Below are 70346 nucleotides of genomic sequence, written 5' to 3' on the forward strand. Positions count from 1 at the left end.
AGCCATGAGTGTAGGCGTACGCTCATCATCACAGGGCTGGGCCGCGCCGCCGTCTCTTACACCAACACCAAATGAAATCAGAGGTTTGGACATGTTAGCCGTTATTGGTAGGGATTAAGCATGCGAGTGCTTTAGGTGTTTATAGGTTAAGAGTAGGTAACAGCGTCGGGCTTAACACATGACCGTAATACACAGACACCAAGACTAGGCTAGAGAATATAGCTCCACTGGCCGAAATACTAAGTCTAGAATTACTAGGAGTCATATACTTAACTGCTTTCAACTTTTGACATTAGTACAAATATGTGTATCGCAACAGTACATTGTTAGAAGATGGCTTTTCTGCGGCGAGCCAGAGTGTGATCCGGTTTACGATGCCCTCTCTCGATTCGCTCGCCAGATAACCATTACACACACACACACACACACACACACACACACACATACACACACACACGTATAAAACAAGAGCACATAGACGCAGACACGCGCACACGACAGACAGGTATTCAGTTGCATTTGTTATCAGCAGCATTCTCTCTGCTTTTGTGCTGAAGTGATTTTGTGCAGTTTCAGTTCCCAGTGGAGTGGTCGTCAGTTCATCAAGAGATCATTTGGTAACACATTCTACTGACTCGAAAACCCCACATTCACAAGTTTGCATGGACGGGTTAAAAAAAAAAACAAAAAAAACAACATGTTAGCGGTGTCGTCGGGTAGGCACAGAAACAACCATCTATACACACAACACATTAATACACACACACACATACACACAGATACATAGATGTTAAACCCTGAGTTACACAGTAGCTAGTATGGAAAAAAAAGTCAACACAATACATGATGTAGTGTCCCTCTTTTGTCCTTGTCTGTTTTAGTTTGATAGATATTTGATCAGTGATTTTTATGCTTGTTATCCTAACCCCCCCACCCCCCCAACCCACTCCCATCATCTTCCTGCTATGACACTTTCTCTCGCCTGCCCTCCTCCCTACCCCTCCCCAAACTGTTCATTCACTTCTTTTCTCTGCCCTCGTATCTTCCTCATAGATGACATGCTCACACGTGCACACACATACACACACATCATACCCATTGATTGTCATTAAAAGCAGCCACACACAAATACAGATATTTTACACACAGGTTACCCCCCCCCCCCCCACCCCACTCTGTATTTCAGTTCTCTCTTTCACTCTTACCACCTCCCTCTCTGCCTCTCCTTTAGCCCTTAGGACCGTTACTATTGGCCGTTTTTCTCTTTTTCTCTTTGGGCTGCCCCGCCCCTTAATCAACCCAACTAACAGTAAAGGTTATATTAACGTTGATAATCAGTTTCTGTATGTATCTAGCCAGAGTCTGGAAAAAAAAATCAGAAAAAAAAAATCAAAACTGTTTTATTCAATTGTGCAAATGTGTTTTTCTTACTATTTTTAATGTTATTACATCTTCTAATCTAATCCTTCTACCATTGCTTCAGTTAGTACTGAAATACGCTTAGCCAACCTAGAGATTTGAACTGTAATGATTGCGATTTTCCTTACCTGTATTTTATATGGCATCTTTAGACCACTTCACCATTTATGATGTACGTAAGTAAATATTGCCCGTTTTGTTTTGTTTTTTTTCGAATTGAAAATCGTTGTCTGCACTATGTTTGATTCTCATAATATCCCTGATAACGATTTTGTGGTCGACTCATTATCAATCGAAGCTGAACTCTGCGCCCTTGCACAAAGCAGCGAAACATCTCTTGTAAACACCTGAGAACCAAAGTGCACCTAGCATCCCCCTCTATCCCCCTTGAAATTCCCTATAGTCCCCCCCCCCGCCCTGACATTGACAGTTTGCCCCGCCCCTCGCCCAGAGTAACAAGTTTTCTGATGAGTATGATTATATATATAATGACATTACAGCACGTGTGATTTTATCTGACAAGTCTGTGACGTAACAGTGTTTTTACACTGTGGTTGTTGTGGAGACGCAGACAGACAGGGAAGAAGGAACGGAGTGTGTTCGCGGACAGTGAGTGAGTGAACGAGCAGGCAGGTTTGGACAGTGAGTTTGTCTTTTGCAGGCATTGTGGGTAGATTCACCGCTCATGTTGCTCGCTTTCGCTCAGTTGTGAGCTCTTCATTGACTGAATTTAGGCTGTGTGAACCACTGCACACGCTCGCATCAGATCTACACTAATACACAGGAAAGAACGACACCTGACAAATATGCTTTCACTCTTGCTGGGGTTTTGGCGCCCTCTTTTGCATTTTTCTTACATGTAAATTGTTGCGCTCTCTCAAACTTGCCTTTAACTCCCCAGACTCAGATTGACAGAGCACACAGAGCTATACTGAGTCTTCATACTGTAAGTGGGCATGGAGGCTGTCGAAAGTGGCTGAGTTTTCCTCAAAACACAAATCTGAGACCGGTTGCCTTCCAGTAGATGAAATGTGAGCCATTAATAAAAATCAGGAGAAAGACTTTTGGGCTGAAACAAGTAGTTGATTGATGGGAAATTAATTGGCAACTATTTTGAGTCATTTTTCAAGCAAAAATACAAAGCATGCTCTGTCAGTTGGGAAGATTTCTTTTAGAGCTGCAATGATTAGTTAATAAATCGATTATTCGAGTGCCTGAAAATTAATTGGCAACAATTTTGATTTTAAAACTGGTTCCAGCTTCTCAAATGTGAGAATTTGGGGCTTACCTTTGCCTTACATGATGGTAACCTGAATATGTTTCTGTGTAGGACTGATGGTTGAGTAAAAACAAGCATTTTTGCATTTCAATTTCTTTCTTATGTGAAAGTAAAATCCTTGGGTTTTTACCTGCTGCTTGAACAAAACCACGAATTTAAAAATGTCACTTTTGGTTTTTGTTTATTGTGATGTACATTTTTCACTTTTTTTGACACTTTATAGACTGAACAATTGATTAATAGAGAAAATAATGTATAGGTTAATCTGTAATGAACAAAAACATAAGTTGCAGCCCTAAAAGACTTGCTACTGAGCTTTCTTTATCATCCACATAAATTAAATTCTTTGGTGATTTTCTTGTCAAAGACAAGTGGAAGGCATAACAACAAACCATCTCAGCTGAAATGACATGAGGAAAATTCACTCCTCTCAAATGAAATGATGAGAGTTGTGTCAGTTGGATGAAAGCACCTTGCCTCTGTGCCTACAAAAATGGGAGCATCTCTGAAGAGTTTGACAATGTTAAGAGAACCAAAAGTCCCAGAATAGAGATGTACTATGTAGTATTGTAGAAGTTGAACAGTATTAATGTCTGTCATACAGAATGTGGAAAGGAATCATCTGTTGTTTTGTACCTGTTCTGATCTAATTGCAGGATTCTCACAGCATTTTGTCCAGTTTGAATTAAGGTCCCTATTCTGTCTGTCTCTCTCTCTACACTGCCACTCCCCCCCTCAACAGCCCCCCAAGCTCCAGTATAAGCCCCCCTTCTCTCTCTCTCTCTCTCTCTATGGCTGAGTCCCAGTAAGGGGCTCCATTTGATCATTGTGGGCCATTTCTTGTCACGTTGGTCAATCACGCCCTCAGCAACATGTGTACCAGTGCATGTACTTGAGTTCCCAGGGCCACCCAAAACTACCTGTGCAGCAAAAAGGGTTAAATTTATCCATAATATTATTGTTATAGAAATATTATCATCATCATTATTGCTGTTATAATTATGGTTGGTATAATTTGTCATCATTGTTAGCATTATGGAAGCACCAGACTGTTTGTGTAAAGACGAGAAAAAGAAAGCTTTTTTTTTTTTTTTTTATTTGTCTGGCTGTTGGTGGTCTGATCTCACAGAGGGAGGGGAGGAATGGTTCAGAAAGAGACAAAGATGGCAGTCATGTTTGTACTGGTTGGGAAATGACTTACAGTGCTGAAATAAAATTTATTCTTTTAGTAAAAAAAGTATTTGTTGTGTCCAGTGTTGTGATTTTTAGATTTACTTTCGCTTTGATTTTGAAATCTTGAAATCATTTGTACTGTACACCTAACTCTAAGTGGCTTGTTTTATTGTAGTTAAGCAGTCTATAAAACGGCCCTTTCAGGAATAAAAGTGGTCAAACAATCATTTTGTCTATTTGCATAAGATTGCAAATTAACCACACAGTGACACAAACTAACCATAGACGCCAAACAACGACAAAGTGATGCAAAATGAGCACAGAGAGACACGATATTACCACAAAATGATCACAAAGTGATGCAAAATGACCACAAAAAGACGCAAACAAACATTAAGATACACAAACTCCCGAGCTGCATGGTTGGGCCTGTTGTGTCATAATCCGCCCATGTTTAACTGATGTATAAAGCATTAGTAAATTATGTAATAATCATTAATAAAGTCATTAATTACAGCTTATAAACCCCACCTTATCAGACAGTGGAACTTTTACTTTTAATGGAGAATTACCACTATGTGGTAATGATACTTTTACTTTGGTAAAAGGTCTGAGTACTTTTTCATAGGATAAAGGCTCGGTGATTTGCGCTGTGGCTGCGGCTGAAGTCTCGTTCTGGGCGCGGAAATCTCGAGATATTTTAACATGCCACTAGCTCTCAACCAGCGATCACAAACCCGCTCCGCCTGGAAAGATGGCGAGGATGATAGCGGAGCCACCTGGGCTAACTGAAGGCTTGAGGTAAACCCCGCTACTTAGGGTTGGCACACACGTAATCGACGAGTTGGGGGGGAAAAGCTCGCCGTTGTAGACAGTCAGCCGCGGGTCTGCGTGAGTGTCTCCGGGACGGCGGATGTGACAACAGCCGGACTGAGAGGTCGAGAACCGCCAATTCCAGCTAGCTGTCAGCTAGCTGCTTAGCTGACTTCCAAGACACGCTGCGCTTACATGCTAAATTCACTCCGTTGCATCATCAGCACCTAGTTTTCGCTCTTACTCATATAATAAATGTAGCCGTATTGTCAACAACACCAAAAAGCTTGTGTTAACCAGTTTGAGAGGCTGAGGTAGTGCCCAGGTTAGCCTGTTAGCCTCACCTGGTTTAGGATACAAGCTGCAGGCGTTAGTAATGTAGTAATATATGTTGGTTAGGTTCATGTGTGTTTGTGTAGATGCCAGCCCATCATGTCCTGCTCCTTGTAGCATGTGGTTTTTTTTGTATCCTAGGCTCTTGTCTGGCACTGGAGACCCCCCTCAAGGACAGGAAGCCTCTGAGAAGTAGGCTTCAACATTTTCAGACCGGTCACCTTTTCTTTTTCCTCACGTCTTACCCGATCACTCCTGTCTTTGATAGATATGGGTTTTAAATTCGTTATCTTAAAGATCTCAGTGATTTGGACTCCAGAGAAGAACCAGGGGAGCTGTGGGATGAGGTAGTAGTTTGTATAGTTTTAGGATCACACCAGATCTGGGAGATAACTATACAGCCTACTGTCTTTCTCACGGCATCCAAACCATCACCTGCATGACTGCAGAGACTGCCTGACATGTCCACGTCTTGTTGCCACAGGGACTCTGTTGTCAGAAATTGCACAATGAATACTAGATCCGGTTTACTGGATGTATTCTGTTTCCCTGGCTGTTCTCAAATTGGACACCTTTCAGAAGACAACATCTGTCTCATTAATAATCCTACTGATATTATTGCAGCTCAGTTAAACACATCACAAACTAAATCCCAAACTTACTTAAAGATGGGACAAATTTCAAGTCTGCCCTCGCACAGTGACAACAAATCTTCAGGAATTCTTTTGGGTTCTGTTTTCCTGGTGCAGGGCAGATGTGTTTGTAGCTGTGCTGTGGTGAGGTAGTAAGTTGTGTTGTTGTGGGGTGTGGGATATTGCAACCCCTATTTTGGAGATACAACTATACAACTTACTGCCTTCCACAATGTGGCAGCATGAAGCACTGTGTTCCAGCATCTGCAGTATTTTTAAGACAGGTACATGCTACTTTTTTTAACAGCCTGTATTGCAGGTCTTGAATCTGCAAGTAAATAGGTAGATTTTCTGTTGAAAATGTGTTTTGCTGATTTAAAACAAAAATTGTGTGATGACAGAAAATTAATGTACACTTATTTTGATAGTAGGTCTTTAATTTTTTAAAGTAAAGAAAAGTTAAAAAAAAAAAATACAGTTACAGCTTTTTAAATGTAGATATTTGCTTTTATATGTCTGATATTAAGTTTTATTAAAATGTTTAGTTATTTTTTTTATTATTATTTTATCATTTTATTTTAAGTCCCCCTATTTAGCTTTTATAGACAATGTACAAAATATGTTTAATACATGGTTTATAACACGCTACTATGTCGCTGTAACCAGATACAAGAACATTTTTTTTAATGGACAGTATTTGTAAGGAATTATAGCATCTACTATGATAACATTTTGTTTTATGACAGCTGTGTTTTACTATGTTTTGGTCAGTCATCATTTGTTCATGCACCAGTCTCCACTTCTCAGTTGTTGACAAATACATGAACAAAACATTTTTTACATTCATCTTCTTACAACTATATCATAGAGTTGCAACGATTAGTTATTAATTGATTAGTCAATCAACAAAAAATGTATCAGAAATTTCATTTAAGACGTTACTGATGTTGACAGTTTATAGATAAATGACTAATCGATTAATTGAAAATTAAAATAATTGTTAGTTGTAGATCTATTGATGCATTATGAACTATTTATTAAATGTTTCTGTACTGTTAGTTTCAAATCTGCTGATTACTTCGATTAATCTTGTGGGCTGTATAATGTCAGACATTGGTGAAGAATGCAGATCGCAGTTTCCCAGAGTCCAAGGTGACGGTGCCAAATGTCATATTTTTCTGACTTACAGTCCAAAACCCAGAGATATGCAGTTTACTATGATTTAAATATATATATATGTATATATATATAATATGTGATATAAAATTTGCATTTTCTCTCATTGGAGATGCTGCTACCAGAAACTGGTTGGAGTCTCTTTTTAAAAACATGACTGAACCTGTTAAATCAACTTTCAAAATAGCTAATGATTACATTTCTGTTGCTTGACTAAATGATTAATAAAGTAATCTTTGCAGTTCTAAACTAAATATCTCTGACATTTGGACTGCTGGTTGGACCTAAAATAAATTGCTTCATTGTGAAAATAAATAAACGGATTTATCAATAATAAAAAAAATAATTATTGGCTAGACCTCTGCTTCTGTTTCCCTTGCTGTTTTTTCATACTGTGACATTTGTATTTAAAGTGTTCGACCCATCTTGATTTCCAGGCCGAAATACGTTGAGTAAAATCTTTATTAATGTCTCAAACTACAGGTTTTTTATTTGCTAAGCTGTACATAAAACAGGATTTCAGGCCTCTGTTGTCAAGACACTCATGTAACAGTTAAAACTGTTAAAAGTCAAAATTTCATTTGTAAATTGGAAATAAAATCTAAAATACAATAACGTCTGAAGCATCAGTTGGTCTCCTGAGCTGACCTTGCTCAGCTGCAGAGTTGCTGTGATTGGACAGCATCCCTCATATTTATCCTGATAACCAACCTATAACAAAAGGGGGGCGTTCCTGAACGCTTCCATCGATTGGTCACATCAGAACCACGAGGGCGTGGTTCAGCGGTCCTTTCCATGCTGTGACCAAAGAGGCATAAAATGACAGAGCGCCCACACTCACTTTGTTTTTGGATACAACTCCCTCTCCAATCGTGAAGTATGCACTGATTTTACAGTATACAAATACATATAACTACATATATTTATGATTGCTTTTGTATGTTCATCTGTATTGTCCTTGCATTGGCTGGCTGTACATCTTCTTGAACATAGTTTTTGAAACTTTGTACAAGTCATTGAGAAAAGCTAGAAGGTCAAAAGTCAAATTCCTTGCGTACGTTAACATATTTGGCTATTAAAGGTCATATTTTCACAGAAAAAATGTTTAAATTTATGTATTTAAAAATTTTTTCAAGAAACATTTCATGTTCAGCAATTGTTACTGTAACTACAATCATTAGTTGGCATCAGCAGACTACATAAAGGACACATTATGACATTACAAATTCCACTGGTGAAAGAAGTACCTCAGATCCTTTACTCAAGTAAAAATACCACATACAACAAAAGTCCTGTATTGTGAATATTGCTTATGCTAAATAAATATTATTAGAAACATGCAGTTATACTGTCAAGTACTGTATAGTGCAGAAACATGAACCCTGTGAGTGTTATACTATTATGCTGTAGCTTACATTATATTATTGGATGACTGCAGCATTAATGTGTCAATAGCAAATATGGAATATTTGCTATTTTTGCTTTTATATTAGTGAATAAAAAAGATTAATAGTTTATCAAATAGTTGCCAATTAATTCTGTTGATTGACTCATCTTGTTTTTCACACTGTATGGCTTTACATTTTAAAACATGTCTTGAATAGGTTTTAAAATATGTAATAAAATAATGTATAAGAATCGTTATTAATTTTGTTAGTTGATAAATTACGATTGCGTAAGAGCCCTTAGCATTTTTTACAAATAGTGACTCCTCTTGAACATAGACGATCTTTGGTGTGACGTCACGGCCGTCTGTCCGAACAAACATGGCGAACATTCGGTGTGTCAAGGTGAGGAAAGAAAAAATGAATCTGTCTGAGCTCCGCATTTATGCGTTTATGTTATTTACTGCGAAAGAATATGATGCTTAAGACTGATAACGAGCCTGTGTTGTGATGCATGCCAGTGTTTCTCCTCCTGCCCGGCTGTTTTCCCTGTAGTTCTGAAGTTCAGCAAACGTGTTGGGAATCAATTAGTCTACACAGCGCCCTCCGTCTTGTGTTTGACACCGCAGACCACCTTTATTTATTTAAAGGCTCGGTCCGCTTAAATATAAAACGCATTGTGATTTGCCTCTTGCATATAAGTCTGTCTAACCCTGCATATAATTTTAATTATATTTATCCTAGTCTTAAGATATCCCTCTCTGAAATCTTTGCCTGATACGGTGTTTAGACTATACATCAGGCCAATATCAGCCCGACCCGACAGATGTAGGGCGTCAGGACAAAAATGGCCATGGGGCGTGATAATTTGTTGATTTATTTAGGTTGATTTGTTTTGTGTAGTGTATTTTAGTGGACGATATGTGATGCCACATCTGTGACGCCTCATGACAACCAAACAAAAGTTCTCGGTCACCTTCCTAGGTGTTTTAGAAGGTGAAGTTTATGGTTATATCACACGATTATTTTTAATTTTTTTGTCTGTGCTCTTCTCACTGGTTTGACGTGGTGGAAAAAATGGGCAGTAGAAACCAACTTAGAGAATAACTCACAGTGTACATGAAATGTGAGTTAAATGTCAAATGTTACAGAGACATGCTTAAGATGTAAAACCCTATCATGAGGTGCTGTGAAAAATGAAATAGAAACAGTGTCTCAGTTGTTGTAGATAACCCCAAGACCTCACTGTCAAATATGGTGATTATCTCAAGATATTAAAAAATGGTTTTCTAAAACCCAAAAAGATTGCATCTGATGTCCTGTAATGTCCGAGTAACAGTCCAGAACACACAGATATTCAATGTCCTATCACATAAAACAAAGAGAAGCAGCAAGTGGGAATATCGGGAATATTTGACATGTTTGTATGAAGTCCTATTCTGTTGATCAACTAATCGATAAATCGACCAAGTGTTTCAGCTCTAGAGCAATTATTCACTTGGGTAAGAACATCTATTGATTTCCAACTGTCCTACTACTTAATGACAAAATGTGTGAGGTTTTCTCCTCTGCATTTTAAATTAATCAGAGCAATTATCTCTCCTTCCATCCATCTTTCTCAGTGACCCAGGTTTTTCCCTGTATTTATTTATTTTTAATTCCCTGTCTTTCCTCTTTCCTGTACCACCCTCCCATCCCTGTACATGTGTGTGTGCACGCGTTGAATAGGGCATGGTTGGCCTGGTGACGGGCGGTGCGTCAGGTTTGGGCCGGGCCACTGTGGAGCGTCTGGTGCAGAGCGGAGCGTCTGCTGTGATCCTAGACCTGCCCTCCTCTGATGGACAAGCTCTGGCGGCCAGTCTGGGAGACCGCTGTGCCTTCGCTCCTGCAGACGTGAGTCCCAAACTCAGCAGACACATTAGATCTGGATGTTCACTGATACGAAAACAATATGTATGTTTATTTTGTTTGTTTCAGAGGTAATATGTAGTTTTTTCACATAATGCCAAATTTGAACTCTGTTGCAGTGGAAGAGTGGGGGAAAAAAAAGTGAATAAAATCTAGCTTATGGCTACAGTTGTAACTGGAGTTGCAATATACTCTCAGCTCAGTAGATGGCACTCTCACACCAAACAACACTGTCAGTACTGAATGCATGTAGTTCATGTTGATGCTGCATGTTCTGCTCCTGTACATTATTCATTATTTATACCAGACCCGTCTGTAGTTCCTTGATTGCATGCACCAAAGAGTGGTATCATCAGTTCATCTTTAGTACATTTACTCGTGTATTATTGAATATCTTAATTATCTCATCAGCCAGGATACAATTTAATGTGAGGTCTGAAACGGCCGTTGGACTAAAAGAGGCCTTGTCATTTCCTAGGTTACATCAGAGGCAGACGTGCAGTCAGCAGTGTCCCTGGCCAGAGAGAAGTTTGGGAAGCTGGACCTGGCAGTTAACTGTGCCGGCATTGCTGTGGCTGCCAAAACCTACAACTTTAAAAAGGACCTTCCTCACAGCCTGGAGGACTTCCAACGTGTTATCAATGTAAGATGGACAGACAGAAGAAATGGCAATACCAGCCGCAGCTCATCAGACAGTCATGTGTGACGTTTCTCTGCTTTTTTTTGTGTGTATTCCTGCAGGTGAATATTGCAGGAACCTTTAATGTGATCCGCCTCGCTGTGGGGGAGATGGGGAAGAACGAGCCTGATGCAGATGGACACAGAGGCTGCGTCATTAACACTGCCAGTGTGGCAGCTTTTGATGGACAGGTGATTTAAAACGCATACAAACATTAAAAAATAACAAAGTGGTTGCTCTGTTTGTCAGCTTTTTTTTTTTTTTTAATCTCTCTCTCTCTCCATTTTTGCTCCAGGTCGGCCAAGCAGCTTATTCTGCGTCTAAAGGTGGCATCGTTGGAATGACCCTCCCCATCGCACGAGACCTGGCACCCATGGGCATCAGAGTCATCACCATAGCACCTGGTTAGTTTACATACAATACATAACAGTTTTCAAATTAAGTAGGTGAACTAGAACATGTTGTCTACAAATATACAGAGAGAATCTAGCAGGATTCTGAGCTCCTGCTAAGAAATCATCTTTAAATCTCTACTCATATTTTTATGCCTCTGCGCCAACGACAGACGTGGCCACAGGTGTCATGTTTTTGGGTTGTCTGTCCATCTTCCCATTCTTGTACATACAATATCTCAGTAACACCTTGAGGGAATTTCTTCTAATTTGTTACAAACATTCACTTGGACTCAAGGATGAACTGATATGAACATATGAGAATACAAACCTTTTCCTTGAACATGGGATAAAAAAACAATTTAAGCCCATGAGTTGTCAACGGGTATTATCTTTCATTGTATTTGGTGTTACTATTGCAAAGTCTTGAATGAACCTTGGTGAACCCTGTAGAAACTATGTCTGATTTAACTTTGGGATACGACACTTCCTTGGCATCTAAATCAATACTCTAATTATTTCTTCCTCCAGGTCTGTTCTCCACTCCTCTCCTGGCTGGGCTTCCAGAGAAGGTGCGCTCCTTTCTTGCCCGACAGGTGCCCTTCCCCTCGCGTCTGGGAGACCCCGCAGAGTTTGCCCACCTGGTGACATCACTGGCTGAGAACCCCATGATTAACGGAGAGGTCATTAGACTGGACGGAGCCATTCGCATGCAGCCCTGAGACAGATGGTGTGTGTGTGTGTGTGTCTGTGTGTGTACGTGTGTACGTGTGTGGCTGCCTGGTATGTTTATGTCATGTTTAACTGTCATGGATCACCAACACCATTTTTTTGTGTGAGAGTGTGAAAGTTTGTAAAAATGAGACTGTACATCATTCAGAGCATTGCAGTGCTTTGTCAACTCCACTTTGGTTGTTTTGTAAACTAATGCAGATTATAATAAACCTCTGATGGGTTTGATTATCTACTCCAAGATTTTTTTTTTCTTAAAGACCTTAAAGGGGTTGTTTGGGTTGATTGACGTTGGATCCGTGCACTGCCAGTTCAGAGAAGCTGCAGGGAACACCACAGACGCAGAGCGATGTGCTGCTGTGCACGGTGCCAGACACTTTTAAAAGATGTTCACCGAAACAATCCAATATCTGTTTAAATGTACATTTCATTTAGAATATATTTAGCGTGTCACCTTCCTGTCAAAACAAAGTTTCTGATCCACTCAGCCGACCTGCGGCTGTGGCGTAATACAGTGTGCACTGTGGGTGTGCTTGTGCGTAGGAATACAATAGTAAAGTGGTTGAGAAAAATTTTATAAAAAAAGGAGATGCTGAATTGTAAACATTTCTTCCAGACTGGCAAGTAAACGGCTGTTAATGCTAATTTTGGCTATGTAGCAATAGTAAAATATACAAATAGCTCCTTTTAAATGCCTTGTATTTCATAAACCCATTGCATGTTTTTTTTATGTAAAATGTTAAAAATGTGAAAAATATCAAACAGCCTAACTGCAACTGTCAGATAATGTAGTGGAGTAAAAAGTGAAATGGAAATACTCAAAGAAAGTACAAGTAACATGAAATTGTACGTATGTACAGTACTTGAATAATTGAAGTCACTTAACACCACTGGTGGTAAGATTTCAGAGCATCCTTTTCTTCTGTCCATTTCCTTTATAAAAGTACACAAAGCCATCATGAACAGACTCCTCTGTTCTTCAGTCTGCATTCAGATCACACATGGGCTGCATTTTATTCTGTATTAGTTCATTGTCTTTTCATGAAATTTGAAGTTTTCTACAAAATGTACAAATTGTCCTTGGCAAAGCATGAACTAAAGGCAGCTGACTCATTTGCTGAAACAGGCTCTCCAATGTGTAGGGACACATTTCCTAAAACACGTCTCCTAAATATTTGGGGTGTATTTTCTAAAAGAAACATAGATATCAATGTGCCTTTTCCCAATGATTTTAAAGTGAAGAAATATGATATTACTGGAATGGTGGCTTCTTTTCTAAACCCTCCGCAAAACTATGAGTCTGGAGTGTGAGGACTGGCTGATTTAACCACATAAAAAACACGTGTTGGGTTATTGTCCTCTTGTGATAACAATTTCTAAATGATATGATTTCTCTGAACTACTATGTATATTATAATTTATGACATGCACATGCAGAGGGGGGCAGCTGGATGTCCAAAGTGCCCTTTGCTATAAGTGGCATACTTTATGTTTTTCCTCTTTTTTTTATTATCAAGAACAACATTTAACAATTAATAATAATTTAGCTATAAATAAAGTGACGTGGCTGCCTTCAGAGCATGGGTGTATTATGCTTCAGAGCCGTCCGTCAGTTTACGTCACATGATGACCTTTCACCAGAGGTCAACCATGACGTGTTCTAGGGTATAACGGAGTCACTGCCTTCACCTGGGACACATCAGACAGACTCAATGCTGGAGAAATATTGGAGTTTTGTTTCACTCTTCAAAAGGGAAACTTCAGCTGCTGGTAAGTGGCCTTCAATGCGGTATTATGTGTGCGTTGTTTTCGTGTATTTTACTAAACCAAGTGAGCACGTTTGTGTGAACTTTTCACAGAACAAGGAGCCATTAGCCGCAAGCTAACGGCTACATCACAATTGTGTTGCGGGTGAAAAGTATGAGCAAGTTTTAATGGGCGCCTTGTCTCTGTGTGTCATATAGTCTTAGTTACTTTCTTTTGTTATGGACGATTTTTATTAATGTCCAACGTTTTAAGAAAATGTATAATTTTATTTCCAAGTAAAAGTTAGGTAATCCCTATCCATAGTGCCATCATTAACTGGTATAACAGACTCTCCTGCTATGCGTTATGCTTTTCTTGTCTACATTTTTAATTGTAACACCTCCTCTACAATTGCTTTGTCATTGCACAATTTTGATAGATTAATCATTAAAACATAGAATAAACAACAACAACAATGGGAACATGAGCGTCAGAACTGGACAGAACACAGACTAATGGAAGAAGGTGGCCTGGTCTGATGAATCACGTTTTCTTTTACATCATGTGGATGGCTGGGTGAGCATTGCTCACCTGGGTAAGAGATGGCACCAGGATACACTATGGCCTCTTGCAGCAGGATAATGCGCCCTGCCACACTGCAAAAATGGTTCAGGAACGGCTTGAGGAACACAACAACAAGTTCAAGTTGTTGACTTGCCGTCAAGTTTCCCAGAACTCAATCTAACCGAGCGTCTGTGGGATGTGCTGGACAAACCAGTCCGATCCATGGAGGCCCCACCTCGCAATTTACAGGACTTAAAGGATCTCCTGCTACGGTCTTGGTGCCAAATACCACAGGACACCATCAGCGGTCTTGCGGAGTCCATGCCTCGACGGGTCAGGGCTGTTTTGGCAGCAAAAGGGGAACCTACACAATATTAGGCATGTGGTCATATTGTTATGGCTGATCAGTACAAGAAGCTAGTTTAGTGAAGTGGTTCCCAACCAAGGGGGCAGAAGAAGAAGAAGGTCGCAAGATAAATGTGGGGAGTCTGTAGATTAGTTATTTGCATTGACTTCTCTGTAATTTGACTTTTTTGTTATATTTTAGCCCCTCAACTGCTATTTAACCAGACTGCTATTTAACCAGACTGTACAAAAGAGTTCATGAGGCATGTGTTTTTTTAATGTAAAAATACTACTCGAGTAGTATTTGAGTATATGTAGTTACTTGAGAGCAGGAAAAATGCGTCACACTCTGGCTCCATGTGCATTTATACTTTAGTCTTAATAAATGAAGTGTAAATGCTTAAATAAAGTACATGTGACTTGATTTTGTACAATTAAAGTTTTGATAAAATAAAAATGCATATGGAGCCAGAGTGTGCATGACTTTTTTTCCTGCTCTCAATGCTGCATCCAGTGATCAGCACCTCTCTACAACCCTTGGTTTACATTACCTGTCCAGTATAAATGTGGTTTCTTGACACCACTGGTTAAGACTGTCATGAGAGATGTGTGGATTCATCCTTCCGTTCATTGTCCCTTACAAAAGTATAAATGTTACCTTTATGTGGCTTGTCCTTTTTTTTTTTTTCTCCCCTTGACGAACTCAAAGCCAAAAAAGCTAAAGCTAAAAAAAAAGCTAAAAAAATAACAAAGCTCATTGTAAACATTGCAATACCATGTAGAAGCGCCGTAGCGTTGGCTTGTTATTTGTGAAAAGGTTTGGCTCAGAGCCTTGGGCTTAGGAGCGCCACATATCTTTTTTGTTCTGTTTATTAGTTAAACAGCAGAAGTGGAAGGTGGTAAAGGAAAATGGAAAAAGGGAATGCTGGCCAATGATAAGTAAGTCATCTTATTTGTGCACTTTATTTTTAGTTTGACAAAACCTGATAATTTACCTAAAAGCACTAGACACTGAAAATCACAAAGTTCAAATTTATTGAATGCAGTGAGGCAATACAATAGAAATTGATGAAAATGTTTTCTTAATTTGCTTGTATTAATAATTCATTAAATATAAGAGATATCTATAAGCTGTTTAAAAGCGTGGTCTATAGTCATTCTTGACAATTTAAAAGTGGAATCATATTTCTGCCCGTTACTATGTGGGAGTAGCAGCGCTTTTTATTAATAAAAGGAAAGAACAAGGCAGGAAAAACAGCGTGTCTCTAGCTAAACTTGATCTAACACCAGCGACAACTGACTGTGGTTAACATGAGAAACTAACAGTGCTATAAGATCACTTGCTAATACTATGCATCTAACGCTTCTAACTATGTCATGATTATCAAAATACCTACATACTGTCGTGTTTTCATCTGATGTGAAAAACAACTTGAATCAGTAGAAATTCTCCTTTAGGCCAAACTCAGTCTGAACAATTTCTGTGATTCTCTCAGACTCCTGGGGTGAATGAGCTGGCAGAATGGCCTTCAGTTCACCCTCTATTTTCAGCATCCTGGCATTGATCTTCCTCTCAAATTCTTCCTTGTTCTTCAGGACCAGCTGCAGAATCCCGTCCTGGGCTGCTGTGCAGGACTCCCGCATCTTCACACACTGATCCTTGAACCCTGGTTCATCCTTATCCATGGCCAGGAGCATGCCCAGGCCGCTCACTGTGTCCATCAGGTACTTGTTGGACACTTCAGTGTAGGTACCTGAGATCATGTGAACAATACTGGCAATGTTGGAGGCTTGAAAGGCCTGGCTGTACAGGAGGTCTTTTGTAAAGAGCTTTTCAGTGTAAGACAGTTCCTTCAGTTCCTTTGCACCATCAGATGTCTTGACAAAATCAAGCAGTTTCTCATTGAAGCTGGCTTTGATGATGCTGGAGACCATCTGGAAGAATTGCACCATCTTCTCCCACTGCATTTTCACTCTGCCCATGGCACTGAGACCCTTTCTCAGTATTTCAATGGTGGTTTTAAAGTCAATCTCTGTGAATTCTAATTTTTGCATTTCAATCACAATATCTTTCAGCTCCTTCTGATTATTCACCATTTTCTCCACAGTCTTCTCATACTCCTGTTTTGCTTCTTTGAGTTGTTCTCGGCTCTGCTCAATGCGGAAATGGGCATTCTCACACTCTCTCTGACTGGCAGACTTGCGTCCTGAGTTCTGGGTCCCTATATTGAACATCATCGGTGGTTTGGGGGCAAGAGCTGGGGTGCCTGAAAATCTTTTGCTTTTACAGTCAAAAGTGAAGGCGTCATCATTCAGCTTCTCAATGTTCTCTATCAGCTGTTTAGTTTTCTGCTCATCCCATTTCTCACCTGTGGTATACTTGGCCAGCTCTTCACAGATGGTGATGCCCCGATTACAGAGTGACAGAATGTTCTTGAGTAGTTCATCCTCTGGCATATTCTTCAATTCATCATAGATCCTTTTGAATTGAGTCTCAGCCACTGTAGTCTTCTTGCATTCATTTTCCTGATCACACAATTTCCAGTCTATTTTACCTTCAACAACATACTCTTTGAGAGATCCTGCAAGTTTCAGAATCACATCAGACTTGCTGCAAACTTTCATTTTTGTTTCCAGATCAGCATTGTCATCTCTATTGCTTTGGTTTGTGGATGGTTGAGCTCCTTCCTGGAAAGAAGCGGCCATTCTGAAAGTGAATCCCGTCATCATTGCGGTTACACCTGATGTGAGTCCTTCAACGAAATCCATGGCGATAATCTTCCACCCAGAGGGAAGTTTATCCATGGTTTCTTTGTATGCATTTTGTGCTTCTGCCACCTGCTTTGACATTGCTTCCATTGTTTTGCTGTACTGTTCCTTCATTTTTGTGGCTTCCTGCTCCCTGAATTTGGTGCCCTGCAGTTCCACCTGAACCTTTTTTAGCTCTTCTCCATACAATTTTTGAGCTCCTTGACAGGCTTCCAACAGCTCATGGATTAAATTGATGACCTCAAGAAACTTCATCTCAACACTGTTGGCTAGGGCCAAGCAGTTATCTGCAATGGACTGAATGTTTTTCAGTTGAATTGGCAGGAGAGTTTCAACAACTTTATCGCTGGTATTGAAAAGTATGTTGACTGCTGCCTTCATGTAATCAGGAACTGTGCCCGTGTGAATGCGGATCTGATCCATGTTCTTTTGAGCCTCATTGAATGCATGCCAGCCAGAGTTACAGATTTGCATAAGACAGGCCCTGAAGGAGTCTGGGTGCTTTAAGTACTGGAAACCGTCTTTGGGGGGTTTTTCGTTGATGGAGAAGTCTTTCTGTGAGGAGATGATGACAAGCTCCGCCATGATGGCAACAGAGAGGGGAGCAGGGGTCAGATATGCCTCCCAGTTTGCATAGGGTTGCATCAGCATCTTGGTGGTTTCCCGCATCTCTGCTGCATTGGTGAGACTTTGAGTAGTGTTTGCTATTTGTGTGGCCATGTTATATACTGTTGAAAAAAGGAGAAACAAAATATGTCACGTTTTTGGTGACGTTGTTAGCTGAGCACATTGTTGAAAACAACTTTAACCTCTGATTTTAATTCAAATGTATCCCTAATTTTCCACACAGTATATGAAACCCCCCTTCCAGAGTTACAGCATTGAATAATAGCCGTAAGGGTTTTTGCAGAACATTATGATATGATAGTGAAGTTGACCTTTGAGCTTTTGGATATAAAACTTCATCACTTCATAATTTTATCTTATATGTAATTAGCTTATGAAGTCTGCAAGGTGTAATGAAATTCCTGATGTAACAAATTTACAAGAATGTGAGGTAACCATGACCTTTGGCCTTTGACCACCAAAATCTTATCAGTTGATCTTTGAGTCCAAGTGCCAAATCTGAAGCAACTCCCTCAAGATATCACATTCAAGAGGCCAAAAACATGTTTCATGAGGTCACAATCTAATGATGAGATAAACACTGCATCAACATTCACCTGAATATTATCAGCTGCTATGATTATGTAATCTGTGCAAAGGACTAAATTTGACAAAAACTCAGAGTACAGATAAAACTTCAAAATACAGGCCAGGAGCGTGATACATTATAACAAATAGAATTAGCTGTAATGTTTGCCGTGTCGGGTGTGAGACACTAAGAACAAGGCTTTTGAATGAGTTATGATTGACTGCTTCAAAAGTAATTTACTTACCCTGAGTAAACGGGCCTTGGGCTGAAAAAGAAAAGAGAAACGAGTTATTTTTTCCACTTGTAACATTCATAAAAGTCGCATGACATTTGTCAATTGTACAATTACTCCATTATTACAGCTTCAGAAGCTCTACATCGACTTGAACATAAACTATATCTGTATTGATACGTGGCATCTTCAGGACAAAAAGCTTACTCTGATAGAAATGGAGAAAATGTCACCAGAAAATTAAATGAAACTGTTAGTTTCCCTGTAGGACCTGCCTAGAGTGAAAATAATTGTCATAATGGAAATACACTGGATGCATTTATAGCTAGGGATATCTACCGAAACCCGGTATTAAACAGCCCTGGGGCTAAAGACCAGAGTATCGATAGGCTCCAGCGTTAATGGTATTGCCTTCGGTACTTGAGAAATTAAGAAAATAGATTTCCTGTTTATTATTACGACAAAGTTCTCTTGCACATTCTATCTCAACAGCTCCGTTTCTGATTAAGACATTCGTCTATGAATGATGAATTTTCACTGTTCCCAACCCAGAGGAGAGACCTCACTCTCTCTCTCTCTCTCTCTCTCTCTCTCTCTCTCTCTCTTTCTCTTTCTCTCTGTGTGAGTGGCGGGGGAAGCTTTGTGTCATATGTCAGAGCACCGCGCAGCACAGAGACACACCCAGACCCTGCTGTTATTATCAAGGGCAGCGAGAGCTAAGCGTTTTGAAGTGTGGTTCAGTCTTTTGCATGTAAGAGCGGAAACATGAGCGATCTCTGGAAACATCCAGTTACAGTTTTCGACTGACTAGCTCGTAGTTCATCCGTCGTTGTGTCGTGTGTGTTCTGTCTGCTGCAGCCTGGAGCCCACACACAGTAAATTAAATTATACAAACATGGATTAATGATGAAAAGTAACCAATAGCCATCTGATTGTTATGAGCACGTTCTTTGTTCGTTTGTTAAGCAATGCTATGAGAAAATGTTAATTCTGTTCTTCATTTTTGTTTTTTTTCTTACAAAATGACAAAAAAGTACAGATAACAGTACCATTAAAGTACCATATCAATAAGTGTTACCGATTAAAGTAGTAGTACCGTTAAATTTTTAATGATACCCATCACCACCTAATACATTTTATATTATATAAATAGCATAAATGTGATATTGAAATTATGAAAACCTCCACAATCCTCCGTCAGATTTTCAACATAAAAAAAAGACGAGACGCAGCAATGTTTCATTTAACTCTATTTAGATCTGAGACTTGACAAAAGCAGTTCAGTGATTATCTCAGGTTGGAGCTGAAGGCTGAACACTGAGGTTCAAAAAATATTAATTAGTGAGATACGATACTTATACTGCACAGTTTCTACAATACCATCATACCATAAAGCAAGTGAATATTACAGTTTGTATAAAAATTCACGACTAATTACTTACCAGAATTAGATTGTGTGGTTTGTAAAAGCTGTTATGACTTGTGTACTCAGCGTAACTGCTGTACTAACTACTCCTATTCAGGGGCATAAATACCAGACTGCAAAAGGTTCCTCCCACTCTCTGTGTGTGCGTCTGTGTACTTATATTACTCATCTTGTGGTGACATACAATAAATCTGTTTAAAAAGTCCCATTGTGGGGACACAACTTAATTTTGTGGACAAAAAGCAAGTTCCTATGATGTAAATCATTGTTTTTTTATTTTATGTAAGACAATGTATAGTGCTCTGAAGTGGAAATATGACTGCATGGGAGTGTGTGTCTGAAAAAGAAACTGAAAGTATGAAACAAGCTTCAGAACAAAGAGACAAAGATCAGGCATAAAGACAAAAACTAAAGAAGGTTAAAAACTGATCAAAGATAAGATGCTAATAGTCAACACAGATTATGGTCATTACTCAGCCATACAGTTTCAAAAAGACAGTTGTTCAACTGGCTGTGGCCTTGCTACCGTAAAGTAGTAGGTAGATAGTTGAAATAGTTGTAAGTAACAAAACACAAACATAATATTAAAGAATAAAAAGGATTGTACTAGTGAGATTAAAACAGGACTAAGAATCTACAGCCATGCTAGCTGCTCTGCTCTGCTCTCTTTAGACATGAGCTATATGCAAACTCCAGCATGCTTGCACACTGAGTTTTGGGTGTGAACTGTTTATAAATAGTTTTAGTATAGGGGGTTTTGAAGGTAGTTCTGGCTGACAGTTAATCTGATAACGGAAATTGGCTGTTTGAATATCGTCCTTGAGTAAATTGGAAAGTGAAAGTAAAGATTTCACTTTCCAATAGGAGTTGTAAGTTCATAGACAATAAGTCTGTTCAGTGGAAGCATTAGTGACATTTAAGCCAGTTTTTGAAATTCTTGAAAAGATCAAATTTAATTTTACAATTAAATGAGCATTTAAAAACATACATTTAAATCTTGCAATATTATAATAATGTATAAGAAAATATATAAGAAATACAAGTTAAAAGTTTAATCAAGATGAAGTAAATTTATTTCTGAAGAAAATATACAGAAAATATTAAAATTCAACCCTTTTCAAAGAACAGGTAAAAAAAAAAATATAGATATTTTTAAAACACATTAGAAGAGGAAAGAAAAGCTCAAGAAAATACTATTCAAGAATACATTCAAGAAATTTTGCTATGTATAAGTACAGAATATGCCAAAAATAAAACATGATGCTGTTTTACCATCATTTTGGGAATTTACTGAAAAATATTTTAACCAGATAAGATAAGGCTATTTTTGCAAAGTACAATGAAGTAAAATATAAGATAATAATGATAAAGAAGAACACTTCTTCTCAACATGTGTTGCTGTTATTGTGCAAAAATGAAAGGTTAGAGGTTGCAGTAGCTTCGATCTCGACTGGCTTCAGCTGCAGCTGGGGAGACTGGGGCACACTTCTCACGGGTGGCAAACTGTGGCAAAACAATATCTAAAAATGAAATTTTACTGAGATGACAAGGAATGACATAAAACAACAGTTACAAGGATTTGAAGAATCCAGACTCAACTAGTGAGGTAAAGAAGGTCACCTCCGTGTTTCTGTGGTCTGACTGCCCCCTGGTAGTCCGACCTGTGGAGTACAAAGCAGAAAAATCAAGTTTGTTTCTTCTGTTTGGTTGAATGTTTACTGAGATGGAGTCAGATGGTAACTCACCATCAGACTCCCTCCTCGTCTTCCACGTGTAGAGGAGCAACACAACAGCAGCAAACAGCACAGTGACAAATAAAACCAAAGGCAGGATGTAACCTGGATGAGAGACTTAGAACAAGAATGGGGAAGAGGAGAGAAGAGAACAGTCAGTGAACATTTTACTGGTATGTTCACATTGTGTGACTTGTCAGATACACTTACTCATTATGTTGATAAAAACATAACTCAGGTGACATTATGTTTCTCACAAAGTGTATTTTCTGTTGCAGGTTGGAAGTATATAAACATAATTTATAGGAAACGGTGATACATCTTTATATGTTACGTTTATATCACACATAAAAATATGCCCTATATCAACAATAAACTTTTGCATCATTAATCGGTTCCATGTTATGTAAACTTGTTTTAAAGATTCACATATAATATTTTAATATATGTATTTTGTTAAGGATATAACAGGTTGCAGTCTGCAGGTTTGAACCTTTAACTGTAGCTGCAGCTGCTTCCTCCGCCTGCTGCTGCTGTTCAGGCTGCTTGACGCTCTCAGGGAAAATCGGCGCTGTGAACAACGAAACCATAACGGAAATCAATGACAATCACATTCATGCATAAATAATGATCATTTACATACTGTACTTAGGTCATATTTGGTCCTAAATAGGCATTTGCTAACATTGACACCAATGAAAATCTACACAGCTAAATGTGTTTGTTAATTCAGGATATTTAAAACATCAGCAGCTGTCAGGAAACTGTTAAAACCTGCAGACCTCTTGTCACCAAAGACATGGAAATGAAACAAACAAGGCTGGACTAGTTTTGCAGCCTCTTGACAAGAGCCACATCCACCAATTACTGTATATTTGCAGTACACTGTTTCTATATATGCCACCTGTAAATACTGGCAACCAGTTTATTTAATTGTAAGCACTGATTTGTTGATTTGCAAGTCAAACACCAAGGTTAAAGGTCCCACACTGTAAGTATCAAAGTGCTCAGTCTTTAGAGAAATGACACAACTTGTATTCAGAAAGTGTGACTTAAAACGAGCTGTCAGGACAACAAAGCAGTCACTGACCTCGGCCACTCCCCTAGCCCGGCCCATCACACCCACAGTCAAGCCTCGCAGGATTTGGATTCTCTGAGTGTTTACCTGAAATCTGCTATACTTTTATTTGATCACTCAGAAAACAGTCAGCCAATCAGAGGAGAGGCTCTGAGCCTCTCTTACACCAGAGTTTTGTGACATATTTAGAAATGGTCTGTAAGTGCACTGTATACAATTAAACTGAATAAAACTCCTGACAGACTCCAGAGTGTGTCATGCTGATGTTCAACAGGTGTGTCTTAGTTTACACTGTTAACATGCTAATATTTGCTAATTGGCAGGAAACAATAATTACAACTGAGGCTGATGGAAATGTCATTAAGAATTTAGTCATAACCCAAACAGACCTTTTTGGTCAACTTACCAATGGCAAGAAATTCAGGTCAACTGCTTTTGTGTGCATATGTGAACAATACAGCTCATTGTCTCAAGGATTTACATTCCTATCGGATGCTTATGCAGCCCAACATTATTACCAAAGTCAGTAGTATTCACCCTCAGGGGACCATGAATGGAAATTAAAATGAAGGAATGAATTACAATGAATGAATTAAAAACTGAGTTCATAATCTTTCTTCAAATTTAACCAAATACCTCGAGAATATTAAAAACATGAATCATGCTTTAGTTGCTGTGGGTGGATATTGTCAGTAAACAAATGAAAAATGCTGACTGCTCTACAGATATATTCAGCATGAACATTTTGCTCATATTTAACTCTAATACAACTCTAGTTTTCTCATTATGTGGAGAAAGGATGTGATCCAGGCAGCATTACATGACTCTCAATACGCTTACAAAGAAACTCACCGTCTGTGACCCTGATCTCAAACTCCCAGTATGAATCAGGTAAGAAAGGTCTTTCCAAACCACACCTGTAGCGTCCTGAGTCCGACTTGGTCAGCTGTGTGATGCTCACATAGAGATATGTAGAAGATACTGGAAAAGCTCCTTCTTTATATTTGATGGTGTATCTGCCTCTCTGAGCTACGCTGCCTTTGGTTTCAATGAGAATGTCTCCTGCTTTACATTCGTCCTTACAGAGGAACTTCTTCCTTCCAGAGAGAGTGAAGGGGCATGCGGCCATGACACTTTCTCCTTCAGCACGGACCAACGTGTTTGTATTGATGAGCCCGGTGTCTCCATCACAAAGTGCTGTAGAAAAGATGATGTGTGATTAGACTGAACACTGTCTATAGGTGAGTTGTTGTTGTAGCCTATTATCTGTTTTAGTTCCTTTTTTTTTATTTCTTAATGAATTAGTTAATTAATGTTCTCCTTGTATCACATCATAAAGCAAGGGTAACCGTATCAGCATCAGTTACACTGGTTGTTCTACAGTGCAACAGCTGCAAAAGTCGGCCTACCTGTCTTTGTGTCGCTTTTCTTTTTTTTTTTCTTTTTTTTTAAATTGATTAGTAACACATTAGAGAATTACAAAAAAGTAGTGATGGGTAAAAACATTACAGTAGTGGCAGAAGTACTTCAGTGTAAAAACACTCCACTACCAGTAATAAGTCCTGCATTGAAGGTCTTACATAAGTAAAAATAGACAAGTATAGTCAGCAGAATGTTCTAAATATTTTTGTTATGCAAACAGACCCTGTCATTGTTGTTTTGTATGTGTATTGTTTTATTATTGTTACCAATGCAATAATCTGTAAGTAGCGTTTTATTGTTTTAATTGATTGATCTTGAGCAAGTTTGAACTAATTTGTATAGTGTTGTGTAGTTTAATCTATAACAGTCATCATATTTTATGAATTAATCATATTTTTTATTGTAAATTTCAACCAGAAGAACTATAGCACAAACAGTGGAGTGAAAAATATTTCCTTCTGATATGTAGTGGAGTAGAAATATAAAGTTGCATAAAAGCAGTAGTATAAAATACCGGTACCTCAGGATTGTGTTTAAGTAGTTCAGTTTAGGCTACGTATTTGTAGTTGCTTTCCATGACTGGAAAACACCAGACAATAATCAGATATCTAAATGACAAGCATAAAGACAGTTGTGACCAACAGGTAATCAGCTCTCACCTGATAAGAAGCAGAACATCAGAACACGATGGATATTCATTCTGATTCTGATCCTGATGGAGAATAATCAATAAACTGCGAGAGAACTGCCTCTGGCCCGGTCTCTGTCTGTCTGAACAATCAGGAAACTGAGGCTGCCCAGTTTAATGTCTCCCTTCCTTTCTGTGGTTTATGATGTGGTGCAGTGATGACTTTGTCATTTTGAATTAATAGTTTTGAATTAATAAGCAGAGACGTCAAAGTCCAGTGAATGTCTGCAGCCTCAGTCTGTTTAGATTTAAAGATGAACAAACAGAACACAATAAGAGACATACTGTATAGTTTACATAAAATGCCCTTCTAGGTTCTGCTGACAACAAATACCACACCCAGGGAAACAGCAAAGTCATTTATTTTTAAAAATACATCTAAAAAGTCTTCTTCAGCGAGTTTTACAGGCTGTTAAGTGGAAACTTGATCTGGCGCCATGATCTAGAAATAGACCAAAAAGACATCAGGTGCCTCTTTCACAGTTATCTGCTTCCCCATCGCGGTGCCACAGCAGCAATATGTGAGGAGGATGGAAAAGTTTTATTTATAGACTAAAACTATGAAACCTTGGCCACTTTTGGCAATGACTGATAATTTCTTTTCAGAACACTAGCTGATTGTCTTCGTTCAAGCAATGCTCTTACAGTGTATTTGTTTATGTCTTTAAAATCGTTTGAAGCATCAAATTTTCTTGAACAGCTTTAAGCAAGTCTGTTCTGTAGATGATTTACACTGTGAAGTTCAGCAGAATCTGAAAAAAGGTGAGTTGATTTAAAAAAAAAAAAAAAAAAAGGTATTCCACACAGTGTGAAAAGGCAGGAAGATTAACTTGCAAAAAATCTAACTCATGATGGATATTGATGAAACTGTTGTAGAAAGCAGGACAGAAAGGAATGATGATAAACCTATAAACCATTTTTCATGTTGATTGGACGTTTTCCTCGTGGTGATGAGGTGACGAAACAAAGTGGAGTGGAGAATGCCTCCAGTCTGGAAACAGATGGCTTTATCCAACAACTGATGGAGAAAAACATCTTGTTTTAAGGTTAGACAGCTCCTTCTTACTGCTACGTGTTTATGGCTGTTTTTAATGAGAGGTAAAGTGTAACCAGAGCGTATTCAGACCATATACTTATCTAAAAGTACTAACTGTACACTGTAAAATATTAATTTCTCAATACTCAAGTCCTGTATTGAAAGTATTACGTAAGTAAAAGTCTGTAAGTAGAATCAGGAACTTGTGCCTCAACTCATACTAGAAAGCATTGTGTTGTGAAAAAACAAACCAGATCTTCAATATAAGACCATCAAAGTGAAAACATGTCTCTCAAAGAAATCCTGTTAATCCAGAACAAACTTAGTGAAGTAGATTTAACCGAAATGCCTTCATGTCTAGCTCCTCATTAACACTCTCAAAGTGTCCAGTTTTGAAATCATGAAAGCATCAAGAAGCAACCTCTCAAAATCTCCTCTCAGACTCAACAAACTCGTTTTATTTTTATACAATAGAAAGACAGATACAAAGGATGAAATAAAAAAATATTTCATTTGCATGTGCCAATTTATAAACATCCATAACAGCAATGACAAAAAAAAAACACACACACACACAAGACAGAAAGGAAACGAAGAGTAAATCAGAAAAAAAACGAATAACATCAAGAATCTATCAGATTACAGAAGAAGTTGTCCTCAATTTTTTATTTTTTTTTTCAGTTTAAAAAAAAAAAAAAAGAATCATATTTCTTGTCCGAGTGTGGAGTACATCTGATCACTATCTGCGTTTTGTTGGTGGAGGGTTTCATACATGGGTGAACTGAGGTTCTCGTATACGGGGTCTTCCAGTGTGGAGGCCGGGGCAGAGTTGTCATAGGGGACAAACTGAAGGGAAAAAAAAGCAGGAAAATTGAACCAAAGTGACAAGGAATGATCACACACCTGACATACAGTGGCAACAGTCCAGCTATGTGTCTGTTATATGAACATTTTGATTTGTTGTATAAAAGCATGTTGTAAAGTAAAAAAAAAAAAAAGAGAAAAGAGTTACCTCCATGTTCCTGTGAGTCAAGGTTCTCCAGCATTTCAAATCTGTGGAGCAGAAAGTTTTCTTTGTTCTCAGTTTGTAATTATTGATGATACAGTTGACATAACAGGAAGATAACTCACGGGTGGAGCTTCTTCTCTTCCATTTGTATAGGAGCAGGAGAGAAACGGCTAACAGCACAATCACGATCAGACAAACAACCAGAGGCAACGTGTAACCTGGATGAGACGTGCGAGAGCAGGAACAATTATTGAATTAATTAAAAACATATTATAGATGCTCGCTAATTTGTTGCTGGTGCATTCTGTTGGAAGTTGGAAGAGACTGTTGCTATGGTTACTGTGGTGCTCTGGGAGGTTGTTTGGTGGCAGTTATGGTGATTGCTCCAGTATCTGACTGCTGAGATGTACAAGATGCACAAAGTGTTTGCTGATTCTAGTGTTACAGTATATTTATTCAAATATTACTTTTGTGGTAATTAAGCAGGTTTAGGGTTGAGTTGGTTAAAAAATACCTGGGTTCGTTAAGATATGTGTCTAACGAGTCCCTTATTGAATCTTTCATACACTTTCTCTGTTCTGTTTGTTTTAGTTTGTTTGACCTCTCTCTTCGACACTGGACAGCAAAGAAAAAAAAACTGATGTATACATACATGATAATTCAGCAACACTGTTAACATCAAACATGGCGGACTGACTTCAATGTTACAAAGTCAACAGAACCGCTGCATAATGTAATATTCGCAGGAAGGTACTTATGGCAAAGGGGGGAATGACGACTTTGTATTAATCAATGTTATTGATTATAGAAAACTTCTTTTTTTAAATTTCTACAGTTATTTTTGATAACTTAAGCAGGACGATTGCTCGGCCTCAGCCTATCGCTGGGGTTAAGTTGCCTTCTGCGACCTGTGAGGTTGTATGACCTGAAGTGGTGCACCAGTGGGTTTGCATTCAGGTAACATCAAGTGCATTGTGCATATTATTTTCATTGTGTTGTTTTAACTTGAGTTTCTATGGATACACAGCCCATCAGTGAAGAGCAAATACTGCTTTCTCTCAGGACAGGGGTGATGAATGTCACAGAGCAGTGATAAAATATGTGGTAAAAGAATATTCATGGTTTGAGTGTGATAGATAATTACCCGATTTTCTATTATTGTCAGTGTCATGCTTGATTGGTTATTGGTCCCTAAATCATAATTAAAATGACCACTTGTGCTATTAACGTGATGTGAACAAGCTGTATTCTTAAATATCAAGTTTCATCTTTTGTTACACTAAAGAGTTGAAATTTGTTTTGTTAATACGCCGTATTATGTATTTATTCATTTAATCAGATCCCCATTAGCCGCTGTGTTGTAACAATGGCTACTCTTCCTGGGGTCCCCCTTAAATTCCCCTTAAAAGTTGTTAAAAACATGATGAAATGTTTAGGTGTGGTGACCCCTCTAAAATATGAGTGATCAATGTATAACAAAGCTGTAAGATTTCAAAAGGGTAGGTTTTTATCAATAATAGGTAATACATACAATAAGTACAGTAGATTATTTAAAAGTTTTTTCAGAACCCCAAAACCTTGAGTAGAAACTTACCATCTGTAACAGTGATCTCAAACTCCAGGCACGTGTTTTGTGACGATTGTCTTCCTACACCACACCGGTACTGTCCAGAGTCAGACTTGGTCAGCTGTGCGATGGTCACATTGAAGAATCTATTGCTCCCATACTCAATGCTGTATTTGCCACTCTTTGCTACTACATCGATGGTTCCAATGAGAACCTTTTTACAGTCCTCTCTACAGAGGAACTTCCTGTTTCGTTCAGCTGCACCCAAGGAGCATCTAATTGTGACATTTCCTCCTATGGTGCTGCTATAATCTCTAGGTTCTCCAATGACGACGCTTCCTTCGCACAGCTCTGTTGAAAAGATCAACAGTGGACAGGGATGGTCAGTTTGTTCTGCAGGTTAATGAGGGATCAAACATCACACCTGACAAAGAAACAGAGATGAGCTAGCAAAGTTTGATCAATCAAGAGACTTCCTCTTCAACTTCGACAAACCTGTACTCACCGTAATTGTGTGGCAAAAATACTAAATGTGTTTTCAGCTTCTCAAAAATGTGACTATTTGCAGCTTTTTCTTGTCTTAACTTATATTATATTAACTAATATTTTGGGTTGTTTCGTCCGTGGGTCAAACAAGACGAGACATTTAAAGAACAAGTAATTGATTATTTGAAAAAATAGACTCATCGATTTTGAATAATAGTTGCAGCCCTCGTGTTCTTGTGCAATGAAACATAGTTATTGAAGCTTTTGGTGAGCGTACTTTCAATTTGACCACCTTATAAAAAGTGGTTTGGATAATTTGGCTTAACTGTCCGTTTGTTTACTCAGGACATCCCTGTCTCAATAGCTATCTGATCTGCCCAAGACGCACAACGTGACTTAAGTGTAAATGGTGTTTTTGTTGTAGTGACATTGCCTTGTTCCTAGATCTCAGCAAAATAACTTGGTGTCTACTAATGCAGCATAACTGACAGAACAGACAGATGGCCAAAGTTATAAAAATAGGATTAAACCACAATTATAACAACATCCAAGACAATAACCCTATTTGGACTGTTGAATATGCCATTAGAATAACTTAAAAGATCCTATCATATACAGATTCTATACACAGTGATTTTTTAGATCCATTAAACAATATTTTGATCCAATGATTTCTTTTTATAAGAAGAAGTTTCAAGGCCTGTTGACCCCACTGACTACAGAGATTCACTTTCTTTGCTTTGGTTACTATATCTGTCCACTGATCTAAAGGAAATGATTAAGAAAGAGGAACTGGTTCATCTTTTTCTTTTTCTTTTTTGGATGCAACATAAATAACAGGTAACTTTGCCTTGACCAAAATAACAGTGAAAGTCTTCAGTTTCCTCTTTTTAGGAGCAAAACATGACTAAAGAAACTGTGTTGCAATTTACTTAACCAGTGTCACAGTTCCATAGAAGTATTGTTGCCATGGTTACCTTCAGCTTTGTGTGTGGCAATTTTATGCTAAAATTGTACGTAAGCTATCAGCCAATCAGAAACAAGTATTTCTATCTCCATTGTGTAATGAAGTACCCTGATGTGGACAGGGCACTTTTTTTTTTTCAAACTTTAAAATGTAAGAGTTATTACATCTCTAAGTTGAAATATCTCAGCAACTATTGGATGTGTTGCCATGAAATTTGGTGGTGATCTCCTGACACCACCAGCACATTGACATTTTTGGCTTTTAGGGACATGTCTCGACAACTTTTGGATAGATTGCCTTGAAATTTGGCACAGGTGTACAAGATGCTGTACAAGATAAAATTTCATTTTATCCAGTACTTTGTTTTATGACCACTTGAAATTTGTGTTGTAGTAACAATTATCACATGCTAAGAGAATAATTTCTTTCTTTGACATTGAGTCTTTTTTTTTTTAACCAAACCTTTTAGCAGAAATTACTTATTAGCATTTTGTGACTTAGATCAAACTGAATTCTAATGATTTATGTTGTTTCGACATGGTTATGAAACGACTATAGGCTGGACAATGCTTGAAATGAGCTACAGAAGGTCACATGATGTGTTTAACTACAACCAAGGCAAATGTTCATAGCTGTTCTGGATGGCCCTGCTTGAAGGTAAAGCAAAAAGGCAGCTTGTCAAAGAGAGAGGTGAATTGTGATGTATTGTACAATTGGCCACAGATTCTCCTTGAAAGCATTCATGATGTTGCACTGGCAAAAATTACAGAAGTTATTGAGTAAGGAATGGAAAAAAAGACAGCTTAAGAGAGAGTTTAAAATCCTGCCTACTGAGGTGTCAGAGTTTTAGCAGTTTTATGATCTGACCAAAGTGTTAGAAGAATCCTGATGCCTCATGGGCAGATAATAGATACACGGGTCATAGCTGTAAATGATGCATTTTAATACAACAAAGCTGCATTAAAACCTTTGTGAAACTTGTAATGTTCATTTTCATTTAGAGTGTGCCAGTGAGGCGTTCACTGAGTGTGGATCGGTGTAAATGCAGGTGTTTCTAATGTCTTTCAGTAGAAACTCACCTCTAACTCTGATCTTAAAGTCCTGGAATACACCCAGTGTGGAAGAATTACTTATACCAAACCTGTACCGTCCCGCGTCAGACTGGGTCAGCTCTGTGATGACTACATGCAAAACACCGTCATATCTAATGATGTATCTGCCGCTCTCAGCTCTTCTTCTGTCTGTTTCGATGAGCACGTCTCCTTCTTTGCACTCATTCCTACAGAGGTACTTTCTGCTTTTTTCAGCCTTGATAACAGTGAAGTTGTGTTTGAAATCTTCTCCTTCAGTTTTTGTAAAAATTGTCTGTGCATTGATAAGACCAGTGTTTCTATCAGACAGTGCTGTTGAAGAGAAAAAGTAGCGGTCAGTAGCAGTTTCCTTTATATGCAAATTGGACCTGAAAGCTGAACTCTGCTTTTATAACGTTTATAAAATGTAGTTTATTGTAGTTGCAATGACTGTATAAACTTTATCAAAAAATAATGCTTTTAGGTTTATAAACCTATGAAGCAGTATGATGCAATATACTACTTACTACTACTACAGCAATTTTCAAAAACAGATTACAAAATACTTCATAAGGTAAAGAATAAGACAAATACAAAGTCATATAGGCAATAGAAAAGTAAACTGTAAAAGCTTTGGATCAATTCATACATACATGCTACATTCAAACATTCATGTTAGATTATTAATGAAAGGTCAATAAGTAGAGCATTTTCTAACACTGCTGGACCTTATTTAATAGCTATAAGCCAAGGCACAAGCAAAATGCCAAAATTAAACTCAAATGTGAGAATTTGCTGCTTTTTCGGTATTATGTTATTGTAGATAAATCAATTAATCAATTAGTTGACTAACTTAAAATTAATCAGCAACTATTTAATAATTGATCAATTGTTTCAGTCAATTTTCAGCTAAAAATGACAAATGAATTCCCTAGTTCCCCAGCTTTTAAAATATAATGTATTTAGCTGTATGAATCCATCACCTCAAGGAATGGGCATTTTCACTTTTTTGTGATATTCTATAGACCAAAGGATTACTCATTTGAAAAAATAATCAGGAGATTAATCAATAATGAAAATAACTGATAGTTGTATCATTAGTATATTGAATACTATTAGTTGTACAAAACAAGCAATCTGATACAAAATCTCTGGCTCTGGGAAATTTCAAAGAGCATTTGTCACTATCAACAACTAAACAATTAAATTAATTAGAAAATACTCCACAGATTAATCAATAACAATAATAATTGCAGCCTTAAAATTATCACACTTTTATAAAGATATTACAACTGAAGCTAAAATTAAACAGTGGGATACTAATAAATGCAAACAAAACAATATAGAAATTGTCCTTAAGCATGAAACAGTTCTAATATTTACACAAATTAAGGACAAACGTGTAAAGTATGTAAAAAGTATGTAAGGGAGCGTGTACCTCAGCTTTAAAGAGACATACAGGTCATCATGCCTCACCTGATAAGCAGCAGAAGAGCAGAGCATGGTGGATATTCATTCTGAATTTAATCCTGATGAAGAGAAATTAATAAACCGCAGGAGAAATGTTACCACTTTACTTTCCACTGTGTCTCTGATGTATAAACAAACTTAGTTCCTCACTTCAGCTTCCACTAAATTGCTCAGTGAGGTTGTGGTTAGGTTTTTATTTCAACATATTTTCCTGGTCTCTCACCCACTCCCTCTCTTGATTCTCAGAACTGAGCTTTAGGTAAATGCCCAGATACTCAATCATTTTGCTGCATTAAAACTCTTACTTCCTGTAAACAGTTTATTGTAAAAGTTCACTACAGCAACCGTTGGTCATTCAGACCTTTTCTCAAGTTAAATAAATCTGAATCTGGAGATTCTGCCTTGAGCCTCCACCATCAGGTCAAACTGCTGTCTGACATGTGACTCATAACTGACACCTGATTAGACTTAGATTAGATTAGTGAATGATCCCTTCCTTTACTTTGTCCCACACAGTCCGTCAGCAGAAGGTGCATCAGATGAAGGACCAATGATGTTCAAAAAAGGAATCGCACACATTTGTGCTGAAAGATTTTATGTTAAAAACGTGTCCATTCAATAACGGCACATCCTATGTGAAGGTAAAGTAGAGCTGGTCCTGATCTCTGCTGGCTGGATCAAGGCTCTGGTATGTGGAGTCGCACCAGGTGGCTAGATCCCAGTTTTCATAGGTGACAAACTGATGAAAACAAATGCACACACACACACACACACACACACACACACACACACACACACACACACACACACACACACACACACACACACACACACACACACACACACACAAAGATCCTTTTATCAGTGCAAAATTAAAGAGGGATTTTTGAAGCAAGTACTAATCTCAATATATGACAGCTTCATAAATCTGATATATTTGTTTCTATACATGAGCACAGAACAGAAACAAAAACGTTTGATCAGGATCCCTCAGGTAGCTGGTAGGGTTGTCACTTTTTCCAAACAATTAGATCTAATTAGTTCGAACTAACTCGAACACAACCCATATACAGTAGCTTAATGCATCCACCATCCCAACAAAGCCGATCCGTCAGTGTTCAGAGCGTGTGTCTTACACTTTAGTATAGTTTTTTTTATATTTTACTGTGTTGTCTTATATCTTATGTTGGTTGTGACTGGTGACCTGTTGTGTAATCCAAAGGGTGGAAGCAGCAACGGTGATGAAATAAGTCGGTTGTATCCTCGCTCTTGGTCAGGACAGTTCTCCTGCACAGTTTACACACAACGGTCTTCTGATATGGGTTAGACTTAAAGAAACATCGCCATACTGGCGAGCTGACCTGTGCTCTTTGTTAACTATGTGCTCATCATCTTCATTGGCTGTACTCATCCACGCTTCTGTTGTTGGTTCAACTGAACACACCCGTTAAATGATTGGCTGTTTGCATGTCACTCGTATAACGCTCCATTATCCTGGGGTGTGATAGGCTGTTTATGAGCCAGGGAAGGAGCAGGCTTGAGGTTTGTTCATGAAACCGTAAAACTATCCGACTTTCTATTGAACAATTTTCTTGCTATTGAAGATGTCTGGTTTCATCGCCCAGGCCTAGTCACCTGCTTTACATTTGTTTTGCCATTTCTTGTGAAGAATCCAAAATACTTCCTCACAGTGCTTCTCAGATGTTTTGGTGTACTAGCTTCGTGCACTGATGGGCCAGTAGGGCAGCAATAGAACAAGTTAATAGTGAATATTAAGAGCATCCACTCCTGGACCAAGAGTACTGTCTACTCAACTATTACTGAACTATTTTAAACAGTCTGAGGTGCTTGTAGACTCTAAAATTTGAATTTAACAGGTCATTACAGTTTATTCAAACAAAAGTTTTAATTTGACATAAAAGGTGAGTAGTTGAAGAGTAGTAAAGAGGCTTAATTCTAGTTCTTGGTGAGCAAAGTGTAGTTTTTTTACAGTGTAGTGAGCCATTGTAGAAGCTGAGGGTGAGCGTAAAAGCACAAAGAGTTTAACAAAGTCACCTCTGTGTTTGTGTTGTCTGACTTTTCCCTGGTGTTCAAACCTGTGGAATAAAAAGAACAAACAACAAAGAAAAGCTTGAGTTAGGTTTGTTGTTTATTTTAGTCAGATTAATATTTCTAATGAGAATGACGACCTTTTTGTTTCTGTGTGTGTATTTGTTTGAGGTACAGAATCAGTGGGAAGGTAACTCACCATCACTTCCCTTATTTGTCTTCCATTTGTGAAGCAGCAGAAGAAAAACAGCCAAGAGCGCAACAACAACAGCAACCACCGCCGCACATATGCCCACAACCAGGGGGTAAGCCAAGTGCGACACTAAAGAGGAGAGTGGGGGAAAGGGGAGAGAGAGAGAGGGTTGGTGCAAAAAAAAAAAAAATTAACTGACCAAACTAAAAAGATTTTAGTTTAGGATTTTGGAACTGGTAAAAGTTTCTTGTCAAGTTTCTTTCCCTGAAACAAAGGGTCTTTAAGCAAGACCTCAAGTTTTATGAGGAGGTTAAAAGGAACATTTCACAAACCTCTTTGCTACAAGTGAGTGGTGTGGACTTCAGAGCTTGAACCAAACTTGGGAGTAAAATCAGAATATTTTGGCCTCTATTGCTTCAATTTTGATAATTCGTCATCCCAAACTTTATGGAAGTGCAATACTAAATAGCTGGAGTTCCCTAACAGGAAATGGGTAAATTAAATGGAAGGGTTGTTATTGCATTTCTTGTAAATGTCCAGGAGAGGGTGTAGTGCCTATGCAGAGAAATGCGTGGTTAGTAGAAGGAGAAAACAGAGGCAGTCGGCAGAGTTTGGTCCAACTCTGGTCCAGAGAATGTACATTTTCAAGTTATTGGTGTGTTGCAACACACGCATAAACACAGTGCACTTTTTCAAATTGGAGACTGCAGATGAAGTGATGTATGAAGTGACGATGAAGCTCATGAAGCGACATTTTCTTTCACTCAAGTGAAGGGACAATTGTTTCCAGAGTTCCAGAGGTGTGTGTGCCATACCTGTGTATACCCAAATCTACGTCCGCTGGGTGCTGGTGATGGATTGCTGGTAGCTTAGCCACATTTATGTTACTGTATGTTAGTGTATAGTGTATTTGGGTTTGGTAGCTTAGCCCTGCAGGGTTTATGATTCTGTAGGTTTTGATCCTCCATGAACTGTACTGTACCTGTAGCTGTGGTGTCCTCAGTCTGCTCCCATTCAAACTGCTTGATGGTTGTTGAAAAAGTGGTTAAATCTGTAAAGAAGGAACACGGCTAGGTCAAAACCCAGTATGTGGCTGACCGCCTGTGGTCAAATCCTGATTTTTATGACTGTGACATCGTCTGACAAAATCACCCAACGCATAAATTAAAGACAAAGACTAAGCTGTGATTTCAGCTGTGTTTACTCATAAAATGATCACTCAGAGAAAGTTAGAAGAGACGGACTATCTTTCTTATTTTTTCAGGCACTTGCCTACAGTCATAGTGATCGAGAGAGAGAGAGAGAGAGAGAGAGAGAGAGAGAGAGACGCAGGGAAGGGCCACAGGCTAGACTCAAACCCAGGCCGTCGGGTCAAAGACTAGGCTTAAACGGCACGCAGTCCACCAGGGTGAGCTGCCAGGGAAACCCATAAAAGCTGCGTGACAGACAAAATAACAAATATAGTCTCACAGCTCCATCTGGGATCCACAATAATAATATTTAATTTTAAGGGGATAAAAAACAGTGTGCAAATATTCATCAACTCATTGTTAATCATACTTTGGTGGCAGCTAACCTCAACTCATTCAGTGTAACTATAGTGACTGTATTTAACTTGGTTCATGGAAAAGCAGAACTAAGCTGTCCAATTGTTTCCATGACATCATTATACTGTAACACCCTGAGGCCTATGCAGGCTGACTGCTGCCCCCGAGCCACCCACAGAAAAGTAGTCTAGAAGAACAACTCTGAACATCTGCCTATATAAATTGTGCTATACCTTCAGTGTCATGTCTTGTTCCCTCACTGGACCGTTGTTCAGACAGCTTGGTTATTTCAACTGAAGGCTGAGCTGTGATGATGAAATGAAAATACAATAGAAATAATGAAATTAATACTGATAAAGAACAAATCAATAGATGCCACATTCACTCTTCAATCTGGTTGTTTCAAACTGTGGTAATATTTCACAGTTGTAGAAAGAAGTGCTATGTAAGCACATTGTTATTACAGTCATTACGTCATTGCAACTGCCCACAGAGAAACTGTAGTGACTGTGTTTAATTCAGGTTTTTAACAGAATAGCTAAACTGATTTAAGGATGGGCAATATGGATATTTTCAATCAGGTTACATGTCATTGTGATATACTATATATATTTTTATACATCCGCACCGCATTATGTTTTCCGTCTGTAGATCATATTCTCGTGAACGTGATATCGTAGTAATCAAGTACCTTCATGGAATTTCTTAAAATGTCATACAACAATCATTTGATAATTATGACACAATTTAAAACTAATGGAATATACATTTGCAGTGTAATTTGCAGATGTGTCTAATGGGAAAGACCCTGCTGCTTAGCCCTGCAGGGCTCATGATGCTGCAGTTATTGATTTTCCATGAACTGTACTGTGCTTGAATTTGCCTCATTCTGCCACTAAATGTGATTCATTCAGTGTAAATATAGTGGAGACGTTTTACTCACTTTGGTTCTGCTTTTACATGAACTGAAGTGTTGCCATGACATTATACTGTACCACCCTGCAGCCTACGCAGAATGACCCAGGCTACCCACAGAAAAGTAGTCTAGAGGAAGGTTTCTCTCTAATTTGATGACTGGTACCGTACCTTCAGTCACATGTCTTGTTTCCTCAGTGAACCACTGCTCAGGCAGCTTGGTTATTTCAACTGGTGGCTGAGCTGTGGAAAATGGAAATACAATGGAAATAATGTAAAAACTTAAAAACCATGGTAATATTTCACTGTTGTGAAAAGACGCCCTAGGCAAACATATTAATACATTGAAGGACAGTGTCAACTGTGTCAAAGCCCCTGTTGTTCTTTTTCCCTGAGATAGTAGCCTATGCTCCAGCTCCACTTTGCCCAGTTGGTAATCTGGAAATTGGAAACTGGAACTGGAAAACTGCAACATCATTGTTGTGATCGGCCCTCACTTCCCCGCTTTATATGCAAATAAACACACATGCGTTGGTCTTTTTATGAGTGTGTGTGTTTGTGTGTGTGAGTGTGTGTGTGTGTGTGTGCGTGTGTGTGTGTGAGAGAGAGAGAGAGAGAGAGGGCGGGGCACGGAGGGGGCTGAGCGAATCAATGCGGTGCTCACAGCTCTTACAATGAAATCAGGTTTTATCTATTTCAAATAGTAAAATATTTTCAGTTCCCAATGAAACTGTGTTGGGACTAATTAGACTGTTTCATAGGGCGTCAGTAGAGTAGGCGGTCCTTCAATGTGGCCAGGACGCATTTGTGTTCACACTGGCAAAAGAATGTGGCCTCATGTGGCCCAGACCACCTCTGAATGTGGTCTGAGTGACTGAATCTCAAATGTGTCCTCAATGCATCTTGGGTGCGTTCACACCTGAACTTAGAGCTGTCCACTTGTGATAGGATCAGCCATACAGATGTTAATACCAGGTCCGAACAGGGTCTCAGAGACCTAGCCCAAATCGTGAAAAACAGTCTCTAGCACAAAAGTGTGAGGCCTGAATCTGCCGTGTAAATGGCATTTGTCGACATATTCACAAGTGAACATATGTACCTCTGGATATTTTGCTTTTGAACTATATAGTTCAGGTTAAATAAAACATCAACAGCTGTTGGTAAAACAGTTTAAACTCTGGTCATACCTCTAACCTCATGCAGAAGCATTTTCACGACTTTGCATTGAAACTCACCTTCTGTAACTCTGATCTCAATGAGCTCCTCGTAGCAATCTGGTAAAAAAGGGCTCCTCACACCACACCTGTACTGCCCCGAATCGGACTTTGTCAGATTTTCGATGGTCACTTCAAACAATCCTTCATGATATCTGAGGCTGTATCTTCCCACCTGAGCTGTGGCATGATGTGTTGTAATGAGGGAGCCTTCCTCTGTGCATTCTCCCTTACACAAGTATCTCCTGCTGTTTGCAGCCTGAGTGAAGGGGAATTCAAAGGAGATACTTTGTCCTTCACTCGCTGTATAGAGGGTAATGTGTCCAGAGGAGATTCCTGTGAGCATTAAAGCATAAACATTTGTGTTTATTGAATATAAATGATCAGTACTTTCTACTCCCAACGTCTTTGGAAAAAAAAAGATTTATGTCTAATGAGGTTTAGAGAGAAATGCTGCAGGAGCTATTTACCAGTTAGGTTTTGAGGGAAACATAGTTCCAGACATTTAGTGTCATGTAGGTGTGTATTAAACAGTAGCTTCCCATCTCCCACTAGCTTTGACGTTTTTTTGTAGTGACACTTTTATTCGATCTGATGTTCCTTTATCCAGAGTAAATTATCTGAACAGCTGGATATCTTGGAAAAACCAGACACCCTAAAGTCTCCACTTCACAGGATAAATTGACTTTGGACAAGCTCTGGTGTGTATGTTTTAATGTACATAATGCTTGTAGTTTAAAGGAATGGTTTGATATTTTGGGGAAATCAAACTGTTCAAAGTTCAGAAATCCACGTACCAGAAACTGTAGAACTCAGTAATTAACACGTTTTATCTTGTTTGTTTTAATTGGTACAAAAATTGAAAATCCAAATATTTCACTTCCGTACAATAGAGTAAGTTTGATAAGTTTATCTCACTAAGACTACACAACAAAGTATTTTGTACACACAATGAACAAATATCAATTAAATTATAATACAGTTGAAGAGTAAAAATGGATTTTAATATTTGCGGTAGATAATTGTTTCACTTAGACCAGAGTGACAGGGAGGTTTCAAACACCTTCAACAAGAAAGTAAGAACAGTGTGTACATAAGAAACTACATCATTAAAAAGACTGCCAGGTAATCAGTCCTCACCTGATAGGAAGCAGAGGAACAGAACAGGGTGGATCATCATTCTGATGGAGAAAATTCATTAAACTGCAGAACAACTGCCTCTATCACTTCATTCCTTCCAGTCTCTGTCTGTGCGATGAATGAAACTGAAGTTACCCAACTTAATGTGATGCAACCACTTAATCCTCTTCGTGTCTGTGGTGATGATGTTCATCAAGGCTGCATGTGTAATGCCATTTTGTGCCGACATGTGCAGTTTTATGAAAGCGACACCCTGTGTGACTTTGACACTTTAATCTGTCTTGTAGTTTTTAGCCATGCTGGGACCAGTTACACGATGAAAAAAATATATATAAAAAATAGAATATGAAATATATTTACAAAGATATTTCAACAACTATTGCATAGCTTACCATGAAATGTTGTGCTGTGTTCATGACCCCCAGATTATCAACCTCTTTGTGTTTAGTCCTAATTAGCAAATTTTAGCGGGCAAACATCCTAAACTAAGTTTAGCTGGTGAACACACTAAACATCATACCTGCCAAAGAGTCGCATATTAGCACCACTGTTGTGCCCAAGTACAACCTTAGCTGCTGACATGGCTGTTAGTCTTGTTTCTGGGTGTTGGACTATTGTTGGACTGGAATGAAACTCCCCCGCTTAAATCATCACGACAAAAGTTAAAATGTTTTTGGTGCACGCCTGCATAGAAACTCCCAAGATACATTTAGGCAAGAAATGTCCAATCATAGGGCTTAAAATTGTTATGTGCGCTGCTAAATGCTTAATGTAACTTTGAGAAGATTGAACACAAACTGCAAGTAAGATTTATTCACTTTTTTAATTTGGGTGAATTCTGGTTGAATTTTGCCACTAAAATCTAGTTCAGTTCTGTTTGCATATTCCATAAAGAAGCATTTTGAATTTACTACAAGCTTTGCTTGGTGCCTCTGGTTGGCAGACAACACGGGATTTCTCAGAAAATAAGCTCAAATAATTAAAACTGACAGTCATAAAATAAACCCATATGAGTGTTACGTTATTGGGAGAGTCCCGTGTTTCTATGTGGAATATAAATTGGGAAGAAACATTCTGTTATTAGGAACCCAGTAAACCTGTGAAGACCTCCACCTCCAGTTCCTGAACAAATATTTGGCCTTTAATAGCAAGATGCTGCACTTTCTTCAGACTTTATCTGTCTGCTGTTGGGTGATGAATATTGGACAGTGGGCACTGGAGCCTGTGAGCTGGAAAATGGCTGCCTACTGGGGAGGACAAGAGCAACTCAAACCATGTAGTAAATTGGAACCCAACCAATACAATTTCAATGTTGATATTTGAGGATTTATAAAATCTGATACATGTGGAGTGTCTGAATCAACTTCCGCTGTCATTAACTTCTCTCAAGTGTTGTTTCACTGGTCTTATTGTCTCTCCAATGTCACCAGTTCTAGCAGCTGTTTTGAAATGTGATGGTGAGATATCAGCTAAGGGGGTTAGTGTCAATTTTGAAGAGGTTCTGTGTCTCAGCTTTAAACGTTTGTGATAAACTACCGGTGTAACCTCTGGTGAAAATGACATGAGTTTCTAATGTACCGACTGTAACTGTACTGACATGCAAGTCTTGCATACATTTCCCATTATGTCATTTAGGCAGAGTATAACGATATACGTTTACTGCTCATTAGCTGTCTTCCACTGACAAACCATGGCATTAGCTAGCTTTGTGGCTAACTATTTTAGGAAACAGATAAACGTCATGTGTATGTTTTTTAGCAGCTGTTGGCGCTATAATGTCAAAGCAGGAAAAGAGAGGGCCGTAGGTCATTTACTCACTATTGCTCATATTATGTAGTCTCATGACTCTGAGTGACTGATAAAATGTGCAGTTGGTGAAAAAAAGGATAAACGTAGAGGGGAGGAGATTAGAGGTTTTCATTTCATCATTTAGAGAAAAAAGTTCTTGGTTTGACAGTGAAGAAGGAAGAAGCAGTAATAAACCACCTGAGCTTCAAACATGAGAGTCCGTCACACTTTGATCTGCTGCTTCTTTCTCAGTGAGCATATCCACTTTATATTTCTGTCATTTTTAATTTGTTTTTCACAATAATAATAATAATATTTAACAGTTTTAACAGTGGAGTCTGTTTCGTTACATCTCTCATCAGCATTGCTGTCATTTTTACAGTGTTGATTCAACTGTACGGTCAACAATAGGCTTCATTTGTTTTAGCGAGGTGTACCTAATAAACTGACAGCTAAAGTTAGTTGGTGTATTCTATAGAGGGACAAACTTTTTTTTTAAAATCATTGTGAAATACCAACAGTTAGCTGGTCTTAGCTGCAGCTGCCAGATCTTCGGCGCTGGCTGTAAATGAAATTAGCAGAACAGATGAATCACCAGATCATGATTGGTTAGGATGCCACAAATTAGGCCACCTCGCCAAAAGAAATGGACTAACATGAACACAATGTTGCACTGAAACACTGAAGTGAAACAAAATGACAGTTCAGTTGATTATCGGGCATGTGCTGTCTAAATGAACGGGATGCTTTGCACTAAAGCTTCAGTGTGAGGTTTACTTGTGGAGTGGATCCACCAGTGTTTGACAGCGGAAATGTGAAGCAGGGAATTATTATCATCAAACTGCGGTATGTAACTGAAAAATAGTAACTGTTCATCATTTCAACAGCGCTGCAGGATGTCAAGACTGGGCTCACTAATGCAGAAACCTGTGTCCATACAGGAACTGAGGGAAGAAACATCAGCATTACATGTGCATTTTTCTTCTCTGGATGGAAGAAGTTCTTTTGTAATGACGAATGTAAAAAAGAAGACATTCTCATTGAAACAGAAGGCAACATAGGACAGAAAGGCAGATACAAGATTGAATATGAAGAAGGAAGGTTTCCATTTTATTTTACATTTATTTATATGACTATCAGTCAGTTGACCAAGTCTGACTCAGGACAGTACAGCTGTGGTTTGGTGCGATCTTTTCTTCTTGATGGATACGAAGAGTTTGAGATCAGAGTCACAGATGGTGAGTTTCTACTGAAAGTCATGGAAATGTTCCTTTGTGTCTCTTTACAGCTTCTTATGTTTGAAATAACCTGATATGTTCAGTCTAAAACACGTTAATTCTGCTTATTTTTGTTATTGTGAAAAACCAGACAGTTAATTGAAACATGTTTGCGAAAACTGAGGGTAAATGTCATTGAAATTACTCAATCATCTGCAAACAGTCAAACAGCCTGTAACATCAGGAGGAAAGAAGCAATCATCGGGATTTATTTATATCAGTTTCTGATCATTTCATTGTTCACACCTTCAGCCACTTCTCGACATTTGTTAACATCACTCCTATCATCCTCCACACCTTCAGCCGCCTCTGACACCACCAATCAGCCTGAGACATCACCTGCAGGTATGTTGCACATTCAAAGGTGTTTCTCAGCATAAAAACAGGAACAGTAATCTCATATTCACCACTCTGAGCTCTAAGTTTCTCTTTTCAACAAAAAATAATTTTCACTAACAAATTAATTCTAATCCTTTCTGCTTTTCCTTTTTAAGAATTTGTTGTAAAGCTACTGTCAATGAAACTCAACACTTCCTGCACAGATTTTATTCTTGTGCTTTAAGGGACACATTTCTTCCCTCTACTGATTGGCTTTATTAATTATGAGAGATAGTAGATGTTCTTCGGTCCCCTTTCCCTCTGTGTTCTATGTCTAGCTGTAATTTGGGAATCAGCCTGTGATATTGGTTACTGGTTTATATTTCAGAATTTGAAATTGTATAACTGTATAATTGTATTAAACAGTAATACAGTTATAGATTTTACCTTTCAGTTGAAAATCAGTTCTTATTTTATAGACATGACCTGTTTGAGGTTTAAAATCACCTAGATTTCTTCTTCATTATGTTTTTGATGTTTACAGCTCCAAACATTTCCCCTGAAAACAAGGAAGAATCACTACATACAGGTCACAGCTTTGTCTGCTTTATCCTAAATACAATTCACATAAAATGAAAAAACTGTTTCAACATTATCTATTTATATTTAAATCTACTACACAATAAATTAATGCCTCCTAAACTCCTCCTGTCTCTTGTCCAGGTTTCTTCCTGGTTTTGGTTGTATGCGTCTCTGTGGTGATGGTGGTCGTCCTATTGGCTGTTGTTTTGCTGTTGCTCTACAAAAAAAAGATGAAGGACTCTTGTGGTGAGTTACCTTCCAACTGTATCTGCACCTTTTAATAATAACTAAATTTAAGAATGAAAATCTTGTATCTGTTCTGCAGATTTAAAGACAAGAAGAAACTCGGACCACAGCAACATCGAGGTGACTTTCTCTAGCTAATCTTTCTCTGTTTCCTCTCACAGTTGCTGCTACTGCACTGTGAGAAGAGAAAAAAGAAAATGGTCAAAGTACGATTGCACAGTTTGCTAAATGTTCAGTAAATTACAACTCCAAACGTGTCTGGTCTGTGTGCCACATGTTTCAGCTCTGTGCTCTGCTGTGTTTACCTGCTGCCTCTGTTTTTCTTTAATCACCACATACTTGTTCTCATTTACTCTCCTTTCTGTTGTTAGATGTCAGTTATATGTTAGATGTTATAGTGAATTGAAAGGAGCTACTTGTAAGTTCTGCTATTGCTACATAGCTAACATTAGGATTAACGGCTGTTTACTCACGAGTCTAGAAGAAATGCTGCAAGTTTAGCATCAAAGTGTCTCAAGCGATGGAAAGCAACCCTCTTTTTTTGCTTCTATTTCTGTCACTCCTACTGAAGTTAGCATGCTAACCAGCTAGCTCTGTGGGTAATGTGAATGGTGCGAATTATCACCTGACTCCGCAGTTCCCCTCCGCTCCACAGAGCCTTTTCCTTTACAAATTCAGGAAGTCATAGTGGGTGGAGTAGAGCTTGTTTTGCTGCCCTGAATATTACCTGCCCTGAATATTGGTGCTTAAAATGTAAGCTGGAGAAGTGTTGCAGTTCACAGCAGTTAATGGACTTAAATAGTGACAATTTTCACAGAGAAAAGAAGTACTTAGACATGTCACAAACCACAACCACATAGTTCACTTCTTTGTATGCACGACAAGATGTTTCAAACGCTCCAAATACTTCTGCTTCCACTCTGATGCTCAATCCTGGTGCGTGACGACAGCTCCTGCTTTCACATGTCAGCACTAAGTAAAGTTATTGTTGTTTCTTTTTACTTCAGTGTATCACCTATGAGAACTGTCCTCCACCCTCTACATGTGAAGACTCCACCTACATGAGCCTCAATCCAGCCAGCAGGGACCGTGACCAAACCTACTCCACACTCACTCACATATACACATAATTTTTTTAATTTGTCAAAACATGATGAACAGAAAGTGACATATAATAATACTTATTATCATTAACAAAGATAATAATAATAATGATAATAATAATAATAATAATGATAGTAGCGATTACATGATGAACAATGTTGTGATAATAATGACATGGCAACATTTTATATATGCAAACAATACTAATATATAATAATAATATAATTTTGTGTAATATTAATAAAATATAATACTGATACCATCCATCATGATGATAAATTATTATATTCATGTAGTAAGAGTGGGGGAGAGGCCACACCAGAACGGTTAATATTTCATGTGACTCTAGATAAACAGGGATGTAACCTCAAACTAGTGTGAGTGGCGGAGGCATACAACCGCAAGGCTGTAATTCTAGTTTTTTTGTTCCTGCTTTGGACAACCCCCAGACCTTTCTGGAGGGGGGGTCTGTCCACTGAGGAGAGATACATTTCTTTTTCCTCGCCCCGTAAGACAAAGGGAGGGAGGTCTCCCCAGGTCTTGCCCCATTTCGCCGACATGTCGCCCAGAGGTCAGGCAGGGAACCTACATCTTCCACGTCCTTCCGATCCAGCCCAGCCTCATCCTCACCCAGTCCAAAGTAATATAAATAGTAATGTATAATATATAAGAGACAATACATATAATGATATAATAATACAAGTCTTACGCACAACTTAAGTTATACTGTCTGAATTTAGACCTGGGTTTCATTAGTGTGCAGGTTAATGTTGTGATGTCAGGGCATAATTCGAAATGAAACATCACTTTTTAAGATGCTGCAACCAGAAAATGTTTGTAAAAAAAAAAAAAAAAAAAAAAAAAAAGACTAAACTATCATTTGATTATTAAAATTGTTGATTTTCTGCCAATGGACTCGATTGATTAACTAATAGTTGCAGCTGTAGTGTTATCTAATTTTCTGCAGTGACACGCCCCCACATTAATGTTGGCTGGGAAGTGTGAATGTTTGGCTTTGAGTGACAGTACTGATACAGAGAGCCGCAGCATTATAGTTTATATTTCCTTATACATGAAGTGAGAATTCAAATTTCAGAGACCCTAAATTTCAATTTAGGGTTCTATAAGAACAAAAAGCATGTACATATTACAAGAAAAAGCAAATGCTTAAGTGTCTAAATAAGATGACAAATAGGAAATGGGAAATGAAGCCATCAGGTGAAAAAAAGGCATAAGAGAAACTTGTTTGTTCAGACAAGAAGGTGACTGTGTATATGTGCTTTATGGTGGGATTTAAAAGCCACAATGCCAGCAGACTGAATATCAAATACTCTTAAGTTTTGTTTTATTATCTCAGTCTTATTACAATGTTATGTGCTTTTTATTGATTACTGTTTTATTGTATAAGTCAGATATTTTCTAACTTCTTTCTAACTTTCTATCATTTCTTAAATTACTCTCGTGCACAGGAGCAACCCTGTCTTATAAATAAACACACTTTGCTAAAGAAGTTTTGGGAGAATATTTTTATTCCTCACACAAATCATTTATGTAGATTGTTGGACACACAAAACTTTGCACTTTGGAAAAATCTCAAAGTCTTGTACCTCATCTGTTGTTGAGAAGTAGCTTCTCTGATTTTAGTTTTACACTCCCATAACAGCGGGACTCATGATGAACTGTATCAGCAGCTTCCTCCTTGTCTGAACCTGGGACCTACGTTACCCACAATGCAACTTGGGATTCAAGTGAGTTATCCTAGTAGCAGCTAATGTAGCCTCTAGCTTCAAGCAGAGATGGGCAGTCAGGTAAACTAACTTCTTTTAAACTCATCATTCACAGATGTTTTTTTTTTTTTTTCAAACAATAGCTTTGAGTAAAACGGAAGCTTTAGTTGCTGTGAGCTGGTACAAAACAAATGAAACGTTGTCAGTTTGCAGAGATGTAGAGTGTGAAGGTTTTTTTTGATACATTGATGAAAACAATTCATACAGCATTATATTTTCTACAAAACACACAATAAACATCCACAACCAAAGCAAAACAAGTTGTATATGAACAAAAGACCAGGAACACACTGGTAACGGGTTAGAGCGGACACACTGGCTGCATGAGACGCCTCGTGGCCACATTGCGTGGTCTATTTTTCAAACATGATGTGCATGTAGTAGCAAAAATAGACAGAGGAAATTCCCTTGATGTCATATTGACATCATACCAGCAACAATACATAAAACTGACACCTTCCATTATAGTTGAAATACACCATATTGCCAAAAGTATTCACTCACCCATCCAAATAATTGAAATCAGGTGTTCCAATCACTTCCATGGCCACAGGTGTATAAAATCAAGCACCAAGGCATGCAGACTGTTTCCACAAACATTTGTGAACGAATGGGTCGCTCTCAGGAGCTCAGTGAATTCCAGCGTGGTACTGTGATAGGATGCCACTTGTGCAACAAGTCCAGTTGTGAAATTTTCTCCTAAATATTCCACAGTCAACTGTCAGTGGTATTATAACAAAGTGGAAGCGATTGGAAACGACAGCAACTCAGCCCCGAAGTGGTAGGCCACGTAAAATGATGGAGCGGGGTCAGCGGATGCTGAGGCGCATAGTGTGCAGAGGTCGCCAACTTTCTGCAGAGTCAATCACTACAGACCTCCAAACTTCATGTGGTCTTCAGATTAGCTCAAGAACAGTGCGTAGAGAGCTTCATGGAATGAGTTTCCATGGCCGAGCAGCTGCATCCAAGCCATACATCACCAAGTGCAATGCAAAGCGTCGGATGCAGTGGTGTAAAGCACGCCACCACTGGACTGTAGAGCAGTGGAGACCCGTTCTCTGGAGTGACGAACCGCTCGCAAACGGTATTTGTCTGACTGCATTGTGCCAAGTGTAAAGTTTGGTGGAGGGGGGATTATGGTGTGGGGTTGTTTTTCAGGGGCTTGGCCCCACCAAGAGATTTTGGACAATTCCATGATCCCAACTTTGTGGGAACAGTTTGGGGATGGCCCCTTCCTGTTCCAACATGACTGTGCACCAGTGCACAAAACAAGGTCCATAAAGACATGGATGAGAGAGTTTGGTGTAGATGAACTTGACTGGCCTGCACAGAGTCCTGACCTCAACCCGACAGAAGACCTTTGGGATGAATTAGAGCGGAGACTGAGAGCCAGGCCTTCTCGTCCAACGTCAGTGTGTGACCTCACAAATGCAGAATGAAGAATGGTCAAAAATTCCCATAAACACACTCCTAAACCTTGTGGAAAGCCTTCCCAGAAGAGTTGAAGCTGTTATAGCCACAAAGGGTGGACCGACGTCATATTAAACCCTATGGATTAAGAATGGGATGTCACTTAAGTTCATATGCGAGTCAAGGCAGGTGAACCAATACTTTTGGCAACATAGTGTATGTCTGGGCTGAATCTGAATATGATACAAACATGACAAAATATGAACATACATTTGAACTGTTTTAGCAGCTGCATGTGGAGAGAGTGACACTTCAGTGACACTGTCTGTCACAAATAAATCAGAAATTAATTTATAATGAAAAGAAATTCAACATTTGAGTAACTTGCAAACTGTAACTGGCAGCAGCAGTTGAGGTAGATTTTACACAATGACATTACATTTGTACCACCAACATGGCAGTGCAACTTCCACATGGGTGTCAAGTGGCAGTTCCTGTGTGTTTTTTTTTTTTTTTTAGCTTATATGTGTTTACACTTTGTTATTAGAAGTTCCGGCTTTCAGTGTGTTATGCAGACGACTGTTACTTTGACACTAGAGTAAACTTAAAAACTTGCCTGACTAACTCTCAGGCAAGATCTGGAGTCATGAGGAGCTTTACCTCTGCCAAGGAGGTCATGTTTTCACCTGTGTCGGTTTGTTTGTCGGCAGGATTATACACGTACTGAACCAATTCACACAAAACTTGGTGGGACATGGGTCAGGGAAGAACCCATTCAATTTTGGTGCAGATCCGGTTAAAGGGCAGGGGCAGGACCTTGATGTAAATGATCAGACTTTTTTATGGTGTAATTTGGTGCAGATCCATATAAAAATCTGGATCCAGATAATAATCTGGATCTGCTGGAAGAAAATCAGAATCTGCGTCACACACAGTTGTACTTATTATTAATAGTAAGTTACAGTGCATACAGTATATATTAAATGCAACTCAGCGTTGTGACAATTTATTCATTTTTGGAGCTGTCAATCATCTGTCCACCAGCTCTGGATTGGACGAGCTATGCATTGGCAGAGGACATCCTGGACAGGTCACCAGTCTATCACAAGGCCGACACATGGAGATAAAAAACCATTTACACTCACATTCGTGCTTCAAGTTAAAGTCGATTTTTTTTTTTTTTTTTTTTTTTTTTTTTTTTAATTTACAATTTCACTGTAAATCACACACGTTTTGCAGTTGATGGGGACTTGAGGAGAGGTCAGTGTGTGCTGTTTGGAGGTGGGACATTATTTGGAGAAGTGACAAGTTCCTGTTTCAGTAGTAAAGAAGGATGATAACAGCGTGAAAACATCAGAGCCTCAGACATGAAAGTCTATCACACTTTGATCTGCTGCTTCTTCCTCAGTGAGTATATTCTCTTTTTTCTCTATACCACTATACTTAGTCCTCCATTTTCTTTTCTTAGAGTTGGGTCAATGGTCAGTTTCTTGTGAGTGGTTTGATACAACATGATGCTCTTTAAAATTACATGTGCTTTTTACTTTCTTAAGATAAAGTTTGAAGTAAGGAATGAGGAGTTTCCAGAAAGTAACCTGACTATTTTCAGTTGGTGTCCCGCAGTAAAGTAGTGGAACCAACAAAAACTTCATATTTCCATGGAACAAGTTTTATTCAGTTGGTTGACAGACTGCAAGTAACATTTTGTTTCTGTTTGGTTAAAAAGCATTTCAACTATTTTTTCACATTTCTGGAATCAGCTCTTGTTCTGCTTATTTTGTTCAAAACTAAAAAAAGTCCTTCAGCCCAGCCACAGTCGAGTCTGTTATAGCTTCTCTGCATTTAAACCATCTAGTGCATTAAAGGAGAAGAGAAACATGTAGTCATAGTGATGCTGCCAGCATTTCAAAGCCACACGGTGTGGATGAAACTTCATGTACTTGTTGAGGTTCACAATTTTTCAAGTAAAACAATAACTAGGTGCCAGTGTGATCACTGAGACACTTGTTGCTTGCTGTAATCATTCATCCTGTTCAACCTGGTCATCAAAAGGCTCCACTTCCAGCGTCCAGTTATATGATGTTAATATGAGGCTTCAGTGCTCTGAGTGAGAAAATTGGGTATGTGTATTTAAATATAGATATGCACTAAGAATAATAATATACGTAATGTGAATTAACTTCTGCAATTGGAGTCTTATAACCCTAACAGAGTAAATGTTGACACGTTCATTCACGTGTCAATTCACAAAAGATGTGGCAGGATTTTAGTTTCGGGATCAGCAAACAGAAACCAAAGGAAAATGGAAACGTCGCTGTCAGTTTCTTGATATCAGAGCCGAGACAATTTAGTTTGATATTAGTTTGATGGCTCCATCTGTGAAGGAATGTTTCCTTCATTATGTCTTAGGTATGTCTTATGTTTATTTTAGCATGTTGTGCTTATATTTATACAACAATAAAATATTAAATGCTAAAAAGATTTGGTGGCATGCATAAAAACAAACCGGTGGTTAATGTTCAGCTTGTACCATGGCTGAAATGTGAGCGTGATAGTCTGAAGATTCAGTACAGTAGCCATTAGAAGCGCAAACATCCTCTGACTTACGGTGGCCCTGAGAGCTCAATGCAGTGTTTGCGTTTTGTCAGTTGCGGTGCGTTGAGCCCTCAGGGCCACCGTACTTACTGCACTAATGTCTGTTATAAAAGATGACAAAATTTTCTCTTGAATATTCAGCTTCTTCTCATGTATGTTTTTATTGAGATTCATATTAGTGATTACTATTAATAATTCTTAAATATAATGTTGTTGACTAAGTCATTTTTTTAAATGAGTTTTGCACAAAACAACAATGATTATAATCAGCAGAATGAGACTAAAACAATCCATAAGTTCAAAGGTATGACCTCCTTGTTTTCTTCTTCCAGGCCGAAAACGACTAGGTTTAAACTCGCTCCCTGTGGTACTGTTGACAACGTCGTCTACTCGGTGTCCTGAAGCTTCGCCTCTTCTGTTCTCTGTGACTTTGCCTCAGCTGTAACGTCAACGCTGCTGCTTCCACATTTACTTTCTCAGTAGCCAGCAGCTGATAGGTAAAAATAATTACTGTAAATCATGTGAAGCGTTGGCTTTATGTCACCATGAGTGGTGACACCTGTTGTGACTGATTTGTAGGTGATGAAGACAAGCCGGGGGGGGGGGGGGTTAGGGGTGAGGTCGAGACAGAAAAAGCAGGGTGGGATCCACAGGTTGAAGAAAAAGAGGAAAAAGGATCATTTCAAAGATGCCAATATGTACGTTGTATTTCCTTATAATTTCAGTTAATTAGGCTGAACGTTAGTGTTTGTGTGCATCTGTTTTTGTCAATATTCTATTCTATTATTATCATTAATCTTAAAGGTATCAGCTATTTATTTTGAAGGAATCTGTTTTCTTTTTTAAGGGATCTAATTATTTGAGTATTAAATATTTTGGTTAATTTCAGATTATTATAAGAAAATATGTGAGCCACCAATAAAACAGTTTTATTTATAACATTGTCTTGGCTACGTTATTTAAAGAAGGGAGCAGCTATAAGTAAAGAAGCCTGGATTTTAATGTGTACATATCAGGTTAGTTTTCCTTTAAATGGGTTAACCTTCATGGGAGCTACCTCTATTAACAAACCCAAATGGTCCTATTGTTCCAGTGTAAACTCAGTTTTTCATAATTAATTAAAACATTAACTTGTGGAATTACAGTCTATGGGTCTCCCTTTTTCTGTTTAAAGATACAAACACTCATTTAAAGTTAGAACATGTAACTTTTCCACATTAAAATGTCTAAAAATAACTAGACATATATCTTTTCTTGGAGTTGTGTAATGAAATTATCCCAAATGTTTCTAGCAATTTTCAAACCTAGAGAAATTCGTAATATTAATCAATATCAATCACAACAGTCGTTTCATTTGGTCAAAGAAATGCTTGATGCGGAGGGGAGGAGAGACGAGTTGAGTGTGTGTTGTGTTTGGAGGCGGGACTCCTGGTTCATCAGTGAAGAAGGAAGAGAGGCAACGTTACACTATCAGAGCGTCAGACATGGAAGTCCACCACACTCTGATCTGCTTCTTTCTCAGTGAGTAGACTGACTTTTTTCACTCTTCTTACCACCCAATTTTTCTGAGATGTGTCACTTGTTATCTCCTATACTTAAGTTGTAGGATTTTCCTTTCTCTGAAATAAAATCTTCTCCTCTTCTTTTTTTATACATTTTATATTTGCCTTTTGTTGTATTTAGGCCGTTGGACGAAGTACAGTTAGAATTATGTTGCATCAACTTGTCAATGGCTGAGACACTAATGGCTTCACAACAGAAGAATATCTCAAATAGATTCTGCAAAAAGATTAAATATGTTAGCTGCAAGTTGCTACCAAAGTAAATCTACACAGTCAGTGACTCTTGCTTTTCTTAACTTGCTGTTTGCTAAAAAACAGTTAAGTCAAACTGAGGAGAGAAAGCAATTAACTTCCATTAATTCATCGGAACAGCGCTGCAGCAGTAAACCACAGTCTGCAGCCTTGTGGTCAAACTGAGAGCTGTGCATGTGAACACATCAAATCCTCATTTCACATGAAAAGAGGCAGTGAAGTGATCATGAACTCATGTTGTAACAAATACAAACCCAAATTCCAAAGAAGTTGGGACATTGTGTAAAATGTAAAATAAAAACAGAATACAGTGATTTGCAAATCCTTTTTGACCTACATTAATTTGAATACACTACAAAGACAAGATATTTAAAGTTCAAACTGAAAAACTTTATTTTTTTTTTTTCAAATATTCACTCATTTTGAATTTGATGCCTGCAACACGTTCCAAAAAAGCTGGGACAGGGGCAACAAAAGATTGGGAAAGTTGAGGAATACTCAAAAATCACCTGTTTGGAACATTCCACAGGTGAACAGGTTAATTGGAAACAGGTGAGTGTCATGATTGGGTATAAAATGAGCATCCCCGAAAGGCTCAGTCATTCACAAGCAAGGATGGGCCGAGGTTCACCACTTTGTGAACAACTGCGTGAGCAAATAGTCCAACAGTTTAATAACGTTTCTCAACGTACGATTGCAAGGAAGTTAGGGATTTCATCATCTACAATCCATAATATCATCAAAAGATTCAGAGAATTTGGACAAATCTCTGCGTGTAAGCAGCAAGGCCGAAAACCAACATTGAATGCCCGTGACCTTCGATCCCTCAGGCGGCACTGCATTAAAAACCGACATCATTCTGTAAAGGATATTACCACGTGGGCTCAGGAACACTTTGGAAAACCATTGTCAGTTAACACAGTTCGACGCTACATCTACAAGTGCAAGTTAAAACTCTACCATGCAAAGCGAAAGCGATATATCAACAACACCCAGAAACGGCGCCGGCTTCTCTGGGCCCGAGCTCATCTGAGATGGACTGACGCAAAGTGGAAAAGTGTGCTGTGGTCTGACGAGTCCACATTTCAAATTGTTTTTGGAAACCATGGACGTCGTGTTCTCCAGGCTAAAGATGAAAAGGACCATCCAGATTGTTATCAGTGCAAAGTTCAAAAGCCAGCATCTGTGATGGTATGAGGGTGTGTTAGTGCCCATGGCATGGGTAACATCTGTGAAGGCACCATTAATGCTGAAAGGTACATACAGGTTTTGGAGCAACATATGCTGCCATCCAAGCGACGTCTTTTTCAGGGACGTCCCTGCTTATTTCAGCAAGACAACGCCAAGCCACATTCTGCACGTGTTACAACAGCGTGGCTTCGTAGTAAAAGAGTGCGGGTACTAGACTGGCCTGTCTGCAGTCCAGACCTGTCTCCCATTGAAAATGTGTGGCGCATTATGAAGCGCAAAATACGGCAGCGGAGACCCCGGACTGTTGAGCAACTGAAGTCGTACATCAAGCAAGAATGGGAGGGAATTCCAGCTACAAAGCTTCAACAATTAGTGTCCTCAGTTCCCAAACGCTTGAGTGTTGTTAAAAGGAAAGGTGATGTAACACAGTGGTAAACATGCCCCTGTCCCAGCTTTTTTGGAACGTGTTGCAGGCATGAAATTCAAAATGAATATGTGAATATTTGCAAAAAAAAATAATAAAGTTTTTCAGTTTGAACTTTAAATATCTTGTCTTTGTAGTGTATTGAATTTGATTAAGGTCAAAAAGGATTTGCAAATCACTGTATTCTGTTTTTATTTACATTTTACACAATGTCCCAACTTCTTTGGAATTGGGGTTTGTAGAAAAATTAAAAAGAAGAACTTCCATCCTGCTGCTGAGTGTCTGCCGACATCTCCAATGTGTTCAGCTGCTCAGACTGGTCTGGTGTAAATGCAATTAAAAAAAATAGGATGTCATCTTCCTAAATGTTAGCTACCTGGATAAATTCATGAAAAATCACAAAAATGGTGACAAGCTCAGATCAGACAGATGCAGCTGTACTGGTTGGAAGTCGACTTGCAGAAATAAAAAGTCCTATATGGTATATTTTTTCTTTTTTCTTTTTATTTGACTGTCATGAGAAATTTCCAGTAAACTGCTCTTAGCAACCGCTACCAGAGCTTCTGTGCCGACTGAAAATCAGCAGGACAGATGATACTGATTGGTTAAGACAAAACAAATTAGCCACCAACTTCAAGGCCTCAGGGCATGATGGGAAATGCCTGGCTCTCCTCTGATCTATGAGCTGATTGGTTTAGATGTTGGACTGATAACATGATGTTTTATAGACATTTTTTTTGTTTAATTGGAAAGATTTTGATTTAATTAATCTGATTTTACCTTATGAAGTTTTATTCTAATATTGAACAGAATAAATGTTGTGTGGTGACTGCATATGTTCAGCCTGTATTACAGTTGTGAAGCCTAAATATCTTGCAGACTAATAATGAAAACTTATATCTTGTGTTTCTGTGACTTCCTGTTCAGACTGTGTAGGCTACAGCGAACTGTCTTGACTGCAGCTTGTTGCCCCCTGCTGCCCCCACCTGCTCTTGTCTGCTCTCCGGACGAAGTGCAGTTCATCTTGAGCGAGTCTGATTATCTAAACCTGCTGGGCAATAAAATTCAGTTTTATCAACTCTGGTATCAGTTCATTGGAACCACTTTTTTGTTTATTCTTGTTGAATCGAAGACATTAATTACAGTTAAAATCTGAATCTTTTTGACGACATCAAAACTGAATCAAATTGTGTTGGACTGTGGTGGAAGTAGGAAGCTCCCACTGTGACTGTGTAAATGTGAAGCAGGAATTATTATCATTGGTCGCAGTATCTTATTAGAAAATAATAAGTGATTGTTCATCTTTTTAACAGTGCTGCAGGATGTTAAGACTGGGCTCATTAATGCAGAAACACGCATCTATACAGGAACTGAAGGAGGAAACATCAAAGTCTCATGCTCATTTCTCTTCCATGGAAATACGAAGATCTTCTGTAAGGACAAATGTGAAAAAAAAGAAGACATTCTCCTTGAAACAACAAGTGACAGAGCTGAGAGAGGCAGATACAGGATTGAATATGAAAGAGGAGCTTTTACAGAAAGAGCAACTCTGTATGTGAGCATCACACAGCTGAACATGTCTGACTCTGGACGGTACTGGTGTGGTTTGGAAAGATTTGGTCCATATGGACACGACGAGTTTGAGATCAGAGTCATAGAAGGTGAGTTTCTACTGAAATTATAGAAATGTTCCCTCATGTCTCTGCAGGTGTGAAGAAACTTTCACTGTTCCCTGACAGCTACTTACAGTATGTTTCTAATATGATAAAAAAAACTTAGTGGTGCTTATGTTCATCACTGTGAACACTGGTTAAAGCTCAATATAACAATGAGTTACTCACATGCAGACACACAGGTTTATCTGAATATTAATGAACTAGACAGTTAACCTACTTAACCCAGTGTTGTAATGATTAAAAAGTGTTTACCTGTTTGAAGATGACTGAGTCATTTCACTGAAATTTAGTTTTCAGCCTGTAACATCAGGAGGAAAACATCCTGTCATCCCGATTTATCTGTATCAGTTACTGATTGTTTCATTGTTCACAGCTTCAACTACTTCAAAACCAAACTTGACTCTACGACCGTCGTCAACTTCACTCCCACCATCCTCCACACCTTCAGCAGCCACCAATCAGCCTGAGACATCACCTGCAGGTATGTCACACATACAAAGGTGTTTCTCAGCATAAAAACCACTCTGAGCTCTAAGTTTCTCTTTTCAACAAAAAAAAAGTTTACACCAACAATTGAATTCTAATCCTTTCTGCTTTTCCTTTTTAAGAATTTGTTGTAAAGCTACTGTCAATGAAACTCAACACTTCCTGCACAGATTTTATTCTTGTGCTTTAAGGGACACATTTCTTCCCTCTACTGATTGGCTTTATTAATTATGAGAGATAGTAGATGTTCTTCGGTCCCCTTTCCCTCTGTGTTCTATATCTAGCTGTACTTTGGGAATCAGCCTTTATTTGTTATTGGTTACTGGTTATTCTGGTTTATATTTCAGAATTTGCACTATATTTTGATAGATGTGTTTTTATTACACAAACTGTAATGACCATAAATGTGAAAATACCACAAATAAGTAGTGTTGAGCTGCTGCTAAACAGTAATACAAAAATCAGTTCTTGTTTTATAGACATGACCTGTCTGAGGTGTAAAAACACCTGGATTTCTTCTTATCAGCTTTGTAGCATCTGTTTTGATTATGTTTTTGTTGTTCACCACTCCAAATATTTCTCCTGAAAACAATGAAGAACCGTCACATACAGGTCACAGATTTGTCTGCTTTATCTTAAATACAATTAAAATAAAAAAAAACAAACAAAAAAAACTGATCAACATTATTTAATTATAATTAAATCTACAACACAATAAAGTGTGCAATTTAAATGGCGTGAATACTTCCTGAAGCCGCTGTATTTCTTGTAACAGGAAGAATTTCCATCCTCTTTTCTTCCCCTCTCTCCTCCTTTCTCTCGTCCAGGTTTCTTCCTGGTTTTGGTTGTATGCATCCCTGTGCTTATGGTGGTCGTGCCATTGGCTGTTGTTTTGTTGCTGTTGCTCTACAAAAAAAAGATGAAGGACTCTTGTGGTGAGTTACCTTCCAACTGTATCTGCACCTTTTAATAATAACTAATTTTAAGAATGAAAATCTTGTATCTCTTCTGCAGGTTTAAAGACAAGAGGAAACTCGGACCACAGCAACACTGAGGTGACTTTCTTCAGCTAATCTTTCTCTGTTTCCTCTCGCTGTGGCCTTTACAGTTGCTGCTACTGCATTTGTTTTCAAGAGACGGACACAAGCATGACTTGGTGGACTTAAATAGTCACACTTTTCACAGAAAGAAGAAGGGCTTAGACATGTCACAAACCACAACTACATAGTTCACTTCTCTGTATGCATGACAAGATGTTTCAAACACTCCAAATACACAATTACTGCTTCCACTCCTGCTTTCAGCACTACGACTGTATCTCAGCTGCGCTGTCATTTCCTGTCAAGTCAGTAAAGTTGCTGTTGTTTCTTTTTAATTCAGTGTGTCACCTATGAGAACTGTCCTCCACCCTCTACATGTGAAGACTCCACCTACCAGAGCCTCAATCCAGCCAGCAGGGACCATGACCAAACCTACTCTACACTCACCTATACATGATACTGTCTGGATTTATACATGGATTCTGTTGATGTGCAGGTTAATGTTGTGATGTCAGGCATAATACGACTTGAAACATTTCTTTTTAAGATGCTGCAACCAGGAAATGTTTGACATGTTTGTTTAACTTGATTATTAAATAGTGACAGTGCTGATACAGAGAGCTGCAGCATTATAGTTTATATTTCCTTATACAGGAAGTGAGAATTCAAATTTCAGACAAACAAGATATAGTGTTCTATAAGAACAACAAGGATGTAAAAATTACAAGAAAAAGCAAATGCTAAATAAATGATCTAAATAAATGACAAATAGGAAAAAGTAAAAAGAAGCCATCAGGTGAAAACAGGACATAAGAGAAACTTGTTTGTTCAGACAAGAAGGTGAATATCAAATACTCTGAAGTGTATTATCTCAGTCTTATTACAATGTTATGTGCTTTTTATTGATTACTGTTTTATTGTATAAGTCAGATATTTTCTAATGTATGTAATTTCTTAGATTACTCTCGTGCACAGGAGCAACCCTGTCTTATAAATAAACACATGTACATTAACTTTGCCAAAGAAATTTTGGGAGAATATTTTTATTCCTCACACAAATCATTTGTTTTGGTTTGTGTAGATTGTTGGACACACAAAACTTTGGACTTTGACACCAGAGACAAATGTCAAAGTCATGCATCTCATCTGTTGTTGAGACGTTGCTTCTGTGATTTTAGTTTTACACTCCCATAACAGTGGGACTCATGATGAACTGTATCTAAACAAGATCTATCATAATTGATGCAGCAGCTTCCTCCTTGTTTAAACCTGGCACCTACGTTACCCACAATGCAACTTGGCATTCAAGTGAATTATCCTAGTAGTAGTTAATGTAGCCTCTAGCTTCAAGCAGAGATAAGGAGCAGTCAGGTAAAGTCACTTCTTTTAAACTCAGCATCCACAGATGTTTTTTTATTTTCAAATGAGCTTTGAGAGATATAGAGTGTGGAGGTTTTCTTGATACATTGATACAGCATTATATTTTCTACAAAACACACTAAACATCCACAACCAAAGCAAAACAAGTTGTATATGAATGAAAAGCCAGGAACACACTGGCTACGTTGTGTGTGTGTTGCCACTGTGGACCATCTTGGTTTTCATTTTCCCGTGCATAGTTACGTGTTAGAGTGGACACACTGGCTGCATGAGACACACATCTCACGCCTTGCAGCCACGTGGTGTGATCTATTTTTCACAAAAAGACCTGTTAATATAACATAAACATATTGACATCATACCAGCAACTTTACATAAAACTGACACCTTCCACTATAGTTGAGATATGTCTGGGCTGAATCTGAATATGATAAAAACATAAGAAAATATGAATATATTTTTTAACCGTTTTAGCAGCTGCATGTGGAGAGAGTGGCACTTCAGTGACATTTTCTGTCACAAATAAATTAAAAATTAATTTATGATGAAAAGACATCCGACTTTCGAGTAACCTGCAAACTCTACGTAGAGAGATAGAGCTGGTAGCAGTAGAGAGGCAGCAGAGATGTAACTGGCATGAATACACACGTGTGCTTCTCCGCAGCAGCTCAGCGACATCAGCCGCAACACAGGCAATGTGATCCCGGCGTAACTTTTAGGAGACAGTGTTGTGGTATGTAAGTGATATTAGGTCTGTTAAGTTTTTCTTCTTCCTCTTTTGTGGAGATGTTTTTTTTATGTTTATGTTTCTTTTAAGATTAAAAAAAATAATAATATCAAAGAAAGTTATGACATCATGGAGTTCATTTTTTATCTAGACAGTGTTGTTGTTTCTGGATGTTTTATGTAAGAAAAATATGTCTTGTGTCAATGTGACTTCCCGTTCAGACTGTGAAGTCTACAGGAAACTTTTCTGAATGCACTTTGTTGCCCCTTGCTGCCCCAAACTGCTCTTGCCAGGCGCAGTTCCAAGGGTGTAGGTTTGGTCTCAACATCAGTAGGGATGCAACATCCCCGCTACTCCTCCAAAACAAAGAGATTGATTTTTTAATGTCTTCAACCAAACAGTTTATTCTGAAAGTAAATTCAGAAATTTACATTGAGAAAATCCCATGAGCAAATGTAATATATACTTGTGTTGAATTTCCATAGAAAAAATATATGTATATATGAAGTAAAATCATATATGTAATACGGTATAGCCTATGCGTGTGAAAATTACATTTGAAACCTGTTACAAATTGGAACAATATCATATGTTGACATATAAGTCTAGCTAATAGAAACATGCATTTTAGTATGTCTGTTTATATCATAGGTTTATAGTATAAACATATGTAACATGAATATATATGCATCCCAAAGCCTATCAGTCTATGTTCATTGTATATGGGTTATATATATGCATTGTTGTTTTAATAAAGTTGCATTTTACTATGAGTATTCCATATGTGTTATAAAATAATATCTTCATATATCCAAGGGATGTATATATGTCATAATAATATATCCTCTTATAGATGGCACATATGGTTACATCACTCTTGATATAGGGAAAAATATGTCATATACAGTATATGTTATAATTCATAGTATAGTAAGGAATAAAAATCACCATAGTATAATAATTAATAAAAATGTGAAAGAACATCATAGTATATTAAGCGATAAAAATGTCATAAAAACATCATAATATAGTAAGGAATAAAAATGTCAGAAAATGTCATAGTATAGTATGTCAAAAAAAAGTCTAAGTATGATATGGCATAAAAATTTCAAAATAAGTCATAGTATAGTATGGCATAAAAATGTCATGAAAAGTCATAGCATAGTATGTCATGAAAATGTAAAAACACGTCATTGTGTAAAAATATCAAAAAAAGTTGTAATATAATATGGAATAAAAAGTACATTGTATAGTAAGGCATAAAAATGTCAAAGAACGTCACAGTATAATGAGGCATAAAAAGTCATAGTATACTATAGCATAAAAACATCATAGTATAGTATGGCATAGAGCTGACAAAACACTTCATAGTATAATAAGGAAAAAAATAGAATAAAAAAAAGTCATACTACAATAGGGCATAGAAAGTCACTGTAGTACTTATAGTATAAGATAACAATGTCAAAAAATGTCATATTATAACAACGCATAAAAAGTCATAGTATAGTAAGGCATAAAAATGTCTTAAAATGCAAAAAAGGACGCAACAAAAAGGACCCTTTGTTGGGATTCGGACACACAGCCTCCAGATTCAGTGACATCAGTTCTAATCATTGTACCACCAACAAGGCTCATTTCTTATAGATAGTACAGTAAGACATAAAGGGCCATATTATAGTAAGCCATAAAAATGTCAAAAAACATCATTATATAGTAAGGTACTGTATATAAATATCAAAAAACATCATAGTATAGTATGGCATAAAAATGTCATTGTATACTAAGGCATAAAAATATCATGAAAAGTGATAGTATAGTATGTCGTGAAAATGTCAAAAAGACGTCATAGTATAGCAAGGCCTTAAAAGTGAAAAAATGACATAGTATAGTATGGCAACAAAGTGAAAAAAACAACATAGTATAGTATGGCAAAAAAAGTGAAAAAAACGACATAGTATAGTACGCCATTAAATGACAAAATACGGCATAGTACAGTAAAAAATGAAAAAAACAAAAACAACATAGTATAATATTGCATAAAAATGTGAATTTTTTAAAATTTTTCATGCCAGACTATAGTATCACGTTTTTTTGTCATTTTTATGCCTTACTATACTATGAAATTTTTATACCATACCAAACATTGATGTTTTTTGACATTTTTATGCCATACTATACTATAAGGTTTTTTATGACATACTACACTATGATTTTTTACTACATAGTATAGTATGATGTTTTTTTGATGTTCTGATACCTCAAACTACCTTTGCTCTTTGAAGAGGTAGATTGATAGAGTAGTGCTTAGAGTTATTACCTTACAATCAGAAGGTCATGGGTTCGAAACCCACCCCTGGCACATTTGTGTGTGGAGTTTGCATGTTCTCCCTGTTCTTGTTAACTTTTCTCCAAATAGTGTGACATTTTAATACATACTATACCATTCAATTTTTTGTCATTTTTATGCCTTACTATACTACGACAATTTCTATGATATACTACACTATGATTTTTCTACTACATAGTATACTATGACGTTTTTTTGACATTCTTATAGCTCAAACCACCTTTACTCATTGAAGAGGTGAATTGATAGCGCAGTGCCTAGAGTTGTTGTCTCACAATCAGAAGGTCATGGGTTCGATCCCTACCTCTGGGACCTTTGTGTGTGCACTTTGCCAGTTCTCCCTGTGCTTGTTAACTTTTTATGCCTCAGTATAGTGTGACATTTTAATACATACTATACCATTCCGTTATTTGTCATTTCTATGCCTTATCATACTACGACAATTTCTATGACATACTACACTATGATTTTTTAAGACATAGTATACTATGACGTTTTTTTGACATTGTTATACCTCAAACTACCTTTACTCTTTGAAGAGGTGGATTGATAGAGCAGTGCTTAGAGTTGTTGCCTCACAATCAGAAGGTCATGGGTTCGAAACCCACCCCTGGGACATTTGTGTGTACACTTTGCATGTTCTCCCTGTGCTTGTTAACCTTTCTCCTAATAGTGTGACATTTTAATACATACTATACCATTAAATTTTTTGTCATTTTTACGCCTTACTATACTATGACAATTTCTATGACATACTACACTATGATTTTTTACTACATAGTATACTATGACGTTTTTTTGACGTTCTTATACCTCAAACTACTTTTGCTCATTGAAGAGGTGGATGGATAGAGCAGTGCATAGAGTTGTTAACTTACACTCAGAAGGTTATGGGTTCGACTCCCACCTCTGGGACCTTTGTGTGTGTACTTTGCCAGTTCTCCCTGTGCTTGTTAACTTTGTATGCCGCAGTATAGTGTGACATTTTAATACATACTATACCATTCCATTATATGTCATTGTCACGCCTTACTATACTATGACAATTTCTATGACATACTACGCTATGATTTTTTACTACATAGTATACTATGACGTTTATTTGATTTTTTCATAACTCACACTACTTCTCTTTTCAAGAAGTGGATTGGTGGAGCCGTGCTTTGACCTGTTACCCTACGATCAGAAGGTCATGGATTCAAATCCAAGGTCTAGGACCTTTTTTTGTGGACTTTGCATGTTTTACTTGTCCTTGTTAACTTTATATGCCTTAATATATTTGTGACGTTTTAATACTTAGCCATTCCATTTTTTGTAATTTTAATGCCCTACTAATACCCTTGCTCGACTATGACGTCTTAATACCCTGATATACTATGACGTTTTTTGATTTTTCTATACCTTATTATACTATGTCTTTTTTTCACTTTTTTAGCCATACTATACTGTGGTGCCTTTTTCACTTTTTTGCCATATGTTGTTTTTTTCACTTTTTTGCCATATTCTGTGTCAGTCTTTCACTTTGAATGCCTTGCTATATTATGACGTCTTTATACCTTATTATACTATGACGTTTTTTGATGTATTTATGCCTTTTTATACTATGTCCTTTTTTCACTTTTTTCGCCATACTATACTATGTCATTTTTTTCACTTTTTTTGCCATATTATACTTTGTCGTTTTTTTAACTTTCAAGGCCTTGCTCTACAATGATGTCTTAATATCCTAATATACTATGACGTTTTTTGATTTTTCTATACCTTATTATACTGTCTTTTTTTCACTTTTTTAGCCATACTATACTATGTCGCCTTTTCACTTTTTTGCCATATGTTGTTTTTTTCACTTTTTTGCCATATTCTGTGTCAGTCTTTCACTTTGAATGCCTTGCTATACTATGACGTCTTTATACTTTATTATACTATGATGTTTTTTTTTACTTTTTTGACATACTATACTATATCTTTTTTTTCACTTTCAAGGCCTTGCGATAATATACCGTCTCTATACCATGTTATACTATGACGTCTTTTGATGTTTTTATGCCTTATTATACTATGTCGTCTTTTTCACTTTTTTTGCCATACTATACTATGTCGTTTTTTCACTTTTAAGGCCTTGCTATACTATGACACCTTAATACCTTATTATACTATGCCGTCTCAATACCTTATTATACTGTCGTTTTTTTCACTTCTTTTGCCATTCTATGCTATGTCGTTTTTTCACTTTCAAGGACTTGCTATACTATACCGTCTCTATACCATGTTATACTATGACATTTTTTGATGTTTTTACATATTATTATACTGTCGTTTTTTTCACTTTTTTTGCCCTACTATACTGTGTCGTTTTTTTCACTTTTTTTGCCATACTATACTATGGCATTTTTTTCACTTTCAAGGCCTTGCTATACTATACTGTCTCTATACCATGTTATACTTTGACATTTTTTGATGTTTTTATACCTTATTACACTATGTCGTTTTTTCACTTTTTTTGCCATACTATACTGTGTGATTTTTTTCACTTTCAAGGCCTTGCTCTACTATTTCATCTTTATATCTTTTATACTATGTCTTGTGATGTTATTATGCCTTATTATACTATGTCGTTTTTTCACTTTTTTTGCCATACTATACTATGTCGTTTTTTTCACTTTCAAGGCCTTGCTCTACGATGACATCTTTATGTCTCTTATACTATGATGCTTTTTGATGTTTTCATGCCTTATTATACAATGTTTCTTTTTCACTTTTTTAGCCACACTATACTATGTCGTTTTTTGCACTTTCAAGGCCTTGCTCTACTATTTCATCTTTATATCTTTTATACGATGATGCTTTGTGATGTTTTTATGCCTTATTATACAATGTTTCTTTTTCACTTTTTTAGCCACACTATACTATGTCGTTTTTTCCACTTTTTTTGCCATACTATACTATGTCGTTTTTTCACTTTTTTAGCCATACTATTCTATGTCGTTTTTTCACTTTTTTAGCCATACTATACTATGTTGTTTTTTTTCATTTTTTTTGCTATACTATACTATGTCGTTTTTTTCACTTTTTTTGCCATACTATACTATGTCGTTTTTTTCACTTTTTTTGCCATACTATACTATGTCGTTTTTTTCACTTTTTTTGCCATACTATACTATGTCGTTTTTTTCACTTTTTTTGCCATACTATACTATGTCGTTTTTTTCACTTTTTTCGCCATACTATACTATGTTGTTTTTTTCACTTTCAAGGTCTTGCTATACTATACCGTGTCTATAACATGTTATAATATGATATTTTTTGATGTCTTTATACCTTATTAGACTATGTCGTTTTTTCACTTTTTTCGCCATACTATACTATGTTGTTTTTTCACTTTTTGTGCCATACTATACTATGACACCTTAATACCTTATCATACTATGCCGTCTCTATACCTCATAATACTATGTCATTTTTTATGTTTTTATTCCTTATTACACTATGTTGTTTTTTTTCACTTTTTTTGCCATACTATACTTTGTCATTTTTTTTTACTTTTTATGCCATACTATACACTATGTCATTTTTTTCACTTTCAAGGCCTTGCTCTACTATGACATCTTTATGTCTTTTATACTATGATGCTTTTTGATGTTTTTATGCCTTATTATACAATGTCGTTTTTTTCACTTTTTTCGCCATACTATACTATGTCGTTTTTTTCACTTTTTTTGCCATACTATACTATGTCATTTTTTTCACTTTCAAGGTCTTGCTCTACTATGGCATCTTTATATCTTTTATATTATGATGCTTTGTGATGTTATTATGCCTTATTATACAATGTCGTTTTTTTCACTTTTTTTTGCCATACTATACTATGTCGTTTTTATCACTTTCAAGGCCTTTCTATACTATACCGTGTCTATAACATGTTATAATATGATATTTTTTGATGTCTTTATACCTTATTAGACTATGTCGTTTTTTCACTTTTTTCGCCATACTATACTATGTCGTTTTTTCACTTTTTGTGCCATACTATACTATGACACCTTAATACCTTATCATACTGTGCCGTCTCTATACCTCATAATACTATGTCATTTTTTATGTTTTTATACCTTATTACACAATGTTGTTTTTTTTCACTTTTTTTGCCATACTATACTATGTCGTTTCTTTCACTTTCAATGCCTTGCTATACTATACCGTGTCTATAACATGTTATAATATGATATTTTTTGATGTCTTTATACCTTATTAGACTATGTCGTTTTTTCACTTTTTTCGCCATACTCTACTATGTCGTTTTTTCACTTTTTGTGCCATACTATACTATGACACCTTAATACCTTATCATACTATGACGTCTCTATACCTCATAATACTATGTCATTTTTTATGTTTTTATACCTTATTACACAATGTTGTTTTTTTTCACTTTTTTTGCCATACTATACTATGTCATTTTTTTTTACTTTTATTGCCATACTATATACTATGTCGTTTTTTTCACTTTTTTGCCATACTATACTTTGTCATTTTTTTTAACTTTTTTTGCAATACCATATACTATGTCGTATTTTCCACTTTTTTTGCCATACTATACTATGTTGTTTTTTTCACTTTTTTTGCCATACTATACTTTGTCATTTTTTTTTACTTTTTATGCCATACTATACACTATGTCGTTTTTTCCACTTTTTTAGCCATACTATACTATGTCGTTTTTTCCACTTTTTTTGCCATACTATACTATGTTGTTTTTTTCACTTTTTTTGCCATACTATACTATGTTGTTTTTTTCACTTTTTTTGCCATACTATACTATGTTGTTTTTTTCACTTTTTTTGCCATACTATACTATGTTGTTTTTTTCACTTTTTTTGCCATACTATACTATGTTGTTTTTTTCACTTTTTTTGCCATACTATACTATGTCATTTTTTTCACTTTCAAGGTCTTGCTCTACTATGGCATCTTTATATCTTTTATATTATGATGCTTTGTGATGTTATTATGCCTTATTATACAATGTCGTTTTTTTCACTTTTTTTTGCCATACTATACTATGTCGTTTTTATCACTTTCAAGGCCTTTCTATACTATACCGTGTCTATAACATGTTATAACATGATATTTTTTGATGTTTTTATACCTAACTACACTATGTCGTTTTTTCACTTTTTTCGCCATACTATACTATGTCGTTTTTTCACTTTTTGTGCCATACTATACTATGACACCTTAATACCTTATAATACTATGCCGTCTCTATACCTCATAATACTATGTCATTTTTTATGTTTTTATACCTAATTACACTATGTCGTTTTTTTCACTTTCAAGGCCTTGCTCTACTATGACATCTTTAAAACTTTTATACTATTATGCTTTGTGATGTTAATATACCTTATTATACAATGTTTTTTTTCACTTTTTTAGCCATACTATACAATTTTGTTTCTTTCACTTTTTTTGCCATACTATACTATGTCATTTTTTTCACTTTCAAGGTCTTGATATACTATACCGGCTCTATAACATGTTATAATATGACATTTTTTGATGTTTTTATACCTTATTACACTATGTAGTTTTTTCACTTTTTTCGCTATACTATATTATGTCGTTTTTTTCACTTTTTGTGCCATACTATACTATGACACCTTAATACCTTATTATACTATGCCATCTCTATACCTTATAATAATATGTCATTTTTGATGTTTTTATACCTTATTACACTATGTCGTTTTTTTCACTTTTTTCGCCATACTATACTATGCCATTTTTTTTTTACTTTTTTGCCATACTATACTTTGTCATTTTTTCACTTTTAAGGCCTTGCTATACTATGACATCTTTATATCTTATTATACTATGACATTTTTTGATGTTTTTATGCCTTATTATACTATGTCGTTTTCTTCACTTTTTTTTGCCATACTATAGTATGCTGTTTTTTTCACTTTCAAGACCTTGCTATACTATACCGCCTCTATAACATGTTATAATATGACATTTTTTGATGTTTTTATACCGTATTACACTATGTTGTTTTTTCACTTTTTTTTGCCATACTATACTATGTTGTTTTTTTTCACTTTTTTTGCCATACTATACTATGTCGTTTTTTTCACTTTTTTTGCCATACTATAACTATGTCGTTTTTTTCACTTTCAAGGCCTTGCTCTACTATGACATCTTTATATCTTTTATACTATGATGCTTTGTGATGTTATTATGCCTTATTATACCATGTTTTTTTTTTCACTTTTTTGCCACATACTATGTTGTTTTTTTGACTTTTTTTGCATTAAAAGTCATAGTATTTTATGTCATGTCAAAACACTTCCTAGTATAGAATGGCACTTCCTAGTATAGAATGGCATAAAAATGTCAAAAAACGTCATGGTATAGTATGTCATAAAAATGTCTGTGTATAATAAGGTATAAAAATATCAATAAACAAAACAGTATAGTATGGCCTAAAAATGTGAAAAATTGTCATAGTCTAGAAAGGCATCAAAATGTGAAAAAATGTAACAGTATAGTACGGCATAAAAATGTCAGAAAACATCATAGTGTAATATGTCAAAAAAAATGTCAGAGTATAGTATGGAATAAACATCTTAAAAAAAAAACGCCGTAGTATAGGATCTCATAAAAAGTCATAGTATGCTAATGTCAAAAAACATCATAGTACTGTCAGGCATAAAATGTCATATGTTAAAAAAACTGTTAGTCATAAAACCTTCATAGCATTGTATGTCATAAAAAGTTTTAAAAAACCTAATAGTATAGGAAAGTTTAAAAATATAAAAAGAATGTCATAATATACAGCATATAACATAAAAATGTTAGAGTATAGTAAGGCATAAAAATTTCATGGTGTAGTTAGGCTTAAAAATATCATATAAATGGAGTACCTGGAGAGAACCCATGCAGGCAAAGTGAGAGCATGCAAAGTCCACACAGAAAGTCCCCACGTCTAGATTTTAAACCTAGAACCTTTTCAGTTTGAGGCAACAGTTCAAACCACAGTTCCCCATGTCGCCATATCACAAATTCATAGTATATAGTATATAGGACTAAAAACATCATAGTATATAAGCCATAAAAAGTCATAGTATAGTAAGGCATTAAAGTCGCCAATTAACCCATTCTGCATATTCTTTGGATTAATCATGACACAATTTAACACAAATGTCTAACTGGATGAGATAATGACGTGATAACATTTTATATCAAAAATGTCAACAGGCAACTTCACTGTGACATCATAATGTTCTTCAAAAACACTCCTGGCCTTTATTCAATACTGTCACTCAGGAAGGGGAGATTTTGACCATATTTCCTGCAAATTGACTGGTTGGTGGAGGCATACAACCAAAGTGGTAATTCTAGTTATTGTTTTGATTGAGAGCCCCTCAGTGGCAGAAGTTTATATATTGTGCTTTTTTTTCAAAATGGAGGACGAGAGAGGGAGGAGAGACAAGTTGTGTGTTTCTTGTGTTTGGAGGAGGGACTCCTCATTTCAATAAAGATCATTTAGAGAAGTGAGAAGTTCCTGGTTCATCAGTGAAGAATGAAGAAAGGCAACATTACATCATCAGAGCGTCAGACATGAACATCCATCACACTCTGATCTGCTTCTTTCTCAGTGAGTAGACTCATTTTCATTCACTCTTTTTACCACTTAATTTTTCTTAAGAGTTATCATTAAGCCTCCATTCAGTTTTTCGCCATTTTTATCGGTCTCTGTCTTTTATGTTAGTTTCTGTGGTCAAAAATGATGTTCAGAGTTCGAGATGAGTCACTGGTTTATCTCCTTTAGAGAAGTTGTAGGATTCACTCAAACATTTGCATTTCAGCCCAACAATCAGCAAATTACATTTTTTGTATCTGTCTCACTTTACTTTTTCCCAGAAATAATCTTAATTTTGTATCTGCAATCAAACCTCCCTCCTCCTCTGCTTGTTTTGTAGGTTATATATTTGCATTTTGTTGCATTCATAGTGTCGATGAACAGTTAGAATTGTCTTGCATCAGCGTGATTGTGACCGACTTCTGGTTTCACACAGGAAATTCTCTCTAATAGATTTTGCAAAAAGAATACGTTAGCTGATAGTTGCAGCCAAAGAGACAATGCCTTGTGGTCAAACTGAGAGCTTTGCATGTGAAGCAACACATCAAATCCTCATTTCACATGAAAAGATGCAATGAACTGATGATGAACTCATGACATAAGAAACAAAAATAAAACAACTTCCATCCTGGTGCTGAGTGTCAGACTGGTCTGGTATAAGTGGGATCAAAGAATAGGATGTCATCTTCCTACATAGTTAGCTACCTGGATAAATTCATGAAAAACAACAAAA

At 37.2% G+C, this 70346-nt stretch overlaps 8 protein-coding genes across 22 annotated transcripts in view; 5 read left to right on the forward strand and 3 right to left on the reverse strand.

Moving 5' to 3' along the window:
* Positions 1–723, forward strand: part of fam120c (family with sequence similarity 120C) — a 23706-nt gene extending 22983 nt beyond the window's left edge. The window contains exon 17 of the mRNA XM_022763050.1: positions 1–723. This exon is cut by the window's left edge and continues 2455 nt beyond it. The gene's annotated coding sequence lies outside the window, so the exon portion shown is untranslated.
* Positions 724–8572: 7849 nt separating this feature from the next.
* Positions 8573–12157, forward strand: hsd17b10 (hydroxysteroid 17-beta dehydrogenase 10). Its single transcript, XM_022763364.1, has 6 exons — positions 8573–8615; positions 9939–10103; positions 10597–10761; positions 10860–10988; positions 11093–11201; positions 11721–12157. Exons 1-6 carry the CDS (start codon positions 8592–8594, stop codon positions 11909–11911), a joined length of 783 nt encoding a protein of 260 aa, XP_022619085.1. The 5' UTR covers positions 8573–8591; the 3' UTR covers positions 11912–12157.
* A 1441-nt stretch (positions 12158–13598) lies between these two features.
* On the forward strand, positions 13599–45913 carry LOC111234942. Of its 7 annotated transcripts, none has more exons than XM_022763180.1 (7): positions 41744–41821; positions 42458–42808; positions 43100–43192; positions 43710–43754; positions 43889–43993; positions 44073–44113; positions 45001–45913. In XM_022763180.1, exons 1-7 carry the CDS (start codon positions 41782–41784, stop codon positions 45121–45123), a joined length of 798 nt encoding a protein of 265 aa, XP_022618901.1. In that variant the 5' UTR covers positions 41744–41781; the 3' UTR covers positions 45124–45913. The 7 variants fall into 7 exon arrangements, 5 of the variants coding, with proteins under 5 accessions (XP_022618903.1, XP_022618905.1, XP_022618901.1 ...); XM_022763181.1 differs by having other exon boundaries at positions 43151–43192; XM_022763182.1 differs by lacking the exons at positions 41744–41821; positions 42458–42808 and adding an exon at positions 13599–13691.
* LOC111234940 lies at positions 15517–20263 on the reverse strand. The gene is made up of 3 exons (XM_022763174.1): positions 20215–20263; positions 18785–18805; positions 15517–18073 (listed from the first exon to the last, which is right to left on the reverse strand). The coding sequence occupies exon 3, from the start codon at positions 18063–18065 to the stop codon at positions 16014–16016; it is 2052 nt and encodes a 683-aa protein (XP_022618895.1). The 5' UTR covers positions 18066–18073; positions 18785–18805; positions 20215–20263; the 3' UTR covers positions 15517–16013.
* LOC111234943 lies at positions 21429–25185 on the reverse strand. The gene is made up of 6 exons (XM_022763185.1): positions 25091–25185; positions 23862–24206; positions 22425–22502; positions 21944–22048; positions 21819–21859; positions 21429–21701 (listed from the first exon to the last, which is right to left on the reverse strand). Exons 1-6 carry the CDS (start codon positions 25128–25130, stop codon positions 21621–21623), a joined length of 690 nt encoding a protein of 229 aa, XP_022618906.1. The 5' UTR covers positions 25131–25185; the 3' UTR covers positions 21429–21620.
* Positions 26708–39882, reverse strand: LOC111234941 (polymeric immunoglobulin receptor-like). 5 transcript variants are annotated; one of them, XR_002665661.1, is made up of 9 exons: positions 39783–39882; positions 38664–38978; positions 37600–37671; positions 36747–36818; positions 35949–36017; positions 34973–35095; positions 34780–34820; positions 32693–33463; positions 31544–31587 (listed from the first exon to the last, which is right to left on the reverse strand). XR_002665661.1 is itself a non-coding variant. In XM_022763177.1 (8 exons), exons 1-8 carry the CDS (start codon positions 39820–39822, stop codon positions 33356–33358), a joined length of 840 nt encoding a protein of 279 aa, XP_022618898.1. In that variant the 5' UTR covers positions 39823–39882; the 3' UTR covers positions 31720–33355. The 5 variants fall into 5 exon arrangements, 4 of the variants coding, with proteins under 4 accessions (XP_022618896.1, XP_022618897.1, XP_022618898.1 ...); XM_022763177.1 differs by lacking the exon at positions 31544–31587 and having other exon boundaries at positions 31720–33463; XM_022763178.1 differs by lacking the exons at positions 31544–31587; positions 36747–36818 and having other exon boundaries at positions 31720–33463.
* Positions 45914–49673: 3760 nt separating the features above from the next.
* On the forward strand, positions 49674–58489 carry LOC111235102 (CMRF35-like molecule 5). Of its 2 annotated transcripts, XM_022763428.1 has the most exons (8): positions 49674–49701; positions 51222–51386; positions 52254–52410; positions 55632–55979; positions 56368–56475; positions 57308–57415; positions 57495–57535; positions 57861–58489. In XM_022763428.1, the coding sequence occupies exons 3-8, from the start codon at positions 52374–52376 to the stop codon at positions 57975–57977; spliced, it is 759 nt and encodes a 252-aa protein (XP_022619149.1). In that variant the 5' UTR covers positions 49674–49701; positions 51222–51386; positions 52254–52373; the 3' UTR covers positions 57978–58489. The 2 variants fall into 2 exon arrangements, with proteins under 2 accessions (XP_022619149.1, XP_022619150.1); XM_022763429.1 differs by lacking the exons at positions 49674–49701; positions 51222–51386 and having other exon boundaries at positions 52086–52410.
* An 11064-nt stretch (positions 58490–69553) lies between these two features.
* Positions 69554–70346, forward strand: part of LOC111235037 (CMRF35-like molecule 5) — an 8799-nt gene continuing 8006 nt past the window's right edge. For 3 of the 4 annotated variants that reach the window (XM_022763329.1, XM_022763330.1, XM_022763331.1), the window contains exon 1: positions 69554–69628. In XM_022763329.1, the coding sequence (XP_022619050.1) occupies positions 69592–69628 (37 nt within the window). In that variant the 5' untranslated portion in view covers positions 69554–69591. The remainder of the gene's footprint in view (positions 69629–70346) is intronic. The other variant, XM_022763333.1, reaches the window with a different exon arrangement.

The sequence above is a fragment of the Seriola dumerili genome, unplaced genomic scaffold (assembly GCF_002260705.1).
Source record: "Seriola dumerili isolate Sdu_G_001 unplaced genomic scaffold, Sdu_1.0 BDQW01000468.1, whole genome shotgun sequence".
Classification (NCBI taxonomy): Eukaryota; Metazoa; Chordata; class Actinopteri; order Carangiformes; family Carangidae; genus Seriola; species Seriola dumerili.

Coding starts and splice junctions, on each gene's coding strand:
- hsd17b10 (XM_022763364.1), top strand. CDS start 8,592: ATGGCGAACATTCGGTGTGTCAAG. Junction 10,762..10,859: donor ACTTCCAACGTGTTATCAAT/GTAAGATGGACA, acceptor GTATTCCTGCAG/GTGAATATTGCAGGAACCTT. Junction 10,989..11,092: donor TGGCAGCTTTTGATGGACAG/GTGATTTAAAAC, acceptor TTTTTGCTCCAG/GTCGGCCAAGCAGCTTATTC.
- LOC111234940 (XM_022763174.1), bottom strand. CDS start 18,065: ATGGCCACACAAATAGCAAACACTACTCAAAGTCTCACCAATGCAGCA.
- LOC111234943 (XM_022763185.1), bottom strand. CDS start 25,130: ATGAATATCCATCGTGTTCTGATGTTCTGCTTCTTATCAG. Junction 22,503..23,861: donor TGAGATCAGGGTCACAGACG/GTGAGTTTCTTT, acceptor CGTTGTTCACAG/CGCCGATTTTCCCTGAGAGC. Junction 22,049..22,424: donor AGCTGCAGCTACAGTTAAAG/GTTCAAACCTGC, acceptor TCTTGTTCTAAG/TCTCTCATCCAGGTTACATC.
- LOC111234941 (XM_022763175.1), bottom strand. CDS start 32,770: ATGAATATCCACCATGCTCTGCTCTTCTGCTGCTTATCAG. Junction 27,383..28,758: donor TGAGATCACTGTTACAGATG/GTAAGTTTCTAC, acceptor CGTCTCATCCAG/GTTACACGTTGCCTCTGGTT. Junction 27,209..27,286: donor GAAGAGAAGAAGCTCCACCC/GTGAGTTATCTT, acceptor TCTGCTCCACAG/ATTTGAAATGCTGGAGAACC.
- LOC111234942 (XM_022763180.1), top strand. CDS start 41,782: ATGAGAGTCCGTCACACTTTGATCTGCTGCTTCTTTCTCA. Junction 41,822..42,457: donor GATCTGCTGCTTCTTTCTCA/GTGAGCATATCC, acceptor TCATTTCAACAG/CGCTGCAGGATGTCAAGACT. Junction 44,114..45,000: donor CGGACCACAGCAACATCGAG/GTGACTTTCTCT, acceptor TTTTTACTTCAG/TGTATCACCTATGAGAACTG.
- LOC111235102 (XM_022763428.1), top strand. CDS start 52,374: ATGGAAGTCCACCACACTCTGATCTGCTTCTTTCTCA. Junction 52,411..55,631: donor TCTGATCTGCTTCTTTCTCA/GTGAGTAGACTG, acceptor TCTTTTTAACAG/TGCTGCAGGATGTTAAGACT. Junction 55,980..56,367: donor TGAGATCAGAGTCATAGAAG/GTGAGTTTCTAC, acceptor CATTGTTCACAG/CTTCAACTACTTCAAAACCA.